Source organism: Eschrichtius robustus, chromosome 16 (genome assembly GCF_028021215.1).
Source record: "Eschrichtius robustus isolate mEscRob2 chromosome 16, mEscRob2.pri, whole genome shotgun sequence".
NCBI classification, from domain to species: Eukaryota; Metazoa; Chordata; class Mammalia; order Artiodactyla; family Eschrichtiidae; genus Eschrichtius; species Eschrichtius robustus.
Window position 1 is genome coordinate 50,132,371 of NC_090839.1, and position 53,244 is coordinate 50,185,614.

Below are 53,244 nucleotides of genomic sequence, written 5' to 3' on the forward strand. Positions count from 1 at the left end.
CCAGGTTAACAGAGATAAGCGACAGGACAGCTGCAGACTCTTCCTGCGGGGGCGACACACATTCCCCTGGAACGAGGGGATTCAAGCTCCCTCTAAGCACAGCCTCCAGAACAGAGATGCCTGTGGTCCATGGAATACCAATGCAAAATTTTAAATGTGCAGAGTTTTCTAGAGGGTGTTCAGCCTTTTTTGGATTCTCAAAGGGATTCATGTCCCGAAAAGATAAGAACTACTGCTCTTAATTAAAAAGAGTTTGAAAGCAAACTGATGAGACTGAAGCTCTGGCCATGGGTTGTCACAAGGAAAGATTTTTATTTGAGAACATCGGATACTTCTGGAAATGTTCCTGCTAAATCCAAAAACACCTGACAGTCCAGCTCCAACACTCACAAACCCACCAACAGCCTCGTTCCACAGACACGACGGGACCGTCCACGGCCGGCTCCCCTCCCACCGCCACTTGCCTTCATCCAGGGGCACAACTGAAATGCCAGGCCGCTCAGCTAGTCCGGCCACAGGAGGGGAGAACGGGATCCCGCCTCCCAGGCCAGGGCCCCGGTGGGGGATGCTCACAGGGGCACAGCTGAGGCGACGTCACACACGAACACCGTGACCAAAGTCCGCGAGTGCCCGACGGGTCCCCCTGGCTTCAGTGACAGCACAGCCAGGCTGGGACGGGCTGGCGTCCACCGTGTGATCATCTCACCACCCCAGGACAGCACGGTGCCTCTGAAGGAAGCACCGCAGGAACCCTTAACCGCGATCACAGTTCTCACACTTTAAACGGGACAGAATCTCTCTCCCCAAGAACACCAGTTTGGACCTTCCTGGCTCGACAGGCTGTCGGGCAAAGGACAGCGCACCTGCCAGTCTTAGTTGACCGTGGCGTCCAAGGTGTGGGCAAAGGCCTGTCCAGAAAGGGCTGGACAGCGACTCAGCTGAAGGGGCGCCCACTACTGACGCCACTGCCCACGCCGCTCTCAGCTCGGCTGAGATCAGAACCCGCGGTGAAGCGAGCACCTGCTGCTGGGGGTCTACTGACGGCCCTCCTCTACGAGCACGTGTGCCCCTCTGTGAAGGGGTGCACTCACATCAGCGTCGCAGCCGCAGGAAGAACGCGTGTTTACACTCCGCGCTCTCCAAGGGGTAATATTTATCGTAAAAATCTAAAACATATTCTTCAGTCTTGAATCCAAACTTCTGGTAGAGCAGCATAGCAGGGTTGCTCGCTGAGACGTGAAGGGTTACGTCCTTGCCCATGCAGGTCTGCCAAAAGAGTGGAAAAACACAAGGTGAAAACAAAAAAGCCGGAGGGAAAATGAGTGGGTGAAGCAACTTTTAAGTGTAGGCAGTCAGTTACAGAAACCAGAGACACTGGGGCCTGAAGCTGAGACACTGCAGCACCAGCAAAAGCAGGAAACCTGACCCTTCTCAGCCGCCACCAAAACACTGCGCCAAAACGTTCAAGACCAAGGAAACGGACCAAGGTAAGCTGGGTGTGTTCTTTTTCTCTTTGGAGCAAAGAGCCAACAGGGATCTTTCACTGTCAATTGTTTTATATTCAGTTGCATTTAAATACATCAAGCATATCAATACCAACATCACAACAATCTTGAAGAAACAGAGGACAAGACGAGACATTCTGCTTTTAAAAACTAGACGTCATTCTGCAAGGGAATCGTAAAAATTCCCTGCCTAGACCTTCCAGAAAATATGTTAAATTATGTAGCCAGATATGAAATATTAAGACTTCTGTTTAATTACACAACCTGAATACCTTATACAGACATTCTGAATCCCAAAGACACCCTCTCATCACTCCCAAACTTCTCAGAACTGAGGTTTCTGCATTTAGCGTGGGCCTAATCCTAGGGGAAAAGAGTGATGCTTCTTGCTCTGTCAAGTCTAGGCAAGTTCTTGGATTCTTTAGTTAGCTACACAGAAGAAAGTACCCCAAAAGCCACATAAATTCACAACTTGCTCTTTAATGAGGAGGCACTGAGATCCTGGACTTGATGAGTTCCTGAGATTTTACAATCCCAGGTCAAAAGTAGACAGATTCCTTCTCTTCCCTGCTTCCCTCACATTCTGCATCCAAAGGCATTTTTAGGACAAGAAGAACCTCAAGCACACCAAGGACGAGAGTCCTCTTTACACTGCAAGTTGGCACAGTCCCAGCAGCGCCGTCGCCGAGCACAGCTGACCGTCTGGGTGGTACTGTGTCTGGGCCAGGGTTTATGGTCTGGCCGGGGGCCAGGCACCCACATACAAAGACGGACACTCCTCCTCCCAGCCAGGGAGGCTCAGTAAGGACCGAGTGTGCCACCAGAACATCACCCCTGCCCTATCCACTGGCCCTTGCTGGTGAAGGAGAAGGCAGAAGCCCGTGGCCATCCTGCCAGGAGAGGGTGGACACGGGGAGGTCGGCCCTGTGCACGGGGTGGGTGAAGGCGGGGTGTGGCAGGGATCATGGAGACAGCCTCACACTAACTGCCAAGAGAGGAGAGGAGAATACAATTCCTCGTTAGAGGGTTCTCAAGATTCTCACCAACATCTGTGAATTATTGAGCAAGTTTCATTAAAAACTGGAGGAAAAAAACACTGAATCATCTCCATCTTCTATTTAAAAAGAATCTTGCCCACGTGACACACAATGCTCCATACCCAGTGGTTTCTAAATAAGCTTCCAGATAAATTCTGGGGAAAAAAAAATCCTTGCATGTTTTTCTGGTGTTAGTATATAAATATATGGTCTATTTTCCTCAAAGGTGATACAGATATATCAAGGGATGAATTACTTAGAAGGTTCACAGCAACAGTAAAATTAAAAACAAGCAGCATTAACAGAATGCACATACTACTGATTGATAGCTTTGCTAAAATGTTTAAAAATACTTGAGAACTAAAAGTCACCTCTCAGTTCCACTTCTCAGAGTCACCGCGGTGGTGATTCCAAGAGCAGCAGCAGTTACGACACGGACGGTACAAGTGCCCTAGGCTCCCACTGGTGGTACTTTCCTCATTTCATTTACTACACATGTTCACAGACTGATTTCTTTGAAACCTGGGTGTGAGGAGCCACCCTCTTTTAGGGGGTGAAGGCTGCTCCCTGGGTGTTAATAACCTTGTGAGCGACACGGACCGGTTCCTCTTCACTGGCGGTGCCTGGCGCTGGCCCCCTCCTCCTCCAAGCCTTTCCCGGAAACCCAGAGACAGGTGGGCAGACAGCGAGCAGAGACAACATACCTGAATCAGATGATAAATCATGAAAGTCGCGATCCCCGCTCTTCTCCACTCAGGATGGACAAACAGAAATGAAATGTACGCTTCGTTGTACTTCACATCGGGGACCATGAAGCCAAAGGCAATGATGACTTTCTTATAGAGGACGACGACGCTGAAGTCCGGGTACTGCAGGCACTCGGACAGGTCAACACCTACGGAGAGAGGCCAGCAGGGTCAGCCCGGGCTCGGGGGCTAGTGAGCAACAGGCCACTCAGTCTGTGCTTTCAGCTGCATCTGCGTGCTAAAACACCCAAACTGGAGACAGAGACATTACCATAGACACCGCACATTCAGATCATAAAAATAAAAAAGTGAATTTTAGAAAATATCAAAATTAGCATCGCCTGGTCTACGTACATATGTTGAAAGAAGAGAAGCAGGACAGGGTGGGTAGGAGAGAGCACGCAAGCTCAGAACTGGACGCACCTAGCGTTGCACTCGGCCTCCAGGGCCGCGAGTGCCAGCTGGCGCATCCCTAAGCGCCCCGCCTCGGTGTCTGCCTTGGGTAAGATGAGAGATACCCAGACCCCAGGGGGCTGGGGAAAGATCCCGAGACCGCCCGTACACAGACAACTGACAAGCTCTTTGGTACAAATGTCACATTTGACAATAAAGGAGTAAAATATAACATAACTCCATGCTTAACATTTGGAAGGCACCCAGTGTAGGGGCAGGAAGTAGCAGACACTCCCAGAATGCTCCTTTCAGCCCCATCCCACCCCCCACCACGTGCACTGTGACATCCTGACAAAATCTTATCCAGCTCCTAGAAGACACGTATTATTTCCTTTACATTCCAAAGCAGCGCAGTAAAACAGATCCACAAAGAACGTGTTTATATTTAGCAATGAAATTGTGTTCCTTTGATCGATGGTTTCAGAGACAATATGTTAAGGCTGATAAAATCACGAATCACATTGGATTTATTCTTATTTTCAAAGTCTGTGGTTGGGATATTTGGCTTTTTAAAAACAACTTTTGGGACTTCCTTGGTGGCGCAGTGGTTAAGAATCTGCCTGCCAATGCAGGGGACACGGGTTCCAGCCCTGGTCCGGGAAGATCCCACATGCCGCCAAGCCCGTGTGCCACAACTACTGAGCCTGCACTCTACAGCCCCCGAGCCACAACTACTGAAGCCCACGCACCTAGAGCCTGTGCTCTGCAACAAGAGAAGCCACCGCAATGAGAAGCCCGGGCACCACAACAAAGAGCAGCCCGCGCGCGGCAACGAAGACCCAACACAGCCAGAAATAAATAAATTAATTAATAAAAATAAATAAATAAAAACAACTTCTGGCTGTGCTAACGCTCTCAAAAGGACCAGCTAAATAAACAAAGCACACAGAATTATTACGGAAAAATCAAAAGTGTCCAAATACGCCCAAGCTACCAGCCTGTGTGGTGCTGATGGACATTACCTGGGATCTAGACACATGTGGAAGCAAAAAAGGGTGAATCATTTATTCTGGAACCAGAGACAAACAGGGAAGAGGAACAAACAAAAACACTGTTCATTAATTTAACTGTTGGCTTCTTCTGGACCTTAGGAAAGAAAGAGATGTTTATATTTTAATATTTCTGTGTTAGCAGAGACAAACTGAATGAAATCATATAAGGTTTTGGGGGCCACACGACATACACTAATTTTAAAAACTGCTAAAGTGAATGACACAGAAAATGGATCTGCCTAGTTTGGGAGGGGAGAACATACCAGGCCAGAAAAACTCCTGACACATGGAGTTTATCGTCGGAATGTGATTTGGCCGGACATAGCAGTAATCAAGAGGTGCATCCGGCTCTGGCGTCCAGTGAGGGTCACTCCTGTGCAGGTGGGAACGAATCTGGGACAGCAGCTGCAGTTTGGGTGGCTTTGTTTCATAATCACGCCTCCAGAACCCAGAAAATAAACAAACTGAAGTCAAGAAAAATACCCATTATTCCCAGCCATTTGATTCACAAAACTCTTTGATCTGCTTGAAATTTTAAATTAATTTGCACTACTTTTATGGCGGCTGACTTAACAGCTACAATACTTTTCTGGTATGAAATTTAAAATTCATTCTATCAACATTCGTCAGACCCAACCCCTCAGTACCTGCCAGGAACTCTACTAGTGCTGGTGAGCCTTGATGAACAGAATGGGGAAACAGAAACAGCATCCTAGTTCAACCCTCTGAGTGCTGTGACACAGGACAGAGCCCAGGAGAGGAAGGCCCAACCCTGCCAGGACAGCTGGGGACCAGGAGGTGGAGGAGGCTCGCATGCTGCTTCCCGGCGTCTGCCCGGGAGGGCGGGGCTGTGCCAGGAGGACCGCATGACTGGGGGCTGCAGAGCAAGCGTGGTCAGCAGAGACAACTGTCAGTCACGCACAGCCCAGCGCTGGGGCCTCTCCGGCCAGCTCGGCGTCCAGGGCGCTGCCTACACAAGGAGACTCATCAGCAGTCCACATACAGGCCCGACTGAGACATCATCCCATTTTTTCATTTCACAGACGACTTAATATATATATACAACTTTGAAATTTAAAGCAAAACAATGAGTATGATAATCATAATGAAATCTAACAGAGTTAACTTATCCTTGCCTTTTATGTTTCTTTCAAAGGACCATCCTTTCTGCAAAAATGTACAGCTGAAACAAGCCAAGGATGAGACTGGACACAGAGCACAGACTCGGTCCTTGCTGATGCCAGCTCACAGGTCTTGGTCTTTATTCACTCCAACTGGGGAACAGGGCTTGAAAACCACAAACATTACTCCCCATGACACGCTCGACATCACAGCTCTTCTCTGTATACCTGATGTAAGGCTTTAGGATCCGAGAAGTGTAAGGGCTGACAATGCTCTGGTCCACAGCCATATCTTCTGACCCCACCAAACGGTACAAAAATTTTGTGGTCTGGTGCCGAAATCCTTTCCTGGATGGCAAGGCAGTCTATGAGAAAGACATGTTAGTTATATAAAAGTAAAATTACTCAAAGGATTGGTTTAATTTCCACAGATAAGTAGTACTTACAACATTTTTATGTGTCAGAAAGTAAGTCCACAGGAATTAACTGGAAAGCTCAAGGTTCAATACAAACTTCATAGGTACCTTTACATAAAAATGGATATGAAAAACTAATTCCGGTTTAATAGTTTAAAAGCAAAATAACTTTAAAAATTTTTAAGTTTTGTAAAGATTTTAAAAGAGATTTAGACAGGTGAAACGCAGAATTGATCCCTGGATTTACAGCCTCTCCAGATTTCATGTTGTCTATAAAGGCACAGTCAACCCACTCATCAAATGTTCACCAGTCCGAGCATCAGGGGGGAGGGGTAACACACATAGGCCTCCTGTCTCATGAGTGGTCTCTGTTATCACAGGGGCGTGGGGGTCAATCACTGCTGCATCTGCATGTGGATCTATTACAGTATGTCTCTACCAAGTAAATCTGACAAAAGCAGGACTGATGCAGATTATCATCCCTAAAACAGCATGAGCCTAGTAGAGGCCCGACCAGAGGGTCAAGGGGGACGCAGTCCTGCTCCTCCAGAGGATGTCCCCACAGAAGGGCTGCAGACGTCTGCTCTCCAGACACTGCTGCTCCAGGGCCCTCGGTCATGTCGTAACAGAACATGACAAGTAGGGTTTTATAGCAAAGAGCTCAGATGGAAAGATTAAAAGGCGCATTTATAAAGTGGTTTCCCAAGGGTTGGATGAAGTTTAGAAACCTGAGTTGTTTTTGTAGAAACAGCTTGCTCTTAGCATAGAAAATAACTTCGCTGGAAGAACAGCAAGAATTCTTTCCTTAATAATTTGCTCTGATTACTTTCCCAAAGCGGACACCAAAACTTTCAAAGGCCAACTCCGAAATTCTTCCAGGACTTTGCATTTCAAAGTGAAATTCAAAGCTGTGGTATACAGTTTCCGCATACGGCCCAATGCTTCCTCCTGTGCCTGAAGGTACAAGTGTCTCCCCACATGGAAAGGCGGAGTCAACATCCCCTCCCCTGGAATCTGGCGGGCCTGGGACAGGCTGGACCAGTCAGAACATGGCATAAGTAACATTCTGGGACTTCTGAGCCCAGGCCATAAGGGAGCCGGCGGCTTCCACTTCCTCCCTCCTCGAGCCCAGCTGCCACAGTGCCCAGGCGCAACCACTGAAGGGCTGGCGGCCACACGGAGACAGGCTCTGGAGGACCCAGCTCCCAGCTGAGTGGGGCCACAGGGTGCCCCTTCCTTCAGCACATGAAGGAGAAGAACACCCAGCTGAGCCAGTCCACAGACTCAGAAGAGGAATTAAACAGTTACTGTTTTAAGCCACTAAGCTTTGGGCTGGTTTGTAACGCAGCAGAGATTACAGCGGCCCCTGAGCCCATGAAGCAGCATCAGGTTAAATGGGAAGGTGAGGTGTGTGAAAGCCCTGGATGCGTGCAGTCCCCACCCCTTCCCCCTCCCTCGCTTCCACACCAGTTTGAACACCCTCAGCTTCTGCCTGGAACACTACTCTAGAATCTACTCCTGGTGAAGGTGCTGTGAAAACTGCTGAAATGACAACAAAGGGCTTTGGCGAATATTGCAACTTAGTTGACAAAGCAGCAGCTGCAGGGTTTAAGACGACTGACTCCAATTTTGAAAGAAGTGCTAACTGTGGGTAAAATGCTATCCAACAGCACTTCATGCTACAGAGAAATTGCTCATGAAAGGAAGGGTCAATCAATAAGGCAGACTTCACTGTTGACTGATTTTAAGAAACTGCCACAGTCACCATGATCAGTCCACAGCCATCAACATCAAGGCAAGACCCTCCACCAGCAGTGAGATTACAACTCACTGAAGGCTCAGATGATGGGTATTTTTTAGGAATAAAGTATCTTTTTAAAAAAATAATAAATTTATTTCTTTTATTTCTTTTTATTTTAGGCTGCACTGGGTCTTCGTTGCTGCATGAAGGCTTTTCTCTATTTGTGGCAAGCAGGGGTTACTCTTTGTCGCGGTGCGCAGGCTTCTCATTGCGGTGGCTTCTCTTCTTGCGGAGCATGGGCTCTAGGCACACAGGCTTCAGTAGTTGTGGCACACGGGCTTAGCCCTGCACCAGGGCTCGAACCGGTGTCCCCTGCATTGGCAGGCGGATTCTTGACCACTGCACCTCCAGGGGAGCCCCAGGAATACAGGATCTTTTAATTAAGGTATATATATTGGATTTTTAGAGATAATACTATTACACACTTGATAGACTACACTATACTGTAAACATAACTTTTACATGCGTTGGGAAACCAAAATATTCACGTGACTCTCTCCGTTGCAATATTTGCTTTAATGCAGTGGTCTGGAACTGAACCCGAAATATCTCTGAGGTCTGCCTGTAAGCACTCAACAAACAATGTTAAGGATAGGTCTCTTCAAAAAACCAAATGAAAAGATAAAGAAGTAATGGCGTCAACATTCATATTAGGAGTCCAGAAGGGGAAGAAAAAAATAGAGGAGAAATGTATTTAAAGAGCATGATGAGGAATTTCCCAAAATAAAGAAGCATGAGTTTCCCTTCAGGTTCCAGTCCTGCATGTAAGGAGCTTGGAAGTCCTCACTCCACCGTAACATGGAAAAGGCTGAACAAGCTGAAAATCAACAACTCTTCTCCGACCCATCAGAGAAGTAAGGTCACAGGGCAAACCGTTGCCTCGCAGACTGGAGACAGACAAGTGGATACAGAGGTTCACAACCTACTGGAGTAAGAAGCCTCGGGAAACAGTGCCGTGAGGGGAAAACCTTACCTGCCATCGATGAACTGCTGGAGGCTCAGCGAGGACAAGTCTGAGAGAACAGACACCAGGCAGGCCCCGCACTTGCGTGAGTTTTACCACTAGGAGGCTCTACCACGTGCTCACTGTGAGAATCAAAGAAAAATCCCCTCCTGCTGCCATGGGGAGCAGCTCATTCTGAACTGTCAGGGTATCTCTGCTCCTTAACAAGGCTGCCCTCAGGCGAAACTATTCTGCCAGAGCCTAACCTACCTGAGGGAAGGGAATACCCAGCCCCTGCCCCCTCTAGCCACCTTGTCCCACCTAACTGGGGAGGAAAACTGAGAAGCCCTTGTGGAGTCTCAGCCCAGGGGCACATGCTCACTTAGAGACCGAGGACCAATCCGAGGACTGCAGAACACCTCCCCCCCACATCACTAACGGTCTATTCCCACAGTGCCTTGTACCCAGGACACCATCCTTGGCTGTCAACAAAAAATTACAAGGCAAGCTAAAAGGCAAAAACACAGTTTGAAGAGCCAGAAGCATCAGAACCAGACTCAGATATGGCAGAGATGTTGGAATTACTGAACTGGGAGTAACTATGATTAGCATGTTAAGGGCTCTAATGGACAAAGTAGAGGACATGAAAGAACAGATGGGTAATTTAAGCAGAGATGGAATTTCTAAGAAAGAATAAAAAAGAAATGCTAAGATCAAAACCACTGTAGCAGAAATGAAGAACGGCTTTGATGGGCTCGTTGGTAGACCGGACGTGGCTGAGGAAAGACTTCCCGAGCTTGAGGACATGTCAACAGAAACTGCCAAAACTGAAAAGCAAAGGGAAGAAAGGCAGAACGGAACAGAATATCCAAAAACTGTGGTACAACTACAAAAGGTGTAATATATGCATAATGGGAACAGCAGAAGGAGGAAAAAGGAACAGAAGAAACACCTGAAGCAATAACAACTGAGAATTTCCCCAAGTTAATGAGACACTAAACCAAAACCACAGTCCCAAGGAGCTCAGAGAACAAGGAGGATAAACGCCAAGAAGCATGTTGGACACGTGTAACTGAAAGAGAAGAGGTGCCAAGCAAGATAAATGAGAGCAAAAAACACTTGAAACGCATGAACACAAGTCAAGATCAAAAACAAAGAGAAAACTCGGAAAGCTTCCAGGACATGGGACAATAAAAAGGGAGGCCACCTACAAAGAAACAAGAGTAAGCCTGACATTGTGGCTCCAGGAAAGACACTACAGCAAGACGATGATGGAGTAATAATGCTAAAAGTTAAAAGAAAAAACAAAATGACAATTTTATATCCAACTATGTTAGCATTTAAATGCAAGAGTGAAGTGAAGATCTTCTGAGGCATACTGGTTTAAAAATTAACCTCAAAAAGACCGTATTTTAAAGAACTATTAGAGGAAGTACTCTAGCAAGAAGTTAACCCAGAAGAAGCAATGGGAAGTGAGACTGAGTGAACACTTTAGTGAGATTTACTGGTACCTAAACAAGCAACACAAAAGAAAAAAAGGCAAAGGAGAGCATGCAAAGGTATTTTTTGGTTTGCAGGGTGAAGAGCACATGATAATATTAAAAAATTAACAGAGAAAAATCAATACATGTCTTAAGTTAGGACCTATAAAAAGAATAAAAATAGAACATACAATTTTCTTTATAGAAAAGATTCAACATCACATAGACTATTTTCTTTGACTGCAATATAATTTGATTAGAAATTAAATCAATTACTAAAAGATACTGTAAAAATTCTCATGTATCTAATAAAACTACGAGTTATTTACCACTAAATAACTCTTGGCTTAAAGAGGAAATGCTGAGAAAAATTACAAAACGCAAAGTACTGATTGATAAAAAATCACATCATTTCAAAGGTCATGAGTCATGGTTAAAATATCATAGGGACAGTTATAGCTATGAATATACTGATCAGAAGACAAGAAAGAGAATGGATTGAACAAATGCATTTACGGCTGCTCCCCTATGTAACTGCATTAAAGAGATACTAAAATTCCAGGTTAAAATGGGGGATTAAACACAAACATCCAATTTTATTTCCTCCCAAAACCCAACTACAATAAACAGACTTAAAAAAAGAAAAGACAAGCAGGCAAGAACAAAAAGATCAGGAGAAGAAACCAAAGTAACTGGGAAGCAGATGGACACAAAGTAGCAGATTTAAAGCCAAAATCCCAAGCTGGCTTTCAGTGAAGTGAGAACCAGCCCAACCTGTACTGCAGAATCCTCCTAAATTAACCCAGGTGGCAGCACCAGGTTCCTCTGGAACTGGGAAAAACTAAGGAGCAGATAAAAGCTGTGGGCGGAGCAGGAAGGCCCCAAACCTCCAACCCCGCCCCCACCGGCAGGGTGGCTGCCCTCCCCACAGGAGTCTGGGGGCCCAGCTCTACAGAAGGCCTAACCAGGCTCTGGACGGGCAGCTCACGTGGCACTGAGGGGTGAGGCCTGCACCAGCTGAAGGCTAAGTAAGACCCCCTCTCCCGGTGGCCACAAGGGTCCCGAGACTGAAGAGTCTTCTGCAGGGACTCTGACTGGCCTAAGGGTCTAAAGGAAGTGACACTGGGGGTCCTCGGCCTAGAATTCCCTGTTCAACCTAGCTTTTCCGAGGACTCTGAAAGCACTGCTCCACTGCCGGCTTCCTTCCAGTATTGCTGTTAAGCTAGCACTCAGCTTTACCCAGCGCTAGCTGGGGATTCTGGCTCTAAGTTCAAGGCCTTTCAGACACACAAGGTCTCAAAGTTTACATCCCAGGCAGCTTTCCTCTGGAAGCCACTAGGATGTGCTTCACTAAAGAAGGGAGTAAACCTATGAAAAGGTAAAGATGGGGAGCAGGAAACAGGGGGTTCAATCCAGCAGAGGGGAAGATGGGGCTCCGGCAAGGGGAGATGCCAGGACCACGATGGCGGCCAGTACAGAGCGACAAGTGTGACTCAAGGGGCAGACATCCTGAGGCTACCGTCACTAAGCCTCTGCCCCACTGGACCGTCTTGTAAACCCGAGGACGCTTGTCCGTGCTCAGCTTGGTTCACAACGCATGTGAGGCTCCCCTGCTCCCTCTGCGGGCTCCCTGGGTCAGCGGAGGACACTTACCCCACAGATAACCGCCCTGACCTCTGACAAGCTGGAGGGAAGCACAGCAGCCCTGACGCAGGACAGGGACCCCCCCGCAACCAGATTTCCGCACATTCGCTGGTACACACTGCAGCCCGCTGATGCTCACACTCCCAGGACTCCTTAACGACCTTGGCCACCGACTTCCCCAGGAAGGGGTCACGGCACGGCAGCTGAAGCCAGAACACGACTGGACGAGCTTCCTGGGGCTGCCGTATCAACACTGCACAAACAGGGGGCCTTAAACAACAGAAATGTATGTATTCCTTCTCTCATGGTTCTGGAGGCCAGAAGCCAGCCAGCAAGGTGCCAACAGGGCCGTGGTCTCCCAGAAGCTCTGGGTGGCAATCTATTCCATGTCCTTCTCTTGGCTTCTGGTGTGGCTGGCAAGGCTTGCTGCCCCTTAGCTCTGCAGACACATCACTCTAAAAACTGTAAAAGCTGCCTCAGTCATCACATGGCATGTCTCCTGTGTGTCTCTCCTCTTGTAAGGACAGAAGTCACACTGGGTTAAGGGCCCAACCTACTCCAGTGTGACCTCAGCTTAACTACTTATACCTGCAAAGGCCCTATCTCCACATGAGGTCACATTCACTGGCACCAGGGGTCAGGACTTCAATATATACTTTTGGGGACACAATTCAATCTACATCAGTGACCCAAAAAGCCCGTCAAGCTTATCTTCTCCTGGAAGCCTTCATCTAATAGCAGCAATTTCCTTACACAGCTCCATCTGTGCTTCCTACTTAGTTTTCAAAACAAACAAACAAACAAAAAAACAACTAAAAGTACTGTGTTTAGGGATAAAGACGTTAAAAAGGCAGAGGAATGATTAACACTGAAAGTCAGGAAGTGGCTCCCTCTGGGGGGAGCAAGCAGTGCCCAGAAGGATCTTTAAGGTGTTTTTAATGCCCTGTGTCTTAACCCAGGAGCTAGATTCATAGTTATTTATCTTATTAACCTCTAAATTATATCCATATGTTCTATGCATTCTTCTATGGGTACGATGCATTTCATACTTTTAAAAATTAAGTACAGGGATTAAAAAGACAAACCTATGAGAACAAAGAAGAGGTGAGCAGATGACAGCAACGAAAGCATATGAGTAAGTGGCAAGTGACTAAGACCAGCAGAGCCAAAACCTAAGGCAGCGGTGAGGACAGGCCAGAGCCGGTGCCTCAGGACAACGCAGCAACGGGGGCATCAGGTCCTGCTGAAGCTGAGGGTGAGCAGGGTGGCTATGGACTGAGCGTCTCTTTAGTTAAGAGGTTAAAGCTCCAATGACACCTCTGCCGTTCACATCCAGAAATGACCCCTCCCTCCAGGGGCAGGCTAGACTCTGGCGGCTCCAAAGAGATTCTGAGGCAGCCAAGGGTGGAAGCTCTGTCCTGAAAACGGAGATTCAGGTGAAGTTTAACAACTGCATGGTCAGCTCCTGGTCCTCCCTATGAGGCTTCTGGGATGTAGGCAGGCAGGTTACTACTTCCCAGGAAAGGAAAGCTGGGAAATAGGGAAATAAAGAAAATTAAGGGGATCCAGCTACAGCAAGGGTCTTTGGCGAACTACAGACCCCACAGGCCAAATCCAGCCTGCTTTCGTAAATACATGTTACTGGCATACAGCGACGCCCATTCATCATGTATCATGTACGCTGCTCTCACACTGCACAGCAGGGCTGGCCTGCAAAGCCACAGCTACTTACTATCTGACCCTTTATAGAAAAGGCTTGCAAATCTCTGGTCTAGGGGGCCCAATATCCAAACAACAGGGGTGTTCTAAAGAGACAAACCAGAGACAATAGAAGCTAGGATAAATTCCAGAACTCAAGAAGGAGCGTTTCAGGGACTTCCCTAGTGGTCCAGTGGCTAAGACTCCGTGCTCTCTATGCAGGGGGCCTGGGTTCAATCCCTGGTCAGGGAACCAGATCAAGCATACCATAACTAAAGATCCTGCATGTCACAAAGAAGATCCCGCGTGCCACAACTAAGACCCAATGCAGTCAAATAAATAAATAAATATTATTAAAAAAAAAAAAAAGGAGCATTTCAAATGGCAAGGCCCACAGAGCAAAGGCCCAGCCCCAGGAAAGAAAAGCCCCACATGCGGTATCATCACTGAGTAATATCAGAACGCTGGCAACAAAGACCAGATGCCACTAGTGTCCAAAGAAGCAGACAGGAAAATGTGCAAAGATCCAAACAGGCAATTCACAAACAACTAGGAAACAGAAAAAATGTTTAACTTCACCTGTCATCAAATAAATGTAAAAAAACAAGGCTTCATTTTACAGCCATCAGATCAGCAAAACCAGTTGAAGGATGGTTAGTAGCAAACTCCAGCAAAGATACAAGAGAGAAGTCGTCTTGCTCCTGCCGTGGGAAGGCGGATTCCAGCACTTCTGGGTGGAATCAACTGTTCCCGGGAGCGCTCACACACAGGCATCCTCCGGCCACGCTGACCCACACTGACCCCAGCTGCTCTTTCCACAGGGTGTCACCTAACTACACAGATGTTCACACGCCTTCACTCCTGCTCAGCTCAGTGTCCAGTACGCTGCATGTCCTCAACAAACCTGTCCGTCAAAGCCACGACCCAAACCATGTACAGCCACCCTCAGGGACTAAGAGATACAAAGAAAACATCTAGGTTCCTTCTGGAATCCCCAAACGGAAAACAAAAATCCAAACTCAGATGTATGAAAGGATGTCCATATTGGACAAATAAAAAAAAATACAGCCCAGCCATTTTTGTACCTCTCTCCCTTGCTGTTTTCTTCCACATCCCCACGTGCTCCTTGGAGCTGCAGCCCCAGGAGTTGGAGAGCGAGGCCAACACTTACCTGGTACCGGTCAAGGATTCTGAAGTCCTGACAGGTTGTCCTGTACATGGCTTGTCCAGCCGGAAGCCTGCAAACTCCTCCTTCTTTGGCCCCATAAATCCCGTCCACTAACAGAAGCGCGGCATTCACAACCTGATCCAGGTCAAAGAGCGGCAGCCCCCGGTCCCTCTTCGCCTGCCGGACAATCAGCTTCCGCTTCAGCCGCCGGGCCTCCGGGGTCATGGCCACGGCCCCGGGACAGGCTTCCAGCCGCTTGAGGAGCAGCTTCTCCTCGTAGATGCTCACGGGGGTGAACCTGGGCCCTTTGGGCTTCCGGTCCTTCTCCAGCACGGGCTTCCTCTTCTCTCGAGCCCTTGTTTGCGAGGACGTGTTGGAGTCTGTGTCCTCGCTGTCGATGTCCATCCTGTCGGGCTTCTCCTCCTCACTCTCCACCTCCTGCTTGATCTGCTCAGGCGCTCTGACCTTCTTCCTGCCTCCAACCCCTGGCCCCGAGGCGGCCGAGCCGGCAGGGGGCGGGATGTACTCCATCCCGGGGTCAATGACGCCGTCACCTTCCATCTCATCGTCATCTGCGCAGAGCAGAAAGCAGGAGGGGAATGCAGACCCGCCGCCCACAGGGACAGCACACACACTGCCATCAGGGCCACACACAACCCAAGAGACCCGAGGACGGGCCGTCTTACCGTGAAACAAGGCTTGTGGCGGCATCACGTCTGGAATCAGATCAGCTTCTGAGAGCAGGCTGGGCGTGGCTGAGTGAGAGGCAGGGGTCCCAGGGGCAGAGAAATCCAGAGACGGGGAAGGAGATGGGCTTGTCAGCGGGGTGCGGTCGGAGGAGCTCAGGGACGAGAAGTCGATCACTTCTCCTTTTTCCAGAATCACATCCGGCCTGCGTCCTCGGCTGATGAACTTCACAGGCGTCGAGGAGGTGCTGCGGTCAAGAAAGCCAGCCGCCTCTTTCTGGGCTCTCCGGATGTCCTTCGCTTCCTGAGTGCGAGACCTTTTCTCTTTCAATTCCATGGCAGATTCCACAGGATTCCGACTCACCCGCTTTCTAAGTCCCTCGACAGTAATGATGGGATCTAAAGTTGGTTTCGAGGCTGCTGGAAAAGAATAAATATCTAAATTTTTTAATAGCTATTCAACGTTAGCTTCTTTTTCTAACTTATTGCGAATCTACTTCCATGTTTGAAAGAGAAAAACGTTCAATGAATGCCCTAAACTAAGATTTAGATTTCTCTTAACCAGGAAAAAGGAATTATAATGCAAATGTAAACACTTCTGCACCGTCTTTCACCTACTGGAATTGGTAAACGTTAAAAGTCTGATAATGCTCAGAGAGCGTAGGGGGAAAAATGGATAGTTCATGCCTTTTTGATAGGGCACAAACTTTATTACAACTTTTTGGAGGGTAATTTGGCAATATGATTAAAATTTTGAATAAATATGCCCTTTGATACAGCAACCTATTTCCAGGAATTTATCACAAAAAATTGGCAAATATGTGTAATTATAGTATTGTTTAAATACCAAAAAAGGACAGAAATAACCAAAATGTCCATCAACAGGGTAAAGGTTTAATAAATTATCACATAGCCATTCAATGGAATGCAATGAAATAAAAGAAAATAGGGTAGATCTACATGTACTGTTATGGGAAGATGTCCAATGTATACTGGTAAGTGGGGAAAAAAATGGAGAACAAGTAATATAGTATGAATCAGTTTATGGGGTTTTTTTCAGTAAAAAAATGCTTCAATATGCAGAGGGGACTTCTGAAAGCTTCACAAGAGACAGCAGTGGCTCCGCTGGAGTGAAGCTGCAGGCAGGGTGGGCATGTGGGGAACTTTCAGACTTTACACCTTCAATACTATGAGATTTGTTTCCAATTATATTTTTAAAAATTCAAAAGGTCATTAAAAATCAGATCAATGTGTGATAGTATGGAGCTACTGTTAATTTTTTATAAGTGTGAAAATGGCATTATGGTTAGGCTACAAAAAAGAGTCCTTATGGATAAGAGATAAATCATGAAATATTTAGGAAGGAAGTGCTGATGCCTGGAAGTTGCTACTAAATAATCCGAGGGTGGGGATGTGTGGAGGGTTGGGAGAAAGGACCCAGGGGCCAAGATAAAATGAGATTGCGGCGTCCCAGGTGGTCCAGTGGTTAAGAATCTGCCTTCCAATGCAGGGGACGAGGGTTTGATCCCTGGTCGGGGAACTAAGATCCCACATGCCAAGGGGGAACTAAGACCTGCAACTAAGACCCAACACAGCCAAATAAATAAATAAATATTTAAAACAAACAAACAAAAAAAACCCAAGATTGCCAGTGTTAACTGCTGAAGTGAAGACAAAGGTACCAGGGGATTCACTACATTACTTCACATTTGTATATTTTAAATTTTCCATACTAAAAAGATTAAAACCATAAATAAACAGATTGAAAATAGAGAACCTTTCAGATACTAAAGGAAATTTATTAAACTGGTAACTTGATTAGGCAGTTATAAAACATTTTTTGTATAATATTTATTTACGGCATAAAAAACTGTGTTAGAATAAAACTGTGGGGCAGAGCAGCTCCGGGGAGGCAAGGGCTCCGTGCCTGGTAAAAGCGGATTGTCTACACTGGCACCTCTCAGCTCACGAAAGTACCTTTCACTTTCAGAGTGGAGATGGACAGCTTCTCTCCCTCGGGTTTCAGGGTAGGGGGCCTGTTGTGGACGAGCTTCCACCATCCTGGTTCTCCAAATTCCTGAGCTCCCGAGCGGAAGTACATGGGGCTCCCCACGCTAAGGCAGCCCGCCACTGTGCTCCACCAGGTGGAGGTCTTTTTCCTGGAGAGTCCAAGAATTTAAAAATTATTGGCTTTTCAACTCTATCCTTACATAGACAGTGCAGTCTCTGCCTCCAAGTCTGTGATAGGCTATGCAACTTCCCCTCTTTGAAGGAACAGAGCACATTGGATAAGGGAGAGGCTCGGGGTTCTGCGTGGCTTCAAATGCCAGCTCCACCACCTTCTAGCTGCCTCAGTTTCTTCATCTTTAAAATTAGAATAATAGAACGTGCAAGACTGCTGTGGGGATTAAATGAAGTTAATTCAAACAAAGCTCATAAAACACTTCTTATCCATGATTATGGAGTTCTACAGGCTAATTTTATTTAACTTGAGCTGCTTTTATGTATGAGTTAAACACAACTCTCAGGAAAGAAAGCAGAAGAGTCATTAGCCCTGGTAAACAGTTCATTTTACCCAAGGAGAAGGATGCATCCCTCAGTCTGCTACTTGCCTTCACATAGTAGAGTAGGAATAAAACTATATGGTATGTCCCACAGAGCTGAGCTGTGGGGGAATTACCAACTCTGACCAAACCCGCCCAAAATACAGCAAGTATTTCAAAATAACTACACAACAGTGTATACAACAAAAATTTTAAATGATATGTAAAATGTCAACTATTCAGGTTCCTGCTAAAAATGCTTTTTTAAGGAAACTGTTCTATTTCCACCTTGAAAACATAAATCAATGACCAGAAATCCTAAAGAACAGTTTTTCATAGGAAAGTCAGTCTAACAGATGACAAATACTGCTAGGGAGGCAAGAGAAAAAAGTATCCTTAGGAACAGAGATGTACTAGAAAAACACAGACAAACCAAAAGAACCCCACAAAAAACAAAAAAACTTTATAAAGGCATGAGCACATATCTGAGACAGGAGAATGACCCCCAGCATTCTGGGTCAGAGCAGAACAAGGTCTCACCTTGTTCTGACCTTTCCAGGCCCCCCTCCTGTTGCCCAGAGGTCGGACCAGGGCAAACCCATCCCACTTGCTTTCTTACACTGCCCAACGCTGTCCCACAGGCCCTGTGGGATCTGTTCACTTTTCTTCCCATTATCCTATTTGGCTTTGAATCCCTCTGGTGAATTTTCCATTTCAGTTATTGTACTTTTCAGCTCCAGAACTTCTTTATCTCTTTATTGATATTTCCGTTTTGTCCATACATTGCTTCCCTGATGTTCTCCACTTCTTTCTTTAGTTCTCTGGGCATCTCTAAGACAGCGCTTTAACGTCTTTGTCCAGTAAGTCCACCGTTAGGTCTTTTTCAGGGACAATTTCTGTTAGTTTATTTTTTTCCTTTGACTGGGCCATACTTTCCTTGTTCTTTGTATTCCTTGTGTTTTGCTGGACAGTGGACATTTGAATCTAATAATGTGTTAACTCTGGACACCAGACTCTCCTCCTTCCCCGGGGTTTACTGGTTTTTGACAGCTGCAGGCTGTCTCTGTGCCAAAGATCAGCCGGAGCAGAAACTCAAGGTCCCCTCAGCTCATGTCTAAGCCTGTGCCTCCCACCCTGGACATGCAGGGTGGCTAATTCCCCTGTATATGTGGTTGCTTTTGAATGTCTTAGTCTTCAATGTCTGGCTCCAAAAAGGGGACAAAGAGGAAAGTGAAAGCGGGGAGGAAGGTGCCAGCCCTCTGAGTCCCTTTAAAGTCACCTCAGCCAGAGGGGGAGGGGCTTGCAACAATGGAGGAGGTGCAACAACAAAGGCCGCCCACCCCTCTGTCAGCACCTCTGTGATCAGAAGCAGCAGTCAGTGATCAGCACAGATATGATATGTGGAGGACAGCGTCCTTTGTGTCCACCCCGGATCCCATACTATGTGCAAGCTGCTCCAGGAATATGTGCATGGCTGTCTGCCATGGTTAAAACTGACCAACACTGATTGTAATTTATGGTGCAAGGCTTCCACTGGAAGTTGCAAGCCTTCAGCTGACTCCAGAGTTCCAATACAGTTACACTGGAGTCTGCCAATGCAACTGCTACCTAGGTGGGCAGACAGATTTCTGGTGCTTCCTACTCTGCCATCTTCCCAGAACCCTCATCATACAGGCATAGCTCATGTTACTGCACTTCACAGATACTGTGTTTTTTAAAAACTGAAGGTTTGTGGCAACCCTGAATCAAGCAAGTCTATCGGTGCCATTTTTCCAACAACATGTGCTCACTTCATGTCTTTGTGGCATGTTTTAGATGTTGTAGTATCTCAAAGTTTTTCATTATTATTGTATTTGTTACGGTGATCTGTGATCAGTGACTTCTGATGTTACTCCTACAACTTGTTCAAGTTCAGACGATGGTTAGCATCTTTTAGCAATAAAGTATTTTTTAATTAAGGTGTGTACACTGTTTTTTAAAAAATAATGCTACGCATACTTAACAGACTACAGCATAATGTGAACATAACTTTTATATGCACTGGGAAATCAAAAATTCATGTGACTCACTTTATTGTGATATTTGCTTTACTACAGCAGTCTGGAACTGAACCTGCAACATCTCTGAGATATGCCTGTATAATATGTTTAATTTTAAATACTATGAATGTGTTTTATCGTATTTCATCAAACATAAGATCCACTGACTTTAAGACACACCACTTTGTGTACAAGAAGGAAAACTAGCTACCAAGTAAGCTATGACACACCATCACTTCTAAGATGTATCCAGCTGTCAGAGATGTCAAAGTTTGAAAAACTGTTTATCTTAAAATCAGTGAAATATGGTAATAGAAAAAATATTCAAACTATTCTTCAGTAATCAAAATTATAACTTTGGGAACAATTCAAGGCTAGGACTGTAAAACCAGATTAAATGATCACATATACAATAGCAATTAAAATGTAGTAATTAAGCTTTTGCGTACTTTTTAACTTGCTTCTACAATAGGTACATAAAGTCATTTAGGTTAGCTCTTAATAAACCTTTATACGTTTAAACCTTAATAAAATATTAAGGACATATAAGATGTGAAAGAAAATGTATTCAAATTTAAAACTTCATTATACAGTATACTATTCTCTCATATCCTATGGCAAATGAGAAATGGTTAACATTGTTAAGAATTTTAAAGTATGTTCCATGGAGAGCAGACTGTAAATCTTTAGCAGCTATGAGAAGTGTTTAATTGTGGGGGTAGTGAGTCTGTGTGTTCATACATGGACACATCTGAGCACTGGGGACCACCTCGGGTGAGTGGTTTCAGGGCTTCTCCAATCATTGATGCTTAAAGCAGAGTTCCCAAAGGGAAGGACAGCACTGAGGCAGGAAACTGAGTGCCAAGGAATCACAGAGTAATTTTTAATTCTCTTTCACTCCTCTGGTTAGATCAAGGAGAAAGTTAGTTGCTTTAAATTCTCACTAACACACATAGTCTCCCTTTTTGATCAAGAAAGATGCCTCACAAAGAACTCATACAGTTCAACATCAAAAAAATGAACAATCCAATTAAAACATGGGTGGAAGATCTGAAAAGACATTTTTCCAAATAAGACATACAGATGGCCAACAGGTACATGAAAAGATGCTCAGCATCACTAATCATCAGGGACATGCAAATCAAAATCACAATGAGCTATCACCTCACACCTGTGAGAATGGCTATGATTAAAAAGACAACAAATAACAAATATTGGTGAGGATGTAGAGAAAATGGAACCCTCGTGCACTATTGGTGGGAATGTAAATTGGTGCAGCCACTATGCAAAACAGTATGGAGGGTCCTCAGAAAATTAAAAATAGAACTACCATGTGATCTAGCAATTCCACTCCTGGGTACTTACCCGAAGAAAACAAAACACTAATTTGAACAGATATATGCACCCCTATGTTCACTGCAGCATTATTTACAATAGCCAAGACATGGAAGCAACCCAAGTGCCCATCAATAGATAAAAGGATAATGAAGATGTGAGGGGGAGACCTTCAAGGTGGTGGAGGAGTAAGACGTGGAGATCACCTTCCTCCCCACAAATACATCAAAAAAACATCTACATGTGGAACAACTCCTACAGAACAACTACTGAACGCTGGCAGAAGACCTCAGACTTCCCAGAAGCCAAGAAAAGCCCCACATACCTGGGTAGGGCAAAAGAAAAAAGAAAAAACAAGAGACAAAAGAATAGGGACAGGACCTTCGCCTCTGGGAGGGAGCTGTGAAGGAGGAAAAGTTTCCACACACTAGGAAGCCCCTACACTGGCAGGGACAGGAGGTGGGAAGCTTCAGAGCCACAGAGGAGAGCACAGCAACAGGGGTGCAGAGGGCAAAGCAGAGAGATTCCCACACAGAGGATCAGTGCCAACCAGCACTCACCAGCCTGAGATGCCTGTCTGCTCACCCACCGGGGCAGGTGGGAGCTGGGAGTTGAGGCTCGGGCTTTGGAGGTCAGACCCCAGGGAGAGGACTGGGGTTGGCTGCGTGAAGACAACCTGAAGGGGGCCAGTGCGCCACAGCTAGCCAGGAGGGAGACCAGGAAAAAGTCTGGACCTGCCGAAGAGGCAAGAGATCATAATTTCAGAGTGCACAAGGAGAAGGGCTTCTTGCTCTGTGTGCCCACAGACGGCAGAGCACCGCCTAAGCGAGCTCCAGAGACGGGTGCGAGCCGCAGCTATCATCTCGCACCCCAGAGACAGGCATGGACCGCTACCACTGCCACCACTGCCACCAAGAATCCTGTGTGCAAGTGCAGGTCACTACCCACACCCCCCCGGGAGCCTGTGCAGCACACCACTGCCAGGGTCCTGTGATCCAGGGCCAACTTCCCTGGGAGAGCACACGGCGTGTCTCAGGCTATTGTAATATCATGCTGGTCTCTGCTGCCACAGGCACGCCCCACGTTCCAATTATGACTACTGTACCCCTCCCTCTCCCTGGCTTGAGTGAGCAAGAGAGCCCTAATCAGCCGCTACTTTAACACCCTCCTATCTGGGCAAGGAACAGAGGCCTGAGGGCAGCCTACATGCAGAGGTGGGACCAAAACCAAAGCTGAACCCCAGGAGCTGTGCGAACAAAGAAGAGAAAGGGAAATTTCTCCATGCAGCCTCAGGAGCAGTGGAGTAAATCCCCTCAATCGGCTTGATAAACCCCGCATCTGTGGAATACATGAAGAGACAACAAATGTTCCCAAAACTGAGGCGGTGGACTTTGGGAGCTACTGCAGACTTGGGGTTTGCTTTCTGCATTTGATTTGTTTTTGGTGTTATGTTTATCTTAGTTTAGTTTTTAGTGCTTGTTTTCATTGGTGGATTTGTTTATTGGTTTGGTTGCTATCTTCCTTTTTTTTGTTCTCTCTTTGTGAGTGTGTGTGTGTGTATGTTTCTTTGTGTGATTTTGTTTGTTTAGTTATTTTTAATTTTTTTATTTTTGTTGCTGCGTGTGGGCTTTCTCTAGTTGTGGCGAGCAGGGGCTACTCTTCACTGCAGTACATGGTGGCTTCTCTTGTTGCAGAGCACGGGCTCTAGGGGCATGGGCTTCAGTAGCTGTTGGGCGTGAGCTCAGCAGCTGTGGCTTGCGGGCTCTAGAGCGCAGGATCAGTACTTGTGGCGCACAGGCTTAGTTGCTCTGCGGCATGTGGGATCTTCCCAGACCAGGGATCGAACCCACGTCCCCTGCACTGGCAGGCAGATTCTTAACCACTGCACCACCAGGGAAGTCCCTTGTCTGTTTAGTTTTGCTTTTACCATTTGTCTTGGGGCTGTCTTTTTTTTTTTTCTTTTTTTTCTTTTTATGAGTGTGTATTTCTTTGTGTGATTTTGTCTGTTTAGTTTTGCTTTTACCATTTGTTTTGGGGTTCTGTTTTTTATTTTTTTCTTTCTTCCTTTTCTTCTGTGCTGTGAAGCTGGCAGGGTCTCGGTGCTCTGGCCGGGTGTCGGGCCTGAGCCTGCGAGGTGGGAGAGCCCAGTCCAGGACACTGGACCACCAGAGACCTCCTGGCCCCATGTAATATTAATTGGAGAGAGCTCTCCCAGAGATCTCTGTCTCAACACTAAGACTCAGCTCCAGTGCTGGATGCCCCATACTAAACAACTAGCAAGACAGGAACACAACCCCACCCATTAGCAGAGAGGCTGCGTAAAGTCATACTAAGTTCACAGACACCCCAAAACACACCACCGGATGTGGTCCTGCCCACCAGAAAGACAAGATCCAGCCTCATCCACCAGAACACAGGCACCAGTCCCCCCCCAACCAGGAAGCATACGCAAGCCATTGAACCAACCTCACCCACTGGGGGCAGACGCCAGAAATAAGACGAACTACGAACCTGCAGCCTGCAAAAAGGAGACCCCAAACACAGTAAGTTAAACAAAATGAGAAAACAGAGAAATATGCAGCAGATGAAGGAGCAAGGTAAAAACCCACCAGACCAAACAAATGAAGAGGAAATAGGCAGTCTACCTGAAAAAGAATTCAGAGTAATGGTGGTAAAGATGACCCAAAATCTCGGAAATCGAATGGAGAAAATTCAAGAAACCTTTAACAAGGATCTAGAAGAACTAAAGAGCAAACAAACAATGATGAACAACACAATAAATGAAATTAAAAATACTCTAGAAGGAATCAATAGCAGAAAAACTGAAGCAGAAGAATGGAGAATAGTGGAAATAACTGCCACAAAGCAGAATAAAGAAAAAAGAATGAAAAGAATTGAGGACAGTCTCAGAGACCTCTGGGACAACATTAAATGCACCAACATTCAAATTACAGTGGTCCCAGAAGAAGAAGACAAAAAGAGTCAGAGAAAACAACTAAAGAGATTATAGTCAAAAACTTCCCTAACGTGGGAAAGGAAATAGTCACTCAAGTCCAAGAAGAGCAGAGTCCCATACAGGATAAATCCAAGGAGAAACACGCCAAGAGACATATTAATCAAACTATCAAAAATTAAATACAAAGAAAAAATATTTAAAAGCAGCAAGGGAAAAGGAACAATTAACATAAAAGGGAATCCCCATAAGGTTAACAGCTGATCTTTCAGCAGAAACTCTGCAAGCCAGAAGGGAGTGGCAGGACATATTTAAAGTGATGAAAGGGAAAAACCTACAACCAAGATTACTCTACCCAGGAAGGATCTCATTCAGATTCGACAGAGAAATTAAAACCTTTACAAACAAACAAAAGTTAAAAGAGAATTCAGCACCACCAAACCAGCTTTACAACAAATGCTAAAGGAACTTGGCAGGAAACACAAGAGAAGGAAAAGACCTACAAAAACAAACCCAAAACAATTAAGAAAATGGTAATAGGAACATACAATCGATAATTACCTTAAATGTAAATCGATTAAATGCTCCAACCAAAAGACAGACTGGCTGAATGGATACAAAAACAAGACCCGTATATATGCTGTCTACAAGAGACCCACCTCAGACCTAGGGACACATACAGACTTAAAATGAGGGGATGGAAAAAGATATTCCATGCAAATGGAAATCAAAAGAAAGCTGGAGTAGCAATACTCACATCAGAGAAAATAGACATTAAAATAAAGACAAGAGACAAAGAAGGACACTACATAATGATCAAGGGATCAATCCAAGAAGAAGATATAACAATTGTAAATATTTATGCACCCAACATAGGAGCACCTCAATACATAAGGCAAATGCTAACAGCCATAAAAAGGGAAATCGACAGTAACACAATAATAGTAGGGGCCTTTAACACCCCACTTTCACCAATGGACAGATCATCCAAAATGAAAATAAATAAGGAAACAGAAGCTTTAAATGACACATCAGACCAGATGGTTTTAATTGATATTTATAGGACAGTCCACCTAAAGACAACAGAATACACTTTCTTCTCAAGTGCATGTGAAACGTTCCCCAGGATAGATCATATCTTGGGTCATGAATCAAGCCTCGGTAAATTTAAGAAAACTGAAATTGTATCAAGTATCTTTTCCAACCACAACATTATGAGACTAGATATCAATTATAGGAAAAAAAACTGTAAAAAAATACAAACACATGGAGACTAAACAATACACTACTAAATAACCAAGAATCACTGAAGAAATCAAAGAGGAAGTTTAAAAATACCTAGAAACAAATGACAATGAAAACATGATGGCCCAAAACCTATGGGATGCAAAAAGAACTGCAAAAGCAGTTCTAAGAGGGAAGTTTATAGCAATACAATCCTACCCCAAGAAACAAGAAAAATCTCAAATAAACAACCTAACCTTACACCTAAAGCAATTAGAGAAAGAACAAAAAACCCCCAAAGTTAGCAGAAGGAAAGAAATCATAAAGATGAGATCAGAAATAAATGAAAAAGAAATGAAGGAAACGATAGCAAAGATCAATAAAACTAAAAGCTGGTTCTGTGAGAAAATAAACAAAATATTGATAAACCATTAGCCAGACTCATCAAGAAAAAAAGGGAGAAGACTCAAATCAACAGAATTAGAATGAAAAAGGAGAAGTAACAACTGACACTGCAGAAATACAAAGGATCATGAGAGACTACCACAAGCAACTCATATGCCAATAAAACGGACAACCTGGAAGAAATGGACAAATTCTTAGAAAAGTAGGACCTTCCAAGACTGAACCAGGAAGAAATAGAAAATATGAACACACCAATCACAAGTAATGAAATTGAAACTGTGATTAAAAATCTTCCAACAAACAAAACTCCAGGACCAGATGGCTTCACAGGCGAATTCTATCAAACATTTAGAGAAGAGCTAACACCAGTCCTTCTCAAACTCTTCCAAAATATAGCAGAGGGAGTAACACTCCCAAACTCATTCTACGAGGCCACCATCACCCTGATACCAAAACCATACAAAGATGTCACAAAAAAAGAAAACTACAGGCCAATATCACTGATGAACATAGATGCAAAAATCCTCAACAAAATACTAGCAAACAGAATCCAACAGCACATTAAAAGGATCGTACAGCATGGTCAAGTGGGGTTTATCCCAGGAATGCAAGGATTCTTCAATGTATGCAAATCAATCAATGTGATACACCATATTAACAAATTGAAGGAGAAAAACCATATGATCATCTCAATAGATGCAGAAAAAGCTTTTGACAAAATTCAACACCCATTTATGATAAAAACTCTCCAGACAGTGGGGCACACAGGGAACCTATCTCAACATAATAAAGGCCATATATGACAGACCCACAGCCAACATCGTTCTCAATGGTGAAAAACTGAAACCATTTCCTCTGAGATGAGGAACAAGACAAGGATGCCCATTCTTACCACTATTACTTAACATAGTTTTGGCAGTCTTAGCCACGGCAATCAGAGAAGAAAAAGAAATAAAAGGAATACAAACTGGAAAAGAAGTAAAACTGTCACTGTTTGCAGATGACATGATACTATACTAGAGAATCCTAAAGATGCTACCAGAAAACTACTAGAGCTAATCAATGAATTTGGTAAAGTAGCAGGATACAAAATTAATGCACAGAAATCTCTCACACTCCTATACACTAACAATGAAAAATCTGAGAGAGAAATTAAGGAAACACTCCCACTTACCATTGCAACAAAAAGAATAAAATACCTAGGAATAAACCTGCCTAAGGAGAAAGGCCTGTATGCAGAAAACTATAAAACACTGATAAAAGAAAGCAAAGACAATACAAACAGATGGAAAGATATACCATATTCTTGGATTGGAAGAATCAACGTTGTGAAAATGACTATACTGCCCAAAGCAATCTACAGATTCAGTGCAATCCCTGTCAAACTACCAATGGTATTTTTCACAGAACTAGAACAAAAAAATTTTACAATTTGTATGGAAACACAAAAGAACCCAAATGGCCAAAGCAATCTTGAGAAAGAAAAACGGAGCTGGAGGAATCAGGCTCCCTGACTTCAGACTACACTACAAAGCTACAGTAATCAAGACAGTATGGTACTGGCACAAAACCAGAAATATAGATCAATGGAACAGGATAGAAAGCCCAAAGATACACCCACACACCTATGGTCACCTTATCTTTGATAAAGGAGGCAAGAATATACAATGGCGAAAAGACAGCTTCTTCAGTAAGTGGTGCTGGGAAAACTGGACAGCTACATGTAAAAGAATGAAATTAGAACACTTCCTCACACCACATACAAAAATAAACTCAAAATGGATTAAAGGCCTAAACGTATGGCCAGACAGTATAAAACTCTTAGAAGGGGACTTCCCTGGTGGCACCGTTGTTAAGAATCTGCCTGCCAATGCAGAATACACGGGTTCGAGCCCTAGTCAGGGGAGATCCCACATGCCGCAGAGCAACTAAGCCATGCACCACGACTACTGAGCCTGCGCTCTAGAGCCCGCGAGCCACGACTACTGAGCCCACGTGCCACAACTACTGAAGCCCGCACACCCTAGAGCCCATGCTCCACAACAAGAGAAGCCACCGCAATGAGAAGCCCGTGCACCACAACGAAGCGTAGCCCCCTCTCACTGCAACTCGAGAAAGCCCATGCGCAGTAACAAAGACCCAACACAGCCAAAACTAAACTAATTAATTTTTTTTAAAAAACTCTTAGAGGAAAACACAGGAAGAACACTCACATAAATCACAACAAGATCCTTTTTGACCCACCTCCTAGAGAAATGGAAATAAAAACAAACAAATGGGACCTAATGAAACTTAAAAGCTTTTGCACAGCAAAGGAAACCATAAACAAGACGAAAAGACAACCCTCAGAATGGGAGAAAATATTTGCAAATGAAGCAACTGACAAAGGATTAACCTCCAAAATATACCAGCAGCTCATGCAGGTCAATATCAAAAAAACAAACAACCCAATCCAAAAATAGGCAGAAGATCTAAACAGACATTTCTCCAAAGAAGATATACAGATTGCCAACAAACACATGAAAGGATGCTCAACATCACTAACCATTAGAGAAATGCAAGTCAAAACTACAATGAGGTACCACCTCACACCAGTCAGAATGGCCATCATCAAAAAACCTACAAACAATAAATGCTGGAGAGGGTGTGGAGAAAAGGGAACCCTCTTGCACTGTTGGTGGGAATGTAAATTGATACAACCACTGTGGAGAACAGTACGGAGGTTCCTTAAAAAAGTAAAAGTAGAACTACCATATGACCCAGCAATCCCACTACTGGGCATATACCCTGAGAAAACCATAATTCAAAAAGAGTCATGTACCACAATGTTCATTGCAGCACTATTTACAGTAGCCAAGACATGGAAGCAACCTAAATGTCCATCGACAGATAAATGGATAAAGAAGATGTGGCACATATATACAATGGAATATTACTCAGCCATAAAAAGAAATGAAACTGAGTTATTTGTAGTGAGGTGGATGGACCTAGAGTCTGTCATACAGAGTGAAGTAAGTCAGAAAGAGAAAAACAAATACCATATGCTATCACATACATATGGAATCCAAAAAAAAAAAAAAATGGTTCTGATGAAGCTAGAGGCAGGACAGGAATAAAGACACAGACGTAGAGGATGGACTTGAGGACACGGCGAGTGGGAACGGGAAGCTGGGATGAAGTGAGAGAGTAGCAGTGACATATATACACTCCCAAATGTAAAACAGATAGCTAGCAGGAAGCAGCTGCACAGCACAGGGAGATCAGCTCAGTGCTTTGTGACCACCTAGAGGGGTGGGATAGGGAGGGTGGGAGGGAGACGCAAGAGGGAGGGGATATGGGGATGTATGTATACATATAGCTGATTAACTTTGTTATAGAGCTGAAACTAACGTAACATCGTAAAGCAACTATACTCCAATAAAGATGTGAAAAAAAAAAAAGATGTGATACACACACACACACCTACACAATGGGATATTATTCAGCTATAAAAAAGAACGAAATCTTGCCATCTGTGACAACATGTATGGACCTAGAGGGTATTATGCTAAGGGTATTATGTGAAATAAGTCAGAGAAAGACAAACACTGTATGATTTCACTTATATGTGGACGCTAAAAAACAAAACAAATGAAGAAACATAACAAAACAGCAACAGTCACAGATACAGAGAACAAACAGGTGGTTGCCAGAGGGGAGGAGGGTGGGGAGAGGGGAGAAATAGGTGAGGGAAATTAAGAGGTACAAACTTCCAGTTACAAATAAATAAGTCACAGGTATGAAATGTACAGTGTGGGGAAAAACAGTCAATAGTTATGTAGTATCTTTGTATGGTGACGTATGGTAACTAGACGCACTGTGGTGATCAGTTTGAAACGTACGGAAATACTGAATCACTAAGTTGTGTAACAAGAACTAATGTAGTGTTGTAGGTCAATTATACTTCAAAAACAAACTCACAGAAAAAGAGGTCAGATTTTCCAGAGGTGGGGGGATAAACTTCCAATTATAAAATAAATAAGTACTAGGGATGTACTGTACAACATGATAAATATAATTAACACTGCTGAATGTTATACAGGAAAGTTGTTGAGAGTAAATCCTAAGAGGTCTTATCACAGGAAAAAAAATGTTTTTTCTGTTTCTTTAATTTTGTATCTCTATGAGATGAAGGATGTCCATTAAACTTTGTGGTCATCATTTCATGGTGTATGTTAAGTCAGATCATTCTGCTGTGCACCTTAAACTCATACAGTGCTGAATGTCAATTATGTATCAATAAACCTGGACGAAAAAAATATATAGATGTAATCATAGGATTAAAAAAAAAAGGAAAGAGGGTTTCAGATTGCCTTTACAGGTCATGGGATCTAGCTACAAGTCAATAGCATTGCTTTATTTTTAGTGCACTTATTTTTACAGTTTCATTCTATTTATGGCAAGTGATATGGGTTTTCCACTTACCATGGTGGTGTGAAGTTTCTTTTTTTTCAGTGACTTGATTTAAATAAGTAAACGATAATTCAAGTGATACACTAACATGGCCAAAACCCACTAGTTTAATGGTTAAATTACAAGAAGCTGGGGAGTAATTAATGTCTTTCAGTAGAAGTAGTGAAAAGAAAAAGAGCCTCAGCTGATGCCTCTCAGAACACGCTCTAGAAATGAAACTGAGCACCTGCTGCTAAAATATGCCAACTTCCTTAAAACAGGCAATTTAAATCCAACTTCTTCCAGAAGACAATCCACCAGGCAGAACAGCACTGAAAGATCATGAAAACCTTCCAAGATCTAATTTTATCAGTTTTTTTCCCTTCCTTGTCCCTTATAAATGGGGTGTATTAAATTCCATAAATAGAGCTAAATCATTAAACTAAGACAACAGATTTCCTTTCTTTAAGAAAAAGAACCACTTATGCTGTCAATTCTTTTCTTAGTTCTATTTTTCAATTCTATTTTTCCCTCACAGCAGCCTGCAGAAGGTCACCCCTCCATGATTCCTCAGCAACTTTGGCAGAGCTGTGACTTCTCAGCACCCGAGAAAACGGGCTGCAGGGAGTTCCGAGTGAGGACAAGCACAAACTCCCTGCTCTGACCTTTATCCTGTCCACAACGACCCAATTATGCAAGATTTATGAATCTCACACAGGACTTCAGAAGGCAACTAACAATCAGAATTTCAAACAAGGGACTTCCCTGGTGGTCCAGTGGTTAAAACTCTGCGCTCCCAATGTAGGGGGCCCAGGTTCAATCCCTGGTCAGGGAACTAGATCCCACATACCACAACTAAGAGCCCGCATGCCGCAACTAAGATCCAGCACAGCCAAATAAATAAATATTCTTTTAAAAAAAGAGAAAGATCTCAAACAATCCGCCAATGCAACTGCAAACTTGCTAACCTCTAATAGCAATAAAAATCTTGCTAGATGCACATGGACCCTTAGTTAAAATATCTGGCGTGGATGTCTGTGCCCCGGCACCCCTAAGTCTGATGAACCAAGGAGGGGTCACGGAGGAGAAGCACTCAGCAGCAAATTCAAAGCATCATGATGAAAAGAGTATCAAAGGAATAAACCATATGCGTGTTAATGTGCCCAGACTCGGCCAAGCACTGTGAATACCAAACAGTATACAACGATTTCTACCTCCCAGAGTTAATAAACACAAACACTAGTAATTAACCAAGAGCAACTTAAATGAGTGCAGTCAATAACTGCCACCATTTCTCTTCTTCTGACCTCCTATAAGGCACTGATTTTAAAAGGACATAATATTCCTCTACCCTCAAATTAGTCACCTATCCAACTATTAAACTGCCTCATTTAATCAAACTCTCTATTTTTTAACATTCTAAGAATCTGTTCAACTGTCTTCTTACTCAGTAGAAACCAACAGTTTCCTCCAAAAGTAGGATAAGAAGTATGGAAACCTACCCTTGTAATTACATCAACTTCCACTTCGATTTTTAACTTAAAAGTAACAACATTTTTCTGGATTAAAAAATTCTCAGTAACTGCCACAAGTAATTACTCGAATTCTCTAAAGGCCTGCATTAGGCTGTCTCAACTCTCATATACTTTATTCTTTACATCTTCATTCAAGTATAAGATTTTTTAAAAATCACATTACCTATTCCCAAGCAAAAAAGTCCAGTGTTTCTCAATGAAAGCGCAGATGTCTTCTTTCCACCGGAAATAGCCCTGACGCCCACTGCCTTCCAGGGACAAGTTGTACATCGCCAGCATGACCACCTGAAACAGAAGCAGAACAGGCTGGGAGAAAAGCACAAACAGGGATGGTAAACTTCAGGGGGGAACGTTTGTTGTTTTATACTCTGAGTATGAATAGAGGGGGGAAAAGGAAGGATAATATCTTGGAATATTCTCAGGACAGAATTCTACTTCCTTTTTCGCTTTCCATAGATGAGTATCACTGTTCCCCTTAATCACGTGCACTTGTTCCTCCCATGTTACATGTGCAAGGCTGCTGTGTGGCTGAACTGGTGATGAGTAACTACTGCCCTAAGCAGCCCCCATCCCAGTCCCCCTCCACCACTCAAAGGCAGCGCTAAACACCGTGTTAACCACTGGCATCAGGAGGCCCCAGGGCCTGCTCCAGCCGGCATTTCTGATGGACAGTGCTGACCTTTACTAAATATTCCAAGCATCACCCCTGCACATATACTTTTCTAAGCTCTTTAGAGGGCAGAAACAATAGACTCTCAGAATTTCAGAGCTGAAGATAACGTGAGGTACCATCCCCTCTGGGTTTAGCCTTTCTCAGCTGTGGAAACTGTTCCTGAGATGAAATCAGAATAGACAAGGGGCAGGGACCTGAAAGGCCTGGCTGCCTGGCCCATCCTCAGAGAGCAGGACACCCCCAGCTCCACATCTAATCCAACCTCGTATTTAACAGATAACGAATTCACGGCCCCAAATGGGGAAGTACTTTGCAGAAATATGAATAACACATTCTCACTGTAAAAGACTTCACTAAAAGAGAAAAGAGTAAAGAAGGAAGTAAAAATCATTTTAAATCCACCATCAAGAAATAATCCTTTTTAACATTTTCAGTGATTATCCTATTAGACATTTCTCTTCGCATCTAAATGCAATTTTGTAATCGTAAATGGACAAGAAACTACACACGCTATTCAAAACCATGTTTTCAACCTAATAAAAGTAATGATTAATCTTGGGCCAGCGCAATTGAAAAGGGGACAGAACCTAAGAAGAGAATCCTTCCATAACTCTTCTTTCCACGACGAGTAGCCCAAAGCGGTACAGGGTCTAACAGACTGTAGCTCACGCTCCCCGACATCGATGTTCACAGCCCCAAATCCCGATGGCCCAACAGGGAGACCGACAACCACACCCTCCAAGGGGCCTGGTGATTCTGATGCTCCTACCGAGTCTCAACTTCCCCCATCCTTAAACTTGTAAAATTTGCAGACAGTCTGCCAATTAACCCCATGAACAGACTTTTCAAATCATTCCACTTATTTTTGCATCGGGTCTGCATCAGCCAACAAACCTCTCCCTTTAAAGTTATTGTTCACGGGGAGTTGCTGTTTAATAGACACAGGATTTCACTTTGGGGAGATGAGCACTTACTGGAGATGATGGTGGTGATGGTTGCAAAACAATGTGAATGTGCTTAATGCCACTGAACTGTATGCTTAAAGACGGTGGAAACGGTAAGCTTTGTTATGTATATATATATATTTTTATAAATTTATTTATTAATTTATTTTTGGCTGCGTTGGGTCTTTGTTGCTGTGCGTGGGCTTTCTCTAGTTGTGGTGACCGGGAGCTACTCTTCATTGCGGTGTGCGGGCTTCTCATTGCGGTGGCTTCTCTTGTTGTAGAGCACTGGCTCTAGGCACGTGGGCTTCAGTAGTTGTAGCACGTGGGCTCAGTAGTAGTGGCTCGCAGGCTCAGCAGTTGTGGTGATGGGCTTAGTTGCTCCACAGCATGTGGGATCTTCCCGGACCAGGGCTCAAACCTGTGTCCCCTGCATTGGCAGGTGGATTCTTAACCACTGCGCCACCAGGGAAGCCCTGTTATGTATATTTTACTACAATTTAAGAAAGCTATTGTTCAAGAAATACCTTAAGAAAAGGATGGAATGAGCTCTTCTGCCCACTCAGACTCCTAGAGTAACTTGGAAACGTGTATTCACTGTTAATCTCCGTGGTACAGACACAAGTGTGTTGTTTCATTTCTGGTACTATTTTTTTTTTTTTGAAATATTTCATGACTTTAGAAAGTTTAAATTCACATATTTACTTGCAAATAACTTTTCCTATTACCACCGTATTTACTGAGCAAACTAAAAATCCAATCACGAAGGACATGGTTCTCCCTCTTCTGGAATCTGGAATCTTAAAGAACGAATCCCAGTTGCGTTTCTGCTCTCACACCACCAGCCCAAGCTCCCAGTAACAGGCTGGCCTGGGGAACCAGCACAGCTCCAAGGCCTTGCTCAGGCTGGCACAGCCCAGCGGGCACCTCCCAAGTATCTGCTGAAGAGCATCTGGAAAGATAATGAGCGTGTCTAGGACAAGAACGTAAAAACCACCCTACTTGATAGCTTCCCTACTTTTCAGACTGTTGTTCACACATCACCAAGGAGGAGGAGAGGACACAGAAAGTGTGTGGAAGGGGCCTTTTAGTCACCTCATTACTGTTGGCATTTTGTAATATAAACAAGCATTTCTACTTCTTACTTTGGTAAATCAACAAAGTTTAAGATTTAAAACAACAGAAAACCCACATTCCAATTGGAATACGACATCAATAGAGTCTATTCCAGACCAACGGATCCTTTTAGCTCTTGCATGAGAGAGACAGAGACAGAAAGGGAGAGGGAGGGAGGGAGGAAGGGAGGGAGAGGGAGAGGGGGAGAGAGGGAGAGGTAGACAGGGAGAGAGGTAGAGAGGGAGAGAGAGAAAGAAAAAGAAAGAGATGCAACTAGAAACACTGGTCAGTACTTTTCCAAGAACCAGATGTGTCTGGTCCCAGTTTTCACTTCATTATCCCAGGGTATTTATTATCCATATGTCTTTTGGAGGTGAAAAGATAATTTTCAAGAGATGTTAGTCTGATTAAATGAGAAAATTGAGCCAATATTACCAATATATTGAGCAATATAATCAAAAGCCACTTTTTCTTTTAAAAAGAATCTCCACAGAAAACTCATAGTCTTGAAAGTAACAAATTACATACATTTGCTCTTCTTCCATTTTACAATTTTATGAGAAGCTACCTGCAGGCCAAATGCAAATCTGCCTACGTGTGCACACATCAGAATAATCTACTAATATTAATCTGACCTTGCCTAGACACAGTATCCCATGCACACTTTAAAAAAAAATCCCAGTTAGAATACTCATGAGACTGTATCCTCAATACAAACTTCCGTTCATTTTCTACTTACATATTTTCAGGCAAGTCCAAAAAGGCTCCCTAAGATCACCACTGACAGATTTCAACAGATGTCCTAATAAAGCACTGATAATTAACACGACAGCCTCTGGCTGTGAACACAGCTACAGTTTACACGGAACACCCTAAGTGCCTTCGAGGGTACAACCTAAAATCTTTCTCATTACTCTGTTTATTTCCTTCACAGCAAAAAGTGCTAGGGGTATTATTTGTCTGCCTATCATCTAAAATAAATGTCTAGAATGTCAGCTGCCTGGGGCTAGGGTCTTGGCTGTCTCATTCACCACGAAGAAGAAACAGCTAGAAGGATCAGCTGATCTCGACTAGATTATACTCTCCAGGCCTAGAACAGTGCCTGGTTCGTCATATGCACTCAATATTTGTCGAATGAATAAACATAAAAACTGAGTGAGTGATGTCTAATACATTTTTAGAACTTAAAGACTGCATATACCATTGGTGCCTTGTTATAAACATATTAATATAAAAACAAAACCCAAAAAATTAATACAACCTGGAGATCAGTTAAAAGACACTGTTCGGGCTATAGTTGGCTGAGATTAGGGTGACCATCTTTACTTTTTTTTTTTAATTGAAGTACAGTTGCTCTACAATATACAACAAGTATACTTGCTAGTTTCAGGTGTACAGCATATTGATTCAGCATCTTTATATTTTTTAGAATGGTTTTTTCTAAAAATAGCTGCCAAAAAAAATGTGAACCTCTTCGATTAAAATCAGTTTGGTATTATGTATAAATGTATATGTATAAATGAAACCGTGGGTGAGATTTTCAGAATCTCAAACCCAATTCACTAAGTTGGCAGTGAGTATTTTCACTATGAACTCCTTTCTCCACACATTATGATTTTCATTGTGAAATAAAGTGACCCTCAAAACAACTCAGAAGCTCATATGTAGGTTCCTCATTCCCTAGTTACTTATTCCAATAAATTTCGCGGGGTGGGGGGGACCAACCCCATGAATTCTAGAGAAAGAGCTTTAACTCACCTGCTGCCACGTCAGCTTCAGCCGCTCACACTGCTCCTTGCCATCTTCAGAGCAATCGGAACAAGTAAACCTAAAAAAATTATCGCCCTTAAGGTAACTGAGCTGTTCCCTCAGCTGACCTAGGAGGAAAACAAAAAGGGCACGTCACAGGTGTATCTAGAACAGAGGTAACCCAAAGTTTTAATCAATCTACCAGCCATTTCCCAAGTTTCCCAGGCTGTGTTTTTCCTTTTCTTTCAGCCAGCCCGTGAGGGCGGGATGGGGAAGGGAGTAGAGAAGGTTTTTATTCCTCTAACATCAAGTGCATGCCCACTAAAACAGATCTGTGGTTCCCGGACTTTCAGAAGAAAGACATTGGAAAGGCAGGTAGGATTGTTCTCACTGGCTGTTCCAAATGTTAACATTCCCGACTCCTACAGGAGGTCTCCTCACACGTTCTTCCAAGAAAACATCTGAGCTCCCACTGTGCCACTGGCCTAGGAACCAGGAACACAACACCTGAGACAGACGCGGTGCTGGCTCTCAGAGGCTTACAGATGCGGTGAGGGCTACAGAGGAGAGTAGGTAATCACAGCAGCACAGAGGCTCTCCGTCCTGACTGTGCATCAGAACCACCCAGGAAGTTTTGTGTTTTAAATATGCCCGGGTCTATCCCCCGCAAAATAAATCAACCTCTGGAAGCAGGGCATTTTCTGAAGTTCCCCAGGTGATGCTGACGCTCTGGGAGACGTGGAAACCCTGGAGTGGGATGTGATGGGTGCCGTGGGGCAACGTGAGAGCACATAAAAGAGGTGCCCACCCACATGAGGAAGACATGAGCACTAGAAAAAGCGGGGTGGACGGGGGCCTGAAGGATGGCTAGAATTGGCAGGTGAAAAGAGGTGTTTGTGTGTGGGGCGGGGAGTATAGAGGCTGTAGAGACAAATGTTCCACAGAGGAAATTTACATGCGCAAAGTCCTAGGGATAAGAAAGAACTGCTTGGGCTTCCCTGGTGGTGCAGTGGTTAAGAATCTGCCTGCCAATGCAGAGGACACGGGTTCCAGCCCTGGTCTGGGAAGATCCCACACACCGTGGAGCAACTAAGCCCGTGCGCCACAACTACTGAGCCTGCGCTCTAGAGCCCCTGAGCCAAAACTACTGAGCCCGCGTGCCACAACTACTGAAACCCATGTGCCTAGAGCCCGTGCTCCACAAGAGAAGCCACCGCAATGAGAAGCTCTCGCACTGCAATGAAGAGTAGCCCCTACTCACCGCAACTAGAGAGAGCCAGCGTGCAGCAACGAAGACCCAACACAGCCAAAAATAAATAAATAACATAAATTTATAAAAAAAAAAAAAGAATGAACTGTTTGTGGAGAAGGAAAAGCTCACCCTAACTGCAAAGCTCTGTATCCATGTGGGGACAGGAGAGCACAAAGGAGAGAGGCTGGAGCAATTACCAGGGGCCCCAGGAGGCAGGGCATTTACAGCGCAGGCTGTGAGGATGGGGGAAAGCCACCCAGGCTTTCAGGCAGAACCCTGAATCTATAAGCAGAGACAGCTCGAAAGCAAAAACTAGCTAACTTATAATAAATTTTAGGTTTGCTTTCTGTGAAAATGGTGTTAATTTATTAATAAAAACTATGAATCCGAAGAGTTGAAACCACCTTAAAAACACCTCCACATACCAGAAAATGACCCAGTTCACAACAATATATATATACATACACATATATAAATTTCTCTGACCTAGTTACAAATTCTATCACACAGAGTATTCCTCTAGTACATATGTCTTTACTACTCTCTGCCTAATGGAAACATCCTGTTTTGCTTAAGAGCCCTGATGCCTGGCAAAGCACCTTATTGCGTGTATCTACTGCCAGCAGATCAAGAAGGCCAGCAAGGAGAAAACACAAATGGCCCTAGAAAAAGGCATAATACATATTTAATCTTCTAGTTCTGACTTTATATCAACATACTATAGCAGTTGTTTTCCATGTAAGTTAAACACTACCAGAGTTATGTTTATGAGTCTGAAGTTTAGCTCTACACTGGGCCTAGAATTTGGCCCCAAAACCACAATAATGTGACCCTGATAGAAAAATGTGACTAATTCTTTAAGTAACACAGAATTTCCAATTTTCTAATTTTTATTGGGTTACAATCGAGAATGTTAATTTAACAACGTGATAGAGGTTGGCAGTAATATATATTAGTACAAATGTGTCTACGTTTTATACAAATCTGCAGTTAATCAACTACACTAATAATAAATATAAGAGTTATCTTTTTATTTGGGTCTCTTTCACATTCATGTTTCTTTCACAGGTTAGAAAAACAAACCCCGCAGGAATTGACAAAGCAAAGGAAAGGAGAAGCTCTTACTGGCTGGGATCCACTTCTGGCACTTGTCGCAGAAGTAGGACAGCTGCTCCTCCATCCATGACACGTCCCCTTCATCACTGTTTAGGGAGTCCCCGCTCTGGTCGTGAGACAAGTCCACGGACGCCTGGTCCTCTGACTCGACGATCAGCAGAGTCTCCCCCTCCACCTCCCCCTCCTCCAGCCCCTCCGAGGTGGACGTTCTTGTTGCTTCATCGTCGTGCCGACTGATCAAACTGCTCAGATGGATGTTACTCTCCATCCCTCCCGGCTTGCAGGTTCAGTGCTCTCAGGAACAATCTCAGTCTCTGGACACTAAGCTTGAAGGGGCTCCTTGCTGACCACACAAACTCTCAGAAGAGCGTCTGCCTGACTCTACTCAGACACAAGGGGCACTTAAAGCAATTATTTAGAATATACGATCCATCGTCCTTTTTCTGATCAAGTTTAAAAGGACGGTGACCACAAAAAGGCTGAAGATCTCACTAAGCTGTTCTCCATCAACACTCACTCACACACACTTAACGCTGTCTGTTCCATCAATATCTCACACGCATTTCAAGTCACGTTTTTTGAGATCCTTTTGCCAACACCATCTTCTCTCTTTCTGCTTCAAGTTGCTCAGTCAGAAGAATCTGTTCTCCCAAAAGACGAATATTTTCTTTTTTCCGATTTTGCCTCTCAATGTCTCTGATCACTCCGTCACGAAGCCTCTAAAAACGTAAGAAACAGATTTTAGAGAAACTCGGAACAGGTGGTTCCCATCCTTGTGTCATTCAAATCCAAAAATCAGTGTTACCAAAATACACTTAAAACTTTTAGATTCCAAGTACTCAATTACTATTTTAACTTTCTGTGTAAATGTAAATGTAATAAACCATCAAATTAACTTGGTAGCGTGACAGTATTATTACAGACCTCTTATCATACTTTAAGAAATTTTGCATCATTTAACATAAAAATGGGAAATAACAATTAAAACAGAAAAACTGCCACTATGCTGAATTTTAAAAGTTTAGTTAATATATGATGCTTTAAAAACATGATGAGGGACTTCCCTGGCGGTCCAGTGGTTAGGACTCCGCACTTCCACTTCAAGGGGCACGGATACTATCCCTGGTCAAGGAACTAAGATCCTGCAAGCAGCGGCTCAGCCAAAAAAGAGAAAGAACAACTTGATGAGAGTTACTTGAGTAACTGTGAACTACATTCCTGTTAGCAATTGTCCTAACTGAATAACAAACATCCAAGAAAGAAAATTACTAAAATTTGAACAAACTTTAAGGATGCAAGAAAGTAAAGAACTCGGCTTCTTCTATTATGTACAGAGAAAAGGTAAAAATTACAATTACATAATGGGGAAAGACAGGGATAAAGAACGCTACCAGCAGAGGAAAAAATAAAGGCCCATTGATGGTCGTTACTTTGATAAACACTAAAGACAGGTAGAAAATTCCAGAATATGGACCTGGCATCTAAGATGAGACTTTCTAAAGCATCAATCCAGTCATTAGTAATAACTTACACTTTACAGGTCATAAAATACTCTTAATAACTTAACAGTGGCCTTGTGAGGCAGAATAATGGGGGCGGGGCCTGGGTAGGGTTTTTTTAAATTACTATTATGTCTATTTTAACAACTCACCAAGTACCTACTTGCTGGCCCTCCTCCAGGCCTAGGGCTTCAGTCCCCATTACGGGGGAGCTGGGAAATTTAAGCGTCCTGGGACTGATAACACAACTGAAAACCAACTGTCCTGAACCCTGTGCCCCTGGCAAGATCTCCAGGCAGAATCGGAGGCTCTCATTCCACTCCTCCCTCCCCAGCTCATCCTCTCCTGTGCTTCCTCCATCAGGACGCACCTATACACCCCACTCAAGCCCCGAAGCCCACACCGTCCACACCTGGTCTGAGGTCCTCCCCTCCTTTCTCAGGGACGTTAGCACTCGGCTTGGGACCTTGTTCTCCATCCAGCATTCGCTAGTTTCCTCCAGGTTTCAAAGTCTGTGCCGACTGCCTTGCACATCCCTCCTGCGACTTCCACTGGACTGCCTTACTAAACACCGAGACCTCTTCACCATCACAACTCTAACACCTAGAACGCGGCTCCTCGTGTAGTACTCACTGCTGGTTTTGCTGGGTTCCTGTGAGGATCGAGGATGATGCATGTAAAGTGCTTAGTACAGCACCTGGTATGTGGCAGTCAGGAAACAATGAGGGACAACAGTCATTGTTTTATTTCTTGCTTCCTTGAACCTTCCAACACACCTGCTGTGTCAAACATTTGTCCTCCTCTTTCCCGCTGCTAGAAAGTAACCCCGCAATGAATGACTAGACGTAAAACAAACACAGGTTATTCCGGTCAATCTCAACCTCTAACTTCCAAATACCTAAACCTTACACTTGTCCCATTCTGACAGTGATTCTCAACCCTGGCTGCATGTTTGAATCCCTGGGTCGCTTTTAAAACGTACCTAAGTGGGATCTGCATCCCCAAGAGATTCTGATTCAATAGGTCAGGAGCAGGGCCCAGGCTGCTACCTGGTAAAAACTTCCAGGAACAATCGCACGTGTAGCTGGAGGTCAGAACCAAGCTTTCACCCAGCCGTACTCCATACTCGGAAAATCCCTGCTCGCTGACCTCAGAGCTATATCTGACATAGCATCCTCTACCCTACCTCAAATTTTCTCCAGTCACCATCTTTTCCTTCTTAGAAGAGAAAATCTCCCGCTTCTGTTCCAAAAGCTAACCCCTTAGAACCACTACGTTAATCCCAATCTCTAATCTCTTCCGCGCCCTATCACCATTAATCATTTCATTCCCTCCCCTAAATTCTTGTATCATCACAGGCTTCCTCTGACTTCCAGAGTGTGAACACGGGACAAAGGCCTCACCTGCTGCATCTCTGCACCCCGAGCACCCGGCGCGGTCCCACGCAGACAAGCCTGTTTACAGTGACTCACCCAGCAGCCTGCGTCCACCCCGGGCCAACCGGGCTCCACCGCACCCCTGCCCAAACACACACCCCCCGCCCCGGGCTGCCCCCGCTCGCGCTCGGCCTTCCGTCCCCGGAGCAGCTGCGCGTCTTCATCTCTGTTTCCCGACGCGCCCGGGGCGGAGCGTGGCACACTGAGACCCGGCAGTAACGTCCGCAAATGGGAAAAGGAAGAAAATAGGACTGGGAGACACAGCAAGACGGACAGGCCCCTGAGCGGTCAAGTCAAGGATGTTTCCGCACATAAAACCACCGGAAAGAGAAAAATTGGAGGCCGCTATCTCTATAGTCCCCAGAATCTAGTTTCCATAGCAAACTGTTCCTTAAGAAGGAAAAACCCACCCCACACGAGTATTTCTCCCAATTCCCGAAGGCGAGAGGCGGGGAAAGCGTCACCAGCGCTTCGACACCCGCGGGGCGGGGGCGGGGCCGGCCCAGAGCACCGGGGACCACCGCCCCCACTTCCCGGACGCCCCAGGGAGCGGTCTCCCCGCCTCGGAGGAGGGGGGAGGGGAGAAAGGAGAGGCGAGGAGGAAGCGGCGCCACGCGGAGCCGGACCGCAGGCCCCAGGCCTCCGCCGCCGCACGGGCCAGAAGACGCGGGCACAGGACACCGACCTGCTGGTCCTGCCGCTGCTTCATATGCACGCCCGCCACGGTGGCCGCCGTTAGCACCACCGAGAGCCCCAGCACCACCTTCGAGCTCCCCGACATCCCCGCGCCGGCCGCCGCGGCCTCCGCTCTCAGTGCCCCAGGCCCGAGGCCGCCGCCGAGCGCGCGCCGTTGCCGGGGCGGGCCAGGCTCGACCCCTCGAGCGCAGAGCCCCAGCTGCCGCCAGGCGCGAGCAGTCGAGAGCCGAGCGCCGAGCGCCTCCCCGGCTCAGCGGAAGGCGCGGCTTCCGGTAGGGCCTCGGAACCGCAGGCATCCCCTCCCTGCCCTGCGGGCGGGTGGGTAATAACACTCCCAAGAGCACCGGCCCAGAGCTGGCCCCAGCACCACCCAGGGCGGGGTTCCAGGCCTGAGCCCTCTCAGTTCATCCCCCGCCCCCAGCGGCGAGAGAGTCCGGGGGGCGGGATGCCGGACCCGGTACCTTGCGGACCCTCGACCGCGCGCCTCCCTTCGGAGCGCGGGGCTGCCTCGCTCAATGCTAGCCTCACCAAACGCAGCCCTCGTTGCCCCTTTGGCGGGGAGGTGCCAGGAGATGGAGTTTTTCTCGTTAGATGCTGTAGACACGGTCACCTGCTTTCACCTTGACGTTGTGGGGTGGCGGGTCAGGTCTGGTTTTTCTTGACGTCAAAAAGCCTTCTGGCTACAGAGCAAGCTCTCTGGGCAGCGGCACGTCTTCGCCTGCTGGCACGAAAGGCGCTGTCCCCTTGCCGCCCAGGTAATCCTTGAGGCATCCCTTCTACACCTAGTTCCCGCCCTCAGATGCCCGAAATGATCGAGCGAAGCAGAGCGTCGAGAACCGCCACAGAAGGTACTGTGCAAGGCGCACACAGAGGTTGGGCTTTCCAGTGAAAAGGTATTATCATCAAGTCATTCTTTCCCACTAGAATTCCCAAAGGACAAACTTCCTCCTGGGCAAGCAACTGTGGACGCTGTTGATTTGGGCTGAGTCTCCGTTAGCCTAACCCCAGGGCTTCTTCGACATTGATCTCTGTAGTGCCTTGCTGTTCCAGCGTCTGCTGTGCGAGACTCAATGGCTTGAGGTGAATGTTGCTCTTAAGAAATGTAATAAGGGCTTCCCTGGTGGCGCAGTGGTTAAGAATCCGCCTGCCAATGCAAGGGACACGGGTTCGTGCCCTGGCCCGGGAAGATCCCACATGCGGCAGAGCAGCTAAGCGCGTGCGCCACTCTGAGTCTGAGCTCTAGAGCCCGCAAGCCACAACTACTGAGCTCACGTGCCGCAACTACTGAAGCCTGTGCGCCTAGAGCCCGTGCTCTGCAACAGGAGAAGCCACAACAATGAGAAGCCCGCTCACGCAACTAGAGAAAGCCCGTGCACAGCAACGAAGACCCAACGCGGCCAAAAATAAATGGATAAATTAATTAATTAATTTTAAAAAGAAATATAATAAGATAAAAGTAAATTCAAAAAATGCAAATACCCTTTTCAAATGTCATTTTGTCTGCAGCATTTTTCTCAGCAGAGGAGGAAGTACCATTGAATTGGAGAACGGGGTCCCTGTGCTGACCTTGGAGTTAGAAGCAATTTAATTCAGGACATATTTGGGTGTTTCTCTAAAGACAAAAAAATCTATATTAGACTGCTTTTTACTTGTGGTAGATTCCAGATATTTTTTTCCCCTAACTCAGTGCATCTTCAATAAAGCTGCATGTCTTTAGAATGTATGTCAGAGTGAGATGGCCTTTCATTCTATCATGACTGATGTTTCAACTTGTTTTCTTGAAATGTATTGTTATTCTACTTTTTAAAATCCCTTATGGGGGGACTTCCCTGGTGGTCCAGTGGTTAAGAATCTGCCTTCCAGCTCAGGGGGCATGGGTTCGTATCCCTGGTGGGGGAACTAAGATCCCACTTGCCATGGGGCAACTAAGCCTGTGCGCTGCAACTACTGAGCCTGTGTGCCACAACTAGAGAGAAGCCCACCTGTGCACTCTGGAGCCCACACACCACAACTAGAGAGAAGTCTGTGCGCCGCAACAAAAGATCCCTCATGCCACAACAAAGATCCTGCATGCCGCAACTAAAACCCAATACAGCCAAATAAATAAAATAAAATTTAAAAAATAAAATAGGGCTTCCCTGGTGGCGCAGTGGTTGAGAATCTGCCTGCCAATGCAGGGGACACGGGTTCGAGCCCTGGTCTGGGAAGATCCCACATGCCGCGGAGCAACTAGGCCCGTGAGCCACAACTACTGAGCCTGCGCGTCTGGAGCTTGTGCTCCGCAACAAGAGAGGCCGCAACAGTGAGAGGCCCGCGCACCGCGATGAAGAGTGGCCCCCACTCACCGCAACTAGAGAAAGCCCTCGCACAGAAACGAAGACCCAACACAGCCAAAAGTAAATAAATAAATAAATAAAAATTAAAAACAGTAAATATATATTAATATTTTAAGAATAAATAAATAAATAAAATAAAATAAAATCCCTTATGGGGAATTCTCTGGCGGCCCAGTGGTTAGGATTTGCGTTTTCACTGCCAGGGCCCGGATTCAGTCCCTGGATGGGGAACTAAAATCCTGCAAGCTGCCGGTCGCCACCCAAAAAAAAAAAAATCCTTTATGTGTTAACGGTGTCAAATTCAGAAATGGATTATCTGTTTAACTATTTATAAACCTAAGCAGAATGTTTTCTGTGATTATTGTCACATAAATTACAGAGTTGTGAGAGTGACTGCACATCATCAAACACTGAAACCAAATTTTTTTTTTCATTAAACAATTTCCATGTAGTCTGAGTATATTTTTAAGTGTGTCCAGTATGTTTGAATAAAAACAGTTTTCTGAGACAACCTGAAGAGTTTCTACCAATGAATACATTTTCAAAAAGGAAAGTCCAGACTTACTGGTTGGCTCTTTTATTTTTTCCCCAACAGACTGATTGAAAGTACCAGGAGCGGGCTTCCCTGGTGGCGCAGTGGTTGAGAATCTGCCTGCCAGTGCAGGAGACACGGGTTTGAGCCCTGATCTGGGAAGATCCCACATGCCGCAGAGCAACTAGGCCCGTGAGCCACAATTACTGAGCCTGCGCATCTGGAGCCTGTGCTCCGGAACAAGAGAGGCCACAATAGTGAGAGGCCCGCGCACCGTGATGAAGAGTGGCCCCCGCTCGCCGCAACTAGAGAAAGCCCTCGCACAGAAACGAAGACCCAACACAGCCAGAAATATAAAAAAATAAATAAAAATTTTAAAAAAAAAGAAAAAAGAAAGAAAGTACCAGGAGCAGTAGATTCAAGGCAGCCCCCATCCCTCACGCAGCTGAAAGCCTGGAAGGAAGACAGACTGGTATCAAATAATCACAATAAAAAAGACAGGGAGACAGCTGACTGTTATCAGTCAAGTAGCAGTTCTTACGTTCTGCGTGTTTGTGTCTCCCTCAAATTCTTCCGTTGAAATCATAATCCCCAATGGGATGGTATTAAGAGGTGGCACCTTTAGAAGGCAATTAGGTTTAGATGAAGTCATGAGGGTGGGGCCCCCATGAGGGGCTTAGTGTCCTTATAAGAAGGAAAAGAGACTAGACACACAAACAGATGGCACCTGCAAACCAGGAAGAGGCCCTCACTAGAACCTGACCAGGCAGGCACCCTGATCTCAGACTTCCCAGCCTCCGAAACTGTGAGAAATAAATGTCTGTTGTTTAAGCCGCCCAGTCTATGGTATTTCTGTTACAGCAGCCCAACCTGACTAAGACAGCAATTATCTGTTCCCCAAAGTTAAGTGCGGGTGTGGATCTACTGCTCCAGAGTCAGCATCACCTGACACAGGAGAAGGTTCAAGTCCCAGATCTCTGTCAGGACCTTCCAGCACTCTGGGAGCCAGGTGCCAGCTTGTCTTGAGTTCTTCACTCCCTTCCTCTCTGTGGTAAATCATGACTAATGCCTACTCAATGGAAAAGTCCTGCTTAACCACTGCAGACTCTGGGTGAGAGGTGGTCCTGAAGTAATCACAGAAGTAAGTACAGGCAGAGCTTCTACTATAGGGTGGAAGATTTAAAATTGAGACCCACGCACCCACAGGGAGGGTAAAAAAAGTCACATCATGATGTGCAAACCCTCAGCACGTTCAGGCACCATGCACATTTTAAAGCTGTTTATCCTTGGACCAGCATCGCCCCACTTCCCCCACCCCCCAGCCCCTAGCAACCACCATTCCACTCTCTGCTTCTGTGACTTTGACATTTTTAGATTCCACATATAAGTGAGAGCATAGTGTCTCTCTGTGTCCAGCTTATTTCACTTAGCATAATAAAATGTCCTCCCGGATTTCCTTCTTTTTTATGGTTGAATAATATCTCGTTGTATACATATCCCACACCTTCTTTATCCATTCATCTGTCAGTGGACAACTTAGGTTGTTTTCATATCTTGGCTATTTTGAATAATGCTTCAATGAATGTGGGGATGCAGATACCCTTCGAGATCCTGATTTCATTTTCTTTGGATATATACCCAACTGTGGGATTGCTGGATCATACAGTAGTTCTATTTAATTTTTTGAGGAACCTCCATACTATTTTCCACACTGGCTGTACCAACTTACTTTCCTACCAATCAGTGCACAAGGGTTCCCTTTCTCCACATCCTCACTAACGTTTGTTATCTTTTATCTTTTTTGTTTTTGTTTTTGTTTTTCTTGGCTGAGCCACTCAGCTTGCAGGGATCATAGTTCCCCAACCAGGGATTGAACCCCGGGCCCCAGCATTGAAAGTGTGGAGTCTTAACCACTGGACCACCAGGGAATTCTCTTATCTTTTTGATAATAGCCATTCTAACAGGTGTCTGTGATATCTCATTGTGGTTTTGATTTGCATTTCCCTGATGATTACTGATGTTGAGTACATTTTCATGTGCCTGTTGACCATTTCAATTATAAGATAAATAAATTCTGGGGATCTAATGTACACAGTGGTGACTATAGTTAATACTTGTATACTGGAAATTTGCTAGGAGAGTAGATCTTAAGTATTCTCACCACACACAAAAAAGTTAAACTATGTGAAGTGATGGATGTGCTAATTACCTTGATTGTAGTAATCATTTCACAATGTATATCAAATCATCACAGTGTACACCTTAAGCATGTACAATTTTTATTTGTAAGTATACCTCAATAAAGTTGGGGAAAAAAGAAATTTTAGAAAAAATTTTAAGGACCAAGAAGAAAAATAAATTATGTACATACACGCACATATACACACTCAAAAAAGAGAGAAATGTAGCATTGACACCCAATACAACACAGATGAATATTGATATCTTAAACACATTATGCTAAGTAAAAGAAGCTAGTCACAAAAGACCAGGTATTGTATGATCCCATTTATATAAAATGTCCAGAATAGGCAAATCCATAGAAACAGAAAGTAGATTACTGGTTGCCAAGGGCAGGGGGTGTTGGAAGGTGGGAAGTGATGATGGGTTCACAACTCTGTAAATCTACTAAACCACTGAATTGTACACTTTTTAAAAGGGTAAGCTTCAAGGTATGTTAATTACTATTTCAATAAAGCTGTTAGAAGAAGGTGAAAAAACATAAAGCCGTTTATATGTATCAACTTATTTCATCTTCACAGTATGTGCTATTATTATTCCCATTTTACAGATGAGGCAACTGAGGCACAGAGCAGTAGGTAACTTGCCCAGGGTCCACAGCCTGAAAGTTACAGAGCGACCTAATTGGTTTTTTGTTTTGTTTTCAAAAGACATAAAAGATTAAATTCACCTGGTTTAAAAGTTTAAAACAGAGAACATATATCTTCGGGTGATAGGGAAAATGTGTATATGTATAATCTTCCAATTCCATACTTCAGCTACTTAAAGAAAGGGAGGAGTGGAAAGAAAGGGAGGCCACTAAGAATGGACACACAGGTGATCTGTAGGTCCTGAGGTCATAGCATTGGCCTCTTGGGATGTTCACCTGACTTCTGTGCCCCGTTCACATGGGCCTCTGGGGTTCAGTTTTCGGGTCTCCCATTCCTCCCTTTGTAGGAGCCTGCAGCCTTCCAGCGGGATGTTGTTCTCAGAAGGTGGCATCTGTGAGCGAAGCTCTACAGCAACAAAGGGCTTCTGGCTTCAATGGGGACAGTCCCTGACCTCTTGGGGCCTCGGTTTCCCCCTCTGTACTGTGGGGATGATGATATGCCTGCTACCTCCTGGGCTTGCTGCTTGAGAGGAGGAATTAGCAGCATGACTGCACCAAGCCAGGTGCGGGGCGGTGATGCCTGCCACGCCCCGGCCAGTGAGCCTTCAGTGGTCCCCCGGGGGGTCGTGAGATGGGGATCCCGTCGGCCTGGGGGGAGGGGAATCCTTGTCTTCGCATCCTCAGGAGAAGTCTGTTCATTTGCAGCTCGCAGGGTGTTTCGGTGACATCCCAGCTGGCGGCAGCGGGAGCGCTCTCGCCCTGCTTGCCCGAACTGTGCATTAGAGTTTCGGGGTTTCAAAATACTTGGTGTGGCTGAGTTCTTTTGGATTCAAAATCCAGTCACATAGTCAGAGAAAAACGTCAACATTACTGGTTGTTAATGGAAGTAAAAAGCTGTTAATCCTTTAAATGTAACTTTGACTGCTGTGAATGTATGAATCATTGCTAAAAAATAATGGCTTTAACTGACGATATCACATGTTGGCAAAGACATAGAACAGGTGGAACGCTCTGTACTCCTGGTGGGAGTGTCTGTTGGAACCACTTCAGCTGAATGTGCTGGAGCTGAACAGGTGCGAACCTGGTGACCCAGAAACTTCAGCCCCAGATGGAGGCCCTGCAGAACTGCTACGTGTGTGCACCCAAACACACGTGCAAGCATATCTGTATAAATCCCACTTGCAGAAGTCAGCACGGTGGTTACCTTGCGGGGGGGGGCGGGGGGGGGGGCACGGCGGGAGAGTATTTACTGGGAGAATGAGGTGTGAATGGGGCTTCTGGGATGCTGATGTCATTCTGTTTCCTGATCTGGGTGCTGCTACTGGGTATCTATGAAGATTAATCAAGTGGTACATGGATTCTGTGCTCATACCTATATGCATGACCTACTGCTATACAAAATCTTACATAAAATTATGAACTGAAAAAAGAAATGCCTTCACATTTTATCACCACTTCTTGCACTATGAAAGTTTTTTCTCCATGATGACTATCAAGGATTGAAGATATCGTATTAAGTGAAGTAAGTCAGATAAAGACAAATATATGATATCACTTATATGTGGAATTTTAAAAAATGGTACAAATGAACTTACTTGCAAAACAGAAATAAACTCACAGACATAGAAAACAAACTTATCATTACCAAAAGGGATGGGGTGGGGGAGATAAATTAGGAGTTTGGGATTAACATGTGCACAGTACTATACACTATGTATGATATAAAATAGGTAAAGAAGAAGGACCTACTGTATAGCTATATATGTATAACTGAATCACTTTGTTGTATACTTGAAACTAACACAACATTGTAAATTAACTATGCTTAAAAAAATTGAAGAGATTATCATTTAAAATGTCTGAATTGGGAATTGTGTGCAGACATTTTAAACATAAAACTTAATATAAAAAAGTTAGATGCAGGGAAGCATGCTCTAGTTTTTCATTTTTAAAAAAATCACAGAATTGTTATCAATTTAAATCTACCCAATACTTTGTTTTTATTCTTTTTCCTATAATTTATAATATCATAGATTTTTGTTTTTATTTTTTATATCATGTAAAGAAAATGTAAGTAATTATTATCCACAAAGCTCCATTTAGAATTATCTAAGCTCCCTCAAGTTGATTCCAGTGAGATGCACAAATATCCTTTTTTTAAATGTTTCTCAGGATGGGACAAAGATTAGGAAGCATGGCTAATTTAACACCATTTGCTTTGTAGGCAGAACTTCAGAACCTTGTGTATCTGCCCTTATTCTAGTATTCTGGTTGTCTAGTGATCACGTCAGCTCCTGCCCTTTTCAGCTTTGGAGTGACCCAGATGTGCCCAGAGTGACCACTGCTCTCCTAGAGGGGACCACGGTGCTCCATTCACAGCTTCTGTCCCTTTAAAGTCAGCCTTGATTAGAGCTGAAGAGGCTGGTGGTGACATGCAAACCTCAGGAGCTCAGGTGCTCTGGAAGCCCGGGAGCTGCAGGCTCCCGCACCCTTGCTGAGTTGTTTTCAAACCTTGAAGTCCCTTTGAAATTGATTGCTTGCGTGATACTTCTTGCTAAGTAAAACCACTGGGAGACCTAACCAATGCCATCAGATTGAACTTATTTTCTAAGAAAAAAATATGACTCTGACCTTCTTAAAAACCTCTCAGTGGCTCCCCATTCCTATAGGATAAAGCCCCAAACTCTTTAGAATAGCATACTACCCTCTGCACTCCCCTGCAGTCTCTGCAAAGTAAGAAGAAACATCAAAAAGAAGGACAGTTGGAGACCAGCGGCTTGGAGAAGAGCCAAGCAATGGAGACTAAGTGGCAGGGGGTACAGTCATCTCCCTGTGTTTAAAGAATGTGGTCACCCAGTGCTTGTTCCACCTGCACTCACACAAGGGCGGGATTTGAAAAAATGCTTTCACCACTGAGTGTGTAATTTGGCTTCTGTTGTGTGGGTTTGAATCGGGGCCAGGTCCCCGAAGCTACTGGGGGAGAGCTGGGTTTCCAAGTCACTTCTGTCTTAGGGAATATTACTCACCTACTCTAGTGGGAGGTATTAATAGGGAGGCTTGGGTTTAAAGTGAAATAGATGGTGGGCACGAATGTGCAGGTGAGGGTGGAGGCATGAGGCAATGAATGAGAAGGTTTTGTGGGCAGGGCTGAGGAAGAAAGGAGGCAGAGAGGCGATGGTTTGTTTAGGAAGAAGGTGGAGGTCATTGGCCAAATTGGCACCTGTGACCACCTTTTTAAAAATATTTATTTATTTATTTATTTTTGGCTGCATTGGGTCTTCGTTGCTGTGCGCAGGTTTTCTCTAGTTGTGGCGAGCGGGGGCTACTCTTCGTTGCGGTGCATGGGCTTCTCATTGTGGTGGCTCCTCTTGTTGCAGAGCACGGGCTCTAGGCGTGCAAGCTTCAGTAGTTGCAGCACATGGGCTCAGGAGTTGTAGCTCACAGGCTCTAGAGTGCAGGTTCAGTAGTTGTGGTGCATGGGCTTAGTTGCTCTGTGGCATGTGAGATCTTCCCGGACCAGGGCTCGAACCCGTGTCCCCTGCATTGGCAGGCAGATTCTTAACGACTGCGCCACCAGGGAAGTCCCTCCTGTTGTATTTTAAACTACTGGAGATGAAAGCTGTGTATTATTTGTCTCTGACAGCGCTTTATCTATTACAGTGCTTCCCGCATGGTCAGTAAAAGTGAGCTAAAGTGAAAAAGATGATGAACAGATCTTTGTGGAATAAACAATATTAGGAAAACATATGCAACGCCTATCCTTTTCCAATAGTAACCAATTTCATAATCATTGTACTTTTAAAATCGTTAAAAACATGTACAGTTGTCTCAGTTTCTTTCTGTTTGGAATGGGTTTTTGTTGTTGTTGTTTTGTTTTGTTGTTGTTTTGCATTTTAAGGATAGGCTGATAGTATTTGGGAACTTGGAAAAAGATAAGTATAAAAGTCATATCAGGGCTTCCCTGGTGGCGCAGTGGTTAAGAATCCGCCTGCCAATGCTGGGGACACGGGTTCGACACCTGGTCCGGGAAGATCCCACATGCTGTGGAGCAACTAAGCCTGTGTGCTACAACTACTGAGCCTGTGCTCTAGAGCCCGCAAGCCACAACTACTGAGCTCACGTGCCACAACTACTGAAGCCTATGAGCCTAGAGCCCATGCTCCACGACAAAGAGAAGCCCGCGCACCGCAACGAAGAGTAGCCCCCACTCTCCGCAACTAGAGAAAGCTGGTGTGCAGCAATGAAGACCCAACGCAGCCAAAAATAAAATAAATTAAATAAATACATTTTTTAAAATAAAAATAAATAAATTAAATAAAAATACCATACACTTAAATAAAATAAATTTATTTTTAAAAAAATCATATCAGAACATCATTCAAACCTAACATATATAAATAGCCTCCTCAAAAAAATGAGTCAAGGTTTAGTATTTTTCTTACAAGGAACGGGCTTACATTCTTATTTGGGAACTTTTTGTGAGGAACTCGAAGGCATAAGGCAAAGAGAGCATAAATCAACCAACGTGGGGACAAAAGAAAGAATGAGACGTCCCCAGGAGGTCTGTTAGAAGCTAAATGGCACGCAGAGCTCCTGCTTCACAGTGGCTCTGGTATGAATTTTGATCTGTGTTCTTCACAGTCCATGGCAAGGTTTCCCTTTAGGAGTGGTCTGCAGTAAGGAAGGTCTAATCCCCTCCCAATGCCACGAGGGGGTTATAGGTCCTTTTAAAACCCTTTTTCCTCTTGGGGAAAACAGTCACTTGTTCTTCTCATGCAGCTGCATTTTCACCAAGCAGGACAAAGCGCAATCCTGAATTTGGTGGATTCCAAATATCATCACCCCCTTTGTTATCAACAGCAAATATTGATCTAGGGCAGGGACCTCATCTTTGCTCTCGTGTCCCTGG

At 44.7% G+C, this 53,244-nt stretch overlaps 2 protein-coding genes across 3 annotated transcripts; both read right to left on the minus strand.

The window, feature by feature from the left end:
• Nucleotides 1-288: 288 nt before the first annotated feature.
• On the minus strand, nt 289-39,281 carry KAT14 (lysine acetyltransferase 14). Of its 2 annotated transcripts, none has more exons than XM_068565536.1 (10): nt 39,016-39,281; nt 36,648-36,766; nt 32,320-32,441; nt 17,669-17,850; nt 15,692-16,108; nt 15,009-15,577; nt 6,083-6,219; nt 4,997-5,172; nt 3,247-3,437; nt 289-1,266 (listed from the first exon to the last, which is right to left on the minus strand). In XM_068565536.1, the coding sequence occupies exons 1-10, from the start codon at nt 39,272-39,274 to the stop codon at nt 1,093-1,095; spliced, it is 2,346 nt and encodes a 781-aa protein (XP_068421637.1). In that variant the 5' UTR covers nt 39,275-39,281; the 3' UTR covers nt 289-1,092. The 2 variants fall into 2 exon arrangements, with proteins under 2 accessions (XP_068421637.1, XP_068421636.1); XM_068565535.1 differs by having other exon boundaries at nt 15,692-16,111.
• A 294-nt stretch (nt 39,282-39,575) lies between these two features.
• On the minus strand, nt 39,576-42,813 carry PET117 (PET117 cytochrome c oxidase chaperone). Its single transcript, XM_068565537.1, has 2 exons — nt 42,627-42,813; nt 39,576-39,725 (listed from the first exon to the last, which is right to left on the minus strand). The coding sequence occupies exons 1-2, from the start codon at nt 42,720-42,722 to the stop codon at nt 39,576-39,578; spliced, it is 246 nt and encodes an 81-aa protein (XP_068421638.1). The 5' UTR covers nt 42,723-42,813.
• Nucleotides 42,814-53,244: the final 10,431 nt, after the last annotated feature.

What these genes read in the sequence shown, in the direction of transcription:
- KAT14 (XM_068565535.1), bottom strand. Translation starts at nt 39,274, where the DNA reads ATGGAGAGTAACATCCATCTGAGCAGTTTGATCAGTCGGCACGACGAT. An exon ending in CCAGAAGTGGATCCCAGCCA is followed by an intron (nt 36,767 to 39,015) that starts GTAAGAGCTTCT and finishes TTTTCCTCCTAG; the next exon opens with GTCAGCTGAGGGAACAGCTC. An exon ending in ATCCTAAAGCCTTACATCAG is followed by an intron (nt 5,173 to 6,082) that starts GTATACAGAGAA and finishes TGGGTTCTGGAG; the next exon opens with GCGTGATTATGAAACAAAGC.
- PET117 (XM_068565537.1), bottom strand. Translation starts at nt 42,722, where the DNA reads ATGTCGGGGAGCTCGAAGGTGGTGCTGGGGCTCTCGGTGGTGCTAACG. An exon ending in AGCAGCGGCAGGACCAGCAG is followed by an intron (nt 39,726 to 42,626) that starts GTCGGTGTCCTG and finishes TTACGTTTTTAG; the next exon opens with AGGCTTCGTGACGGAGTGAT.